Source organism: Lepidochelys olivacea (assembly GCF_965140295.1).
Source record: "Lepidochelys olivacea isolate rLepOli2 genome assembly, chromosome: 10".
NCBI classification, from domain to species: Eukaryota; Metazoa; Chordata; order Testudines; family Cheloniidae; genus Lepidochelys; species Lepidochelys olivacea.
Window position 1 is genome coordinate 4847050 of NC_140420.1, and position 70721 is coordinate 4917770.

At 44.8% G+C, this 70721-nt stretch overlaps 3 protein-coding genes across 5 annotated transcripts; 1 reads left to right on the forward strand and 2 right to left on the reverse strand.

Annotated features, from left to right (window-relative positions):
- Window positions 1–1771: 1771 nt before the first annotated feature.
- On the forward strand, window positions 1772–17422 carry LOC311527912 (hydroxyacylglutathione hydrolase-like protein). 2 transcript variants are annotated; one of them, XM_084642356.1, is made up of 9 exons: window positions 1772–1862; window positions 2236–2369; window positions 8629–8693; window positions 10217–10334; window positions 12079–12187; window positions 12772–12875; window positions 13682–13783; window positions 14010–14089; window positions 14666–17422. In XM_084642356.1, the coding sequence occupies exons 2-9, from the start codon at window positions 2265–2267 to the stop codon at window positions 14829–14831; spliced, it is 849 nt and encodes a 282-aa protein (XP_084498482.1). In that variant the 5' UTR covers window positions 1772–1862; window positions 2236–2264; the 3' UTR covers window positions 14832–17422. The 2 variants fall into 2 exon arrangements, with proteins under 2 accessions (XP_084498482.1, XP_084498483.1); XM_084642357.1 differs by lacking the exons at window positions 1772–1862; window positions 8629–8693.
- Window positions 17423–19676: 2254 nt separating this feature from the next.
- CIAO3 (cytosolic iron-sulfur assembly component 3) lies at window positions 19677–41376 on the reverse strand. Of its 2 annotated transcripts, none has more exons than XM_084641092.1 (11): window positions 41265–41376; window positions 38438–38533; window positions 37444–37587; window positions 36926–37058; window positions 36384–36518; window positions 35787–35905; window positions 33976–34105; window positions 33429–33501; window positions 29847–29984; window positions 21651–21808; window positions 19677–20185 (listed from the first exon to the last, which is right to left on the reverse strand). In XM_084641092.1, exons 1-11 carry the CDS (start codon window positions 41328–41330, stop codon window positions 19947–19949), a joined length of 1431 nt encoding a protein of 476 aa, XP_084497218.1. In that variant the 5' UTR covers window positions 41331–41376; the 3' UTR covers window positions 19677–19946. The 2 variants fall into 2 exon arrangements, with proteins under 2 accessions (XP_084497218.1, XP_084497217.1); XM_084641091.1 differs by lacking the exon at window positions 41265–41376 and adding an exon at window positions 40197–40411.
- A 1276-nt stretch (window positions 41377–42652) lies between these two features.
- On the reverse strand, window positions 42653–50353 carry LOC311526975 (mesothelin-like protein). Its single transcript, XM_084640487.1, has 8 exons — window positions 50256–50353; window positions 49938–50128; window positions 48966–49118; window positions 47952–48085; window positions 47251–47387; window positions 45206–45300; window positions 43689–43878; window positions 42653–43017 (listed from the first exon to the last, which is right to left on the reverse strand). The coding sequence occupies exons 1-8, from the start codon at window positions 50320–50322 to the stop codon at window positions 42917–42919; spliced, it is 1068 nt and encodes a 355-aa protein (XP_084496613.1). The 5' UTR covers window positions 50323–50353; the 3' UTR covers window positions 42653–42916.
- Window positions 50354–70721: the final 20368 nt, after the last annotated feature.

The following is a 70721-nucleotide window of genomic DNA, read 5'->3' on the forward strand; positions in this document are numbered from 1 at the left end:
GGGAAGCGAACACAAATTTATCCTCCTCAAGATCCACTCGATCCAAGACCATAAGACGATCACCCGCAAACACAATCACGTGAAGCATGGATAGTGCATGAAGCAGAAAGCCGCGTATGCACTAAAATACACAGGTGTACATATGTATGGATCAAAAGAAGAAAGAACAGGAGTATGAGGTTGGCAGGATGGCTTCACGATACCACTGTCTCCGAACTCATCATTTTCCCGATTTTATCGGCAGTGCGATTATTTATTTGTTTAAATAAATTATGAAGGCATGGTCAGAATTTTACCAGTAGCAACTGGCCAACAAAACGCTGCCTTAGGAGACTGATAGCAGACTTACTCATAGAAATACTAATTTTACAAGTGCTTTTATCATTTTTTTTTTCTCAGACCTGGCCTCTCCCCTGTCAATAATGAACAATTAGTGAAGGGTAAGGGTATTTGTATAACCAGATGTGTATATTTTTGTCATATTTGAATGAAAAGGTCTGTATTTAGAGTGAATCTTTTCTTTTTCTCCATATCTCCTTTACTTATCAGCTGATTTTGATAAAATTTGACATGGAGTCAGTTTTTTCTTTTTTAGAGGCCCCTCATGTTACAAGGCCCTAAACGGTAGCTTCGTTATCTTATACCTTAATACCGCCCTGGCCTCAGGAGATCTGAGTTCTTGGCTTGGCCCTGCTGTACAAACGTGAAGTAAAAAGACAGCCTGTGCACTCAGCTCCTGCCTCAGTTTCCCCAACTGTAAAATGGGGCTGTATAACACGTTGCGAGCCTGGAATTGAAAGCCCTTTCCAGGTGCAAAGAAATAGAAAACCTTCGCGTGTGCTTCGGCAAGGTGCCAGGACCCCCGTTGCTCCTTCACGCTGGTTATGTTGATAAGTGGCGGGCGGGGGCAGGAGGGGGAATAAGTTTGTAAAAGATCCAGAATGTCAAGGGGAGAAGGCTGAGGTTTCTTCTTCTCCCACGGCCCACAGTGGACTGGAAATAATTTAAGACCTTCCCTCTCCTCCTCCCACACAATTTCTTTGCTGCCCACTGCTAGGCCCTCCCAGTGAAGCGGGAAGGGATTGGGCTAAGGGGCTCAGGTACATGGTGGAGGATTTAACATTTCTGCCTTTTACGGATGGGTACTGCCTGGAGGGAATGATGAGGCGAGATGACACAGCTGTCCTGACAGGTGAGGCCTGGAAGAATCGGCCACCCGTCTGCCCAGTCTGAGGTCAAAGAGCTTTTCCCCTTGACCTTACCAGGACCGCATAGGCTGCAGAGTCATGTGGGCCCCCCCCCAGGCCATGGCTTTTAAGCAGGTACGGGGACACAGGCTTGCCAGCGGGACCCTACAGTGGCTCCCCTGGGTGCTGGTGGGACACACCTGTCACCTGAGGGCAAGACTTGCCACCAGGGAGGGGGAAGGTAAGGAGAGGAATGGGGGGGGGGCTCCTCCTGGGCCAGGTGTTTTGGGCTGCTGGGCAGGGGACGGGGGGGTCGAGAGAGGAAGAGGAGGGTTAAGCGGGGGGGGATTGCGCCCCCTTTCCCCCCGCAGCAGCTGGCCTTGCACGACCCCTGCACGGTCGCACACCCAGCGCCCGCAGCCCCAGAAGCGGGCAGCCGCTGCTGGGGTCGCGCAGATTGTCCCGGGGCAGCGCAGGAGAACGGGCGGCGGCCGCCCGGGGCTGAGCGCAGCTGCTGGGGAGAGCCGGGAGGCGGGCCCCGGCGGGGGCCGGGGATGGAGGCGGCTGGCTCCGGGCCCTGGGGGCGGGCCCTGGCGCACAGTGACAGGGCTACGCTCCGATCCGCCGGCCGGGGCCTCCCGGTCCCCGCAGCCTGCCCGGTCCCCGCGGAAGCAGGTACCGAACCCCGGGGCTGCCGCGATCACCCGCGAGCCGGGCTGGGTGTGCACGGGGGTTGTTGCACACGCGTGTGAAAGGGGGTGCACGAGGGCATGGGGGGGGTGACACTAGCAGACAGCTGATTAATTTGCACCGGGGTGGAGGAGGTGATCGGCGTGCGGGGATTTTCACACCGCGTGTGGGCTTTTTCCACATTGGCGGGGGGTGATGGGCACCTGGGTGCGGGGGGTTCACCCGGGGCTGGAGGATGCTTTGCGCGTGGGCTGGGGGCTTCCGTGTGTCTCATTAATTCCCCCACGGTGTGTTCTGGGAAGATTATTTCTTGTGATTTGTGTGGGATAGTTCTAAAATAATGGAATTGCCCTTACAGCTCAGGGGGAGCTTCACAACCCTGGGACTATGAAGGTCAAAGTTATTTCAGTCTTGGAAGATAACTACATGTACTTGGTCATTGAGGAAAATACCAAGGAAGCTGTTGCAGTGGATGCGGCTGTTCCCAAGAGGGTAACTAGGAATTTTGCTACTTAAAGCCTTGAAGTTGAGGGACATCTGGTCCTGGTTCAGGACATTTATTCAGAGCAGGCTGGCTTGTTTGTAGACACCACAGGAAGGAATCTAGAGCATTGGGTTAGCTTGGCTTCCACTAAGAGCACATAGGGACCTATCAAATACGGGCTATGGGGTTAGTTAGTCCAGGGTGGATGCCTGCAGCAGGTCTGAGCTCAGTGAAAAGTTACAATCAGGAAAAACAAGAAGCCATTGTATTTATTAAACCTGTGTATTGTGATGGTGCCTGAAGTTCCCAGTCCCAATGGGTCCTGTTGTGCCAGGTGCTGTACAAATGAGGCCCAATCTTGTAAATGCTTCTCTGTTTGCAGGATTTAAAAGTTACTCAGTGTGGGTCTGTAGGATGGACCCTGGGATTGCAACTGTGTGTTGTAAAATGACACTTGACTATGGCTTAGGCCCAAAATGTACATTGTTTTAGGGGGAAAGGTCAAAAAAGATGTTATACAGCCTAAAACAAACAGAAGAGCCTTAAACGTTTTTTTAAAAATTGAAGTAAAAATGTTTTTGTTTTGTTTTTCTTGATTCACACTTTGCCCTGCAGTGCTGGACACCCAAACACAAGAACTGTCTTGTGCTAGTGGAGAGGATGGAAAATGAAACTGACTAGAAACAAAGGTGAAACTGGCCTGGGTTGTTTCATTATCCAAAATGCAGTGTTGCCAACTCTGGTGATTTTTATCATGGGCCTGGCAATACTACGTTTTTGGAGTGATGCTGCTAAAGTCCTATCGTTCTGTGAGAATCTCAGCTTAATTGTTTTTTAAATGAAAGTTTCTAGTCCTCTTCATGGTTTGGGGAAGAGCCTGAAAATCTGATCCTCAAGTCTCACAAACCAGAAGGCAAAGAGATAAAACCCAAATTAGTTTTTAAATTATTATTTGTTTGTTAATTATTTTATTAAAATTATTTAATTGGCTTAAACATGATCAGAGTTTTTAAAAATAACCTCCTGATTTTAGAGGCCTGACTTGTGATTTTTGAGCTTTTGAGGCACAAAAACAAACAAGCAGCATTAATGGTCAGATGGAAATGATGGGGATCCATTCTTAAGCACTTGCCTGTTGTCTTAGGGTACATTGACATGGCAATAAAAAAACCTGTGGCACCAAGTGCCAGAGCCTGGGTCAATTGGCCTGTGGAACTAAAATTGCAATGTAGGTGTTTGGGCTCAGGCTGGAGCCCGGGCTCTGGGACCCTCCCGCTTTGTGGGGTCTCCGAGCCTGGGCTCCAAGCCACGTCTGGACATCTACATTGCCCTTTTTAGCCCCGCAGCCAGAGCCCTGCTAGCCCAAGTCAGCTGAGTCAGGGCAGCTGTGCCACGGGTCTTTTATAGCTGTGCAGATGTACCCTCTGATAACAGAAGCCTCCATCCTGCATTGAGCTCCAGATGGGCTGATCCTTGTTCCAGTGCAGAACCCCAGTAGTACAGAGTTCCACCCAGGCCGAGTTCATTGGAGAGTCTGAGTCTCTGATATATCTCCACATTGTGTGCTGCGTTCCTTACACTAAAGGGATAAATACTGTAAGTACCAAGGGAAATCTGACTGTTAGTGACTGTTGCTTTGCTGATTCAAACAATTAATTAATAGCTTAAGGCCTGATCTGGAGCAGCCTTAAGAATATGGTACTAAAACTGTATTTTATGTCGATTTAAAAAAACCGCCTCTAAAGCCCTGGGCTTTATTAGGACATTATTACATCCCGTGTGAGCACACAGGGTGGAAACCAGTCTTCTCTATTCCTCTCTGTCATTTGCTCCTGCTTCCATTTGCTCTATGGTGTTGAGATAGACAGTTGTGCCCTCCCTGGTAATGGGGGTTCTTAAGGTTTCTCTTGGGCGTCCTTGTTTCCTCCCACGAGTTCGTTTCCACTGGACTGCTACATGCAGGTAGCCGTGTGCATCCGAAGTACATGCCCTATGTATGGCAGAAACGAGCTGTGGGTTGGTGAATTCTCAGATCTCTTCATTGGTGATGCTCTCTCCAGCCAGTGCCCAGAATCTTTCATAGGCACTTATTTTCAATGGTGTCTCATTTTCTGTCTGACTTTTTAGTAGATCTCCAGTTCTTGCAGCCATATCTTAGCACCGAGATTGCGTCTGAATTGAAAATTCTCAGTTTTGTTCTGGTGCTGTGTAGCCTTGATTCCATACGTTGATGAGTTTTGTAAATGCTGTGGATGCCTTTCCTATCCCTTGGTGTCACTTCTTTCTTGGGGTCTCCGTTGGCTAAAATGGTGCTGCCCAGGTAGGTGAACTGTTGTTCTTTCTTGATATTTTTGCCTTCTAATGTGATGTTACTGCTTGACGTCTTGGTTTCAAGGATGTTTGTTTTAGCATAACTAATTTTGAGCCCTACTTGGCATGCTGTTGTTGCTGAGTTGTCTGTCTTTGTTTGTAACTTTTCCAGGGTGTCACTTAGTAGCGCAATATCATCAGCAAAGCCTGGGTCTTCTAGGCATTTGCCATCTACCCATCCTATACTGATGTTTGTGTTGCTAAAACACTTCTTCGTTATCCAGTCTATGGCAGTGCTAAAGAACAGTGGAGATAAAATGCAGCCCTGTTTCACGCCAGTGTCCATATTAAAGCGCTCTGTTTTCTGGGTGTTCACCCTTACACAGAACTTCCTTGATGATCTTGATAACTTCAGCTGGGATGCCGTAGGACTGAGGAATATTCCACGGTCTTGTGCAGACTTTTGAAAAATCAATGCAATTGACCAAGAGGGGAGATTGCCATTCTACACATTCTTCTATGATGGACCTTAGTGTGAACATCTGATCCACACAGGATCTCTTGGGCTTGAATCCAGCCTGGCCTTCCCTAATCTTTGTATCAACTGCCTTTCATCCTGTGTAGTATCACGGCAGAAGGCTTTCCCTACAACTCCTCTCCAGTTGCTACAGTCAGTAAGATCAACCCTTTTTGGGTATTCTGACAATGATTCCATGTTTCCACTGGTCAGGAGGGGTCTTTTTTCCCCGAACTTGGTTGAACAGCTCTGTCCGTTTCGTTAAGATTATGGTATCAACCACGTTTAGCATTTCTGCTGGAATTGGATCATCTCTTGCTGCTTTGTTACTTTTCAGCTTTTTGATTGCAGCCTTCACTTCTGATATTTCTCTAGTGACCGATGTTAGTCAAGTTGATCAGGTCCATGTATTTCACCAACATCAGATGCTGAAGTGGAGCTGGGTCTATTGAGGATTTCTTTGAAATGCTTTGCCTATCTGCTTTTCAGTTCTACCTCAGTTGTGATCTTTCTTTCTTCTCTCTTTGCTTTTTATTGGCCCATGTCCTGTTTTGAAGTTTCCACACAGGGTTTTAGTCACTTGGTAAGTGGCTCTGTGGTTTCCTATGCTAGCAGCAGCTTCTGCTGCTCAGTCTTCAACATATCTCCGTTTATCTTTCATTGAGCTGCTTTTCACTGCTTTGTCTGCTTTCTTGTACTCCTCCTGTACATTTTCCAATAGTTTGTTGGTCTTAGAATTCAGGAGTTTTCCTTTGGTAATTTTTCTTTCCTTGCTGAGACGCCACGTCTCTTGGCCTATCCAGTTCTTGCTCTGTCTGTGTTGATATTTGACTGTGACTGGTACAGCTTGATTCACATTGTCTCTGAGTGCTGCCCTTTTTCTTCAGGCCCATTCTGTGTCACCTTTCTCTACCTCTGTCAGTGCCTGCAATCTGTTCCTTAGTTCACGCTGGAATTTCTCACAGGACTCTCTGGTTTCAGTTTTGTACTGTCGATTTTCTTTACCACTTTCTGTTTAAAGTTGATCTTCCTCTTGTTTTAATTTCGGTTTAGCAATGCAAAGATTGTGGTTGCTGTGAACATCTGCTGTTCAGTATTCCCTTAGATCTTGGACAGATTACCTGCATCTTCGGCGAATGCAGTTGTGGTCGATCTGCTTTTTCGTTTTGCCATCTGACAAATTCCACGTGTCTTTGTGAGGGACCAGGCTACTTGCAAGAACTAGGTTGGTGACCAAACACAATTCAATGAGTCTCTTGCCATTTTGGGTGATGGTTCCCAGCTCATGCTTCCCTGTTGCTCTTTCCATTCCTTGGTTATCACATTCTACTCCAGCATTAAAGTTGCCCAAGACAAGGAGTAAGTCGCGTTTAGGTAGTCTGTCAATCACACTTCAGAGGCAATTATAGAAGTCCTCCTTGTCGTCATCGCTGTGCTCCTCTGTTGGAGCAGAGCACTGATTGACATCTTTAGGCCTCTGGTTTGGAGTTCGGCATCTACGTTGCATTGGTTCATTGATTGCAGTTGATGAATGACTTTTTCCCCCACAGAATCTGTTGTATGGGGCGCTGCTCCCTGTGTGGTGGTGTCCTCTTGCTCGAAGTACTTCTTATCCACACCTAACACTCCCCTCTCACCGATGCCCAGGATTTCAAGTCTATAGTTGTCCATCTCCCTCATGATCTGTGCGATTGCATTCCACTAGCCAACTCTGAAGTCTTTTCTTGCTAACAGCATCAAACTTCCTGGGGCCCTGGCTTCCAGAGACTGCCTTCCACCAGGAGGCTTCATGCAGCACAGGGGGTTGGTAGTGTTCCTTTTCACCAGAATGGCAGCCTGGCTCTGTTTCTATAACCAGTGAAGAATTTTGGGGTTTTTTGTTATGAGGCTAGGTGTTTAGTCTTGCGCTCAACTCTCCCTGCTTTAGCTGGCCTTGAGACTGGCAGCTGAGCCAATCATGGTGCAGCAGGTTGGAGCTACTGGGCTTAGCAGCGTGGAAAAAGCATCTCTCATAGCAACACAGCTTGTATCTGACAGAATTCATCCACTGCCAACCTGGCCATCAAATACAGTCACTGGCTGGGCAGGGGGCCCGTCGGGGAGAGAGGATCTGTCTCCATTTCCGATAGGCTCTGGAAGCATGATGCCTCCAGGAGCATGGGGGAGTATGGCTGCTGCTATATCCCTAAAAGGGGTGCAGGGTGCATTCCTCTCCAGGGCTGGCCGGCTGGGGTGGGAGACAGTGGGGCTATGCTTCACCTTCTCGTCCCCTTGGGAGTGGTCATGCTGATAGCATGGCTGCCTCTGGGCAGCCCTTTCTCTCCTGCAGGTGGGTTGCCCTTTGCACCCTTCTTGTGCCCAGTATCATTTCTGATCACAGTTTGACCCTTAATCAGACCAAAATGATGCAAATGCCCAAGGCCAGACTTTCATATTGATATGAAAAGATGTGAAAGGCATGCACATAATTTGTACCTGGAGGTGCTGTGAGTGCATGTGCAGTTGTGGTGATTGCATGTGCAAATGACATGCATACAGTTTTGTGCACACGCTTATGCAAATTGGGCCAAAAAGCGCTGTTGCACAAGTGGAAGCCAATATCACAATCTCCCGATTGGTAGGAATCCCTGTCAATATCAATGCTGCGAATATTTGGGAGGGGGATTCGAATTAGGGGCGTATTTGCAGTTGGATTTCCAGTGGTGTAGTGTGAGTTACCCCGATCTGATCTGTCTGTGATCACAGAGTGGATTCCCCCAGTGTTCTAGGGAGCTCCCGAAGGCATCATGCTTAAAGATCCTACCAGAAACGGGCTGAGTTTGTGACATTTGTGATAAGACATCTTGAAAGAGTTTATGGAAGCTCACAGTGTTAGGAAGATACATGATGTACTAAGCACTTCTTTTGATTCCCAGGAGAGGGGCGGTCAGGAGCTGTGTGTAGTATTATTTGCTCACGTTTAAACTGCCAGGCAGAGACCCACTGTTCTGGTTACCTCTTTCTTCTAACCAAAATATCCATCACTTAACTCTCTCACTGATGCTGGGTTCTGATTTATAAATGAAATCGCATTTGACAACATTTAATACTATGTTGCATGAAAAACCATCCCAAGAGGCTGCGCCTTGTTTCTTGTACCTGTGGCTTTTTGTGTGCCAGCTGTTTTTTACGCTGCCTTTCCAGCGCCAAGTATTATGCTGATCGCAGGGTGAATTTTCAGGGCTGGTAGTTAGAATCACTGCCTCCTCAAATGTGATCTGTTCACACATAATCTGAAGTCACTGGGAGACCCTGCAGGATGCTAGTTTTGCAGAGTCGTGTTTCAGGAAGCAGCAAGGCTTTCAAGATTGTCTTTAGGGTCTTTAATGATTAACTTTCCGACACAGGATCTTATTAAAATCTATGCTCTTTGACATGACTCTTTTTCCCCCCCATTTTAGTTACTAGAAATTGTCAGAAAAGAAGGCGTTGCACTTAAAGCAATTCTTACCACCCATCACCATTGGTAAGTGCTGTGGAGAGGAAAGGGGTACAGTACTGTATGTTAGAAATGGAAAAGGTGCAGAGAAGGGCAAGAAATACGATTAGGGGGATGGAACAGCTTCCATAGGAGGAGAGATTAAAAAGCCTGGAACTGTTCATCTTAGAAAAGAGATGCCTAAGGGGGGGGATATGCTAGAGGTCTATAAAATCGCGAATGATGGGAGAAAGTGACTAAGGATGTGTTATTTACCCCTTTGCGTAACACAAGGACTAGATTTCAGAGTAACAGCCGTGTTAGTCTGTATTCGCAAAAAGAAAAGGAGTACTTGTGGCACCTTAGAGACTAACCAATTTATTAGAGCATAAGCTTTCGTGAGCTACAGCTCACTTCATCAGATGCATATCGTGGAAACTGCAGCAGACTTTATATATACAGAGAGAATATGAACCAATACCTCCTCCCACCCCACTGTCCTGCTGGTAATAGCTTATCTAAAGTGATCATCAGGTGGGCCATTTCCAGCACAAATCCAGGTTTTCTCACCCTCCACCCCCACACACAAATTCACTCTCCTGCTGGTGATAGCCCATCCAAAGTGACAACTCTTTACACAATGTGCATGACAATCAAGTTGGGCTATTTCCTGCACAAATCCAGGTTTTCTCACATCCCCCCCACCCCCATACACACACAAACTCACTCTCCTGCTGGTAATAGCTCATCCAAACTGACCACTCTTCAAGTTTAAATCCAAGTTAAACCAGACTAGAGGACTAGAGGTCACCCGATGAAGTTAACAGGCAGCAGGTTTAAAACACACTCGGTGAAGTACTTCTTTACACAACACACAGTCAACTTGTATTGTGAGGGATAGGTCTGTCAATGGCTATTAGCCAAGATGGTCAGGGACACAACCCCATACTCCGGGTGCCCTAAACCTCTTAACTGCCAAAAGCTAGGACTGGACAATGGGATGGATCATTTGATAATTGCCCTGTTCTGTTCATTCCCTGTGAAGCACCAGGCATTGGCCAATGTCGGGAGACGAGACACTGGGCTAGATAGATGGACTTTTGGTCTGAGCCAGTATGGCCGTTCTTATGTTCATAGTATGCTCTCATCAGAGTGCATGAGGCTTGGGGGGAGATCTATGCAGAAATCCCTGCTCATGACATGACAGCAACACTCTGTGATCTGAGAGATATCAAGGGACCCGATCCTGTGAGGTGGAAGCAGAGTGCTCTCCGTGCTCCCCAGGATTGGGTCCTGAATGCAGAACAGGTCTATTGGGCTGCTGTGCTCACATATGGATAAATTGTGTCCTGTTCCAGAATGTCAGGTGGCCCTTTTCCATGCTCTGAAATCTTGAGTGGCGGTATTTTTCGTGTCACAGCACACACCAGGGCTGTCCCCGCAGTACTGTAACGCTAGGGTTACGTTGATGCAGGAGCCTGAGACTCGTTTTAGCCCTCCCCCTTCCTCTGGGGTATCAGTAAATGCCAAGTGTATCGTGGAGACGCTAATCTCACTCCCTGTCTGTGAAGGGACCACGCCCGAGGAAATGAAGAACTGGCCAAGGTGTATCCAGAGCTGCAGGTGTATGGAGCAGATGAGCGGATTGGAGCCTTGACACACAAGGTGACTCACAACGAGGAGTTAAAGGTACGAGACTGGAGGTTTATTATTAACATTGTTGTTCCTCTTGTCTCACTTAGCGCCCCCCTCAGGATCTCAAAGCTCTTTACACACGATTGAATGACACCTCCTGAGCCCTGGCAGGGAGGTCGATGTCAGGATCCCTGTTTTACTGAGGGTGATGGCGAAGGACAGAGCTGGGAAGTGATGTGCCCAAAGACCCACAGGGAGTCAATGTGAGAACGGGGACCAGAGCGAGAGAGTCCTTTGCTTGCCTGGGGATGAATGTGCATGAGATTGTAGGGGCGTAACCGAAGGAAGGATTCGGTCCATGCTCCCACTACACACACTCTTACTGTCTTTGGTTTTTCCTGCTGTGTAACCCACTGCTGTGACCAGGGGAGAGGGGGGAAGCGCGAGAAAGCTGCTGCCTGTCAGTTGCTCCAACTACTAATTCATTTCGGTCTGTCTCTGCTTTAGCGTGCGTGGGAATCTATGGGATCGCCGCGCGGGGGTCGGTGCTAGGATCCAGCTTCAATAACCTTCCCTGGTTTACTGCTGCCAGGTTTCTCTGTGGCAGATTCTCATGTGGAACAAATAGCCAGTAGATGGTAGCATTTTCCCAAGGTTATAAATCCACATGTGATAGATCGCCTCTGCTCGGGGACTCTTTGAAATCCAAATGTGCATCTGAATTTTACAAATGACCCTTTTCTTTAGAACGCATTGAACCAAATCCTAGATCTGAACACTGCCAGTCAACACAGTGCTAGAAATTTTGCAGCCCGTCTTTGTTCAAATAGATCCTGTGGACGAACTTCATAGCCGGCTTTATATACTCTGGGGTGGATGTGAGCACAGGCCTGTGAGCCAGAAACTGCCAATCCCCAATCTAAATTTCCCCACGCGTAACACAGGGATAACATCTGCCTGTTGTGAATCTTAATTTGCTATTTGTCCTGTTGGTGAAATGCCAGGAAGAGGGAAAAATGCCTTATAAATACTAAGCATAATTGTCACTTGTTGTCCTGCATCGTCTTTGGCATTAGCAGGTGGGGAACATGGAAAATATTCTTGCATGTCTGTCTTTGAGAATTTTATCTTTTGGTTGCCCCATTTCCATCTTGAGTCATCTAGTTATTGAGGTAAGGGAGGGGCAGGGCTGCCAGAACATAGGGGGGCCGGGGCCATGGCCCCCCACTTTGTATCGGTAGTAAGGGCAAGTGACAGGGCAGGGATGGAGAGGAGTGAGTGGGGGGTGGGGCCTGAGGGGTGGCATGTGGGCAGGGCCTTGGGGGGGTAAGGGGTAGCATGGGAGTGGGGCCATGGTTAGGGCCACTGGTGACCTGCCGCGCTTTTAGGAAGCTTCTGACGTTCCTGGGGAGGGGTCATCATCACGCTGATGTGCCAAGTCACTCACCTTTGTTCCAAACAAGAAGATACTTCTCTTCTCCACGGTGAGGCGTTGCTTCTAAAATGGTTGCAAAGCCAGGCCTTTCTGGTGATTTCAGTTGTACCGAAGAGTAAGCAGGTGACTTCTGAAAAATGTCGGCTAGCAGATCTCGGCTGGGATGGAAGTAAGCTGATCTGCTGTAGCATCCTGTCGTGAAGAAGGGAAGTCCGTATTGCTTGGTTTGGAAGCTCTCTGGGGCAGGGACCATCTCTTTGTTCTGTGTTTATGCAGCGCCTAGAGCAGTGCGGTCCCGGTCCTTGACTACGGTCCCTAGGTGTGGTGATAATACCAACCCGGATTGCCCCTTTGTCTCTGCAGTTCGGGGATATTAACGTGAGGTGCCTGTTCACGCCGTGCCATACGTCAGGCCACGTGTGTTATTTCATGTGGGAAGAGAACTCCCCAGATGCTCCAGCCGTCTTTTCAGGTATTCAGCACCTTCTTGAGAAGCCAGCCGGAGCTGAAAAGTCTCAGACAGTCTCCGATTGAGATCCCTTTGAGTGAGCTATGTGGGGGGACCGATCATTAGACTAGAATTCCACCCAGAATCATTCAGATTCCATCCTCCTTTAGCTGCGATCTGCATGGGAACTGCCTCATTTTAAGGGTAAGCCTGAGCAAGATGGGCTTTGTTTTCCTTTAAAGTGATATCTGTCTAGGCCCTTCTCTGGCCCCTGACCTGGCAGGGCGGAGCTGTTATTCCCATTGTGTGGATGGGGAACTGAAGCCCAGAGGTCCAGATCCTCTTAAGTATTTATATGCCTAAGTGACTTGCCCAAGGGCACAGAGGAAGCCTGTGGCAGAGCTAGGAATAGTGCCCTGCCCACTAGACCAGCAAAACATGCCTGACTGCCAACCCCAGGGAGTAAAGTCTGGTTCAGCCTTGGCACAGATACAACAGCAGGGTGGGCTTCCCCCAGGCATCAGCCCCTGGCCACAGGCTTCCCGCCTGCCCTGCAGGCAGAAGCTCCTTGCCCTCCCCGCAATAAGGTGACGTGTTTCCCCGCCCAGGTGACACCTTGTTCATTGGTGGCTGTGGGAAGTTCTTTGAAGGGACGGCCGAGCAGATGTACAGGAACCTGACTGAAATCCTGGGTGCTTTGCCAAAGGACACTGTGAGTGTCGCGCCTATTTCAGGGGGTGTCCGGGCCCTCTCCCCTATTTCCCTTCATCTCCCTCTCTGTGTCTCGGAGCAGGCCGGGCAGAGCTTTATGCCCGCAGCACGTTGGTGCCAACGTGCTTCTCCATCTTCTTGAGCAACGTGCGCTGCCTGGATTCTCTCTGGCTGGCACCAGCCTCTTGCCATTTGACATGTTGGCCAAATGCCACTCTTTGACCGGAATGGCCGTGGCTGCTCCATGAGTGTGGGGACTGGGCCCAGAACGCTCCACCAGCGTCTACTTCCCACCGTCCCCTCAGCATGTGTCGGATTCCTAGGTCAGAGGGATCCTGGTGATAATCTAGTCTGACCTCCTGCATGACACGGGCCAGAGAGCTCCCCCCAAATCATTCCTAGACACTGTGACTATGGGGAATCAGGCCCAGAGCTCTCCCCAGGCAGCTGCTTCCCCCTGGATTAATTGCAGTGGGCAAACCACGTGCATTAAATGCATCCTCCCTTGGTAGGACGCCCCAGCCCGCTAGAGAGAAGAGCCCTCCAGAATCTCCGCCCAAGGTCAAGCAGCTGCTTGGCTAAGCAGCGGAGCTCTGCGGTGCACTCTGAAGACCAGCAGCCCGTGGCTCTGGCTGAGGGAGTTCCACATCCAGGCTCCTCCACAGGCGGGAACGCTCGTCCCCTGGAGCTCACCTGGGGTCTCCGCCGCTGGGACGCCGTCTCAAGACGTGCTATCCTGGGTGGGGAGGTACCAAGCCCAGGGCGACATGCAGGCCGTAAAGGTGCATTGTCTCGTTTGCCTTGCAGAAAGTGTTCTGTGGGCACGAGTACACCGTGAGGAACCTCAAGTTTGCTTTGAAAGTGGAACCGGAGAACGAGATTGTGAAAAAGAAACTCGCTTGGGCAAAAGTAGGTGTTTCCCCTTCCGAAGCGGAGAGTCCCAGCGGGAGGGGGAGGCTGGAACGAACGTTGAGTTCTGCGAACGCTAGATTTGTTTCCCCTCTAATTGGTCTGTGTGTTTAAGGTGCTTGTCCCCATGTCTAGGAGCTTCTAAGCATCTGCCTCTGATATTCTCCATGAGCTCAGTGATGGGGACCGTCTCCATATGCTGAACGAGTCTGTGGTTTCTCCCCAGCTCCGAGACGACGAGGACTTGCCCACGGTGCCCTCCACTCTGCAGGAGGAGTTCCACTACAACCCCTTCCTGCGGGTCTCGTGAGTAGAGTTCAGCGCCTCCCACAGCCCCCTGGGCACCAAGTGCCTCACTGGCAGGCCCAGTTGAGTGTGAGGGGACAGCGGGCTCTGCGGGAACGGAGATGCCCCATAGCATTGCCCCGTCCTGCACCAGGCCGAGGAATGCGGCTGCTTTTCCTGCCTTCCAGCAACAGACCTTTCACTTGGTGACTCACAGGGGAAGGGGAATTTTGCCTTCCCACCAGTATGAGAAGCATCAGGTACGTGATGGGGTGGGGGGGGGTCTCATCTCCCCCTAGCTCCCCATCCAGGATAACTCATTCCTAGCCAGCCTTCTACAGGGATATGACAGAAGAAGATACCCTCCCCATTGGCTTCCACCCCTCCACCAGCCTGCTCCCCACCAGTGAGGGTGGTGGGAGGAGACAGACTACAGCCAGATTCTGCTCTGTTACTCTGGTGTAAAGCCAAAGGGAGTCTCTAAAAACAAGACTCCAGATGGCCACCGGAGTCCCAGAAAACCAAACCTGGCCTTGAGTCTTGATTCCCTTTGCTGCTACGTACGGGGCACACAACGGGTGTCGCTTGAACTTGCAGGGAAGAATCAGTGCAGAAATTCACGGGCAAGACGGATCCGGTGGACGTGCTGCGAGCTCTCCGCACAGAGAAAGATAACTTCAAGAAGCCCAAAGAGAGGCTGACCCCTCAGGCCATGCTGGCGTTCGAGTGGGGTCTCTTCAGCCCCTTCATGGAGAAGAAGTGAAATGCAGCCGGGTTTGTCGGATCGTTTATTTTGTGCCAATATATAAATGCAACCAAGGCCACAGTGAGGGCCAGTCTGTCTCCCCGCTGGGCAAGGATTGTTCCCCGTAGCACATTGTGTAGGGCTCTGTCCTGTCTGGCTTTAAATGATTCGGCCACTGAAGCTTCCCTTATTGCATAGGCCCCGCAGCTGGGAATTGGGGATGTAATTCAGCCTTGTTTCTTTTCTCCTTTTGATCCCCTCACTTCTAGCTGTACGTGTTTGAACTACCCTAAGCAATTCCTCTCTCTCCTTACACCCCTCTGTGAATGGTCTGATTTTCTGAGCCCTGCCTCTTAAAAGGGGTGATGTAAGAACCAGGTTCGTTTTTGTACCTGGAAGTAAACTATGGGCTTCTGGAAAACGGGGAAATCTGAACGTAAGGGTTCGAAGTGGAACAGTTCTGCCCAGAACAATTCCTGTTTTTAAAAGACTGTTTTGTTGCTCCCCAAAACAAGATATTTTGGGGACATCTAAAACTTCCAATTCTTCTAGTAATTACTGGGGGAGGGGCTGCTCGCTGAATGGAACGAAACTATGCTGTGTACCAATGTAGCATTAGAAAAAACACTTTTATTTTGCACGAAGCCAGGGCTGGCCTTGTCAACAGTGACTCTCACAAACGATAACTGAGAAACTTGAAAGTGCTGATTTCTGTGCCAAACTCCCCTTGTCTTCAGTTGTTAACTGTCTCCAGAAAATCAAAACGGGCAGTCAATGGGCCCCTTGTAGCGTGATGTGGTGATGCATGCATATTGAGTATATAAAGCAGTGCATCTTTTCAAGGAGCCGACACTGGCCCCCTGCAACCTTGACAGGTTGGAAAGGTTTCATGTAATAGAATTATAGTATGTAAGGCAAAAATTTACCACACTTAATCACAGCAAGCTGAAACTAGCAGCAGGGTAATTGGAGGGGAATTGTCTTTTTGCTTAATAATCAGGAATATCTTTGTCAAAAGCAGCATTAAAAAAAACCACACCCTGTTTTTTAATATTCCCAAATCAAAATGTGATAGCAGGATTTGAAAAACAATTACTAGGGACATAGCATGGGCTTCTGAACAGATTAACCCCGCAAAATGCTTTAAATTGGAGCCCAGGCTTGTGGTCCTTCAAAGCAAGACTTTGCTGGGAGTTGCTTGTGCAGAAGGCCTGATGGATCACGTCCCTTAGGCTCCTAGTTTGAAAATATGCTTATATGCTCCCTTTACCAGCAGAGGCAGATTAAGGAACCACAGTTAAAAGCCTGTGCAGATTTATGCACATTTAACTCTATGCAATTGACGAGGGGATTACTCACACCCATGAAATTAAGCACATCCATGTCTGCAGCATCAGGGCCTTGGGTCAGTAAGCAGCATCTGTTCTGCTGCTTTTCTCCCACTATAGAACGTGAAAGATTCTTCCCCTCCCACGTGTACGTTTAGCAGAGTGGAAAGGGGAAGGACTTGTGTTTGTATCACTGTTAATTTTTTTTATAGAAGTAAAAATTAACATCTGCTTTTTAAAAAAATTGTCAGCCTTCCAATTTTAGTTTAACAATCTGAAAACTGTGTGTAGTACTTAAAGTTTGCAAGGCACTGGAGCAGTTTATTACAATATTTAGAATTAAGTGTTGTCTCCTCTGAAAGAAAATCTAGAGTAGCTCTGTAAACAGCTGTGAAAATCGGCATGCCTTGATTAGAGGGAGCAGTTCTAGGGAGCAAGTTGCTCTGTTTCAGGATTCCATAGCTTTTACTATTAAATAGCAGGCCTCATTCTCCACTACCTTGAGTTACTGTTTACACCAAAGTGAAAAAGCTGGTTAAACACTACTCCATCAGTGATTTTACACCTACTTCACACAGGTGAATGAGAACACCAAGGAAGGCAGATTGGGCCCCCTAAAACGTCTTACTCTAAAACTGTTCACACAGCTTTGATTAAACTTGATAAGTTCTTAGCACTGGATGATAGTTGACCTGATTTTTCTTTTATGTACAGTGAGCGTTTTTTTTAAAATAAACCAATATAATTGTCTCCATACTAGGTTTGCACCGTACAACTTGTGTGTAGACCTGACTATGGTGTAACACTTTGATGCTAACCACCACTGATGTACAACTCTTGAGATTATTTTACTGATGTGTAGAATATAGCTCTCGTAAAGGGGTAGCAAAACAAAATGCAGATTACTAATGGATTAATTTTACAGTGCAATAGCTAATTAGCATTTTATTTGTATATGCCTAATGAAGACTGCACATTTTAAATAAACTGAACTTAGGTCTTTTGCACTTTAGTTCAAAGTCCTAGCGCTTGTGTACTAAACTTAGAATTGCATCACTTAACGCTAGAATTCATGGGGCTTGCTGCAGTTAAAACCTACAGGTTTAATGCAATACCATATGTAAAACTATGCATGAGAAGGTATTCACTGAAACTAGCCCCCTCCTTGCAAAACAGGAGAGAAAAGCAATGCAAGAGTCTTGCCAGATGAGCAGAGTGTACCTGCTACTAGATTGTAATGACAGCTTTAAATAAAGCTTTGATTTTTTTTTTAAACTTTGACATGTGCATGTTACTGATGGTTTATTTTTGGTAAACATTTGATGACTTAAAAAAGTGAGGTACCAAGAGAAAACAAGACTTTCCTTTACAGGTATAAAAGGCAACCATTGTCTTTCACAACTTTGCTTTTGACAAGATGGAGGTAGATCTGTTGCTCCAGTTTGATCAGATGCTCTGTTTAGAACCAAAACCAACAAATACCTAAGATACACAGCAGACTGTTCCAAAATAGAAACAGCTCCCCTTTTGCATGAATACTTCAGTGATCTGAAATGTGGTGGAGTTTAAGATTTTCAAATATTGAGTCCCACCAACAGGCCAGTCGTCTTCTAGCAAAGCAGAAGTTAAGTGAAATGGCATCTTTTGCTCCGGCTACCTAATTTTCCCCATTCTGCATTAGGCCTATGTAATCTTATTTGAAAGGCAGGAACCCAGGCATGCAAGAGAGATACTGGCTTCGTCAAAGCATTGTAAGTGAACAAAATCTGAGTTGCATCTCGCATTTGTTCTTTTTAAAAAAATGTAAAGCTCCTGTCCTCCAGCTGTGCGTGCTTAACATTTAAGCACTTGAGTTCTCCCATTGACTTCAAGGGGACTACTTGGATACATGAAATTAACCATGTGCATAAAGCATTTGTAGGCTCAGAGCCTAAACTCCCTGAATGAGGATTTCTAACAGCTTGTCAAGGCATGGCTTAGATTGGAGTGTAGTTTGCTGCTTACAAGATATCAAAAGAAACCAATTTGTTGGGCACAGTTTAACCAAAAAGCGACTGTAAGGTCTGCTGTGTTTTGTGTAGGACTTAAAAGGACAATAGCTTAAAATCATATATATTATTGCTGAAAGTAACATGTAAAATGATTCACTGGAAGAGAATTTCTACATTGTGCGCCCTTCACAGCTTTCTCTGTAGTCAGTTACCTTCATTTCACTCTGTGGGTCTCACACAGCAGGGTAGGGAAGAGAAGCATTTTTAAATATAGGAACATGTGATTATAAACCCACAAGGAGGAGTCCTGGTGCCACCAGGACGCCTTGGTGTTTTTGCTGAGACAGATTAACATGGCTACCGCTCTGTAACCTGCCACAAAGAAGAGTAGCAGGTCCAGTATCTGGAAGTATTTTAATTTTTCAAACCTGACAGTATCCCTTAATCCATTGTCAAGTGACGGTCTAAGAATTCTTAGACCATACTACATAAAGAAATTTAGTAGGAAGTTAGAAATTCACAGTGAGCTCAAATGAAATAAAAAGGTCTTTACCCTGTTTAATATGAACAGTTCTCAAATTGCCCATAAGCAAACTTCAAATATGTTGCAAGATCAGCACGTTTAAGGTACATGTTTCTATCAAACAATCCGGAGATCATGTGTTCCAATGCAAGCAGACCATTGTTTTGCTTAAGGTGTGTTGGTGCTTTGCGTTAAATATGGAGTGACTTTATACTCACTACCATGATATTCCTTCTAGTAAGCAACTACCCTTGATTCTTTTCTGGTCTCACAGGCTTAATATTCTGGTCCTAGTATTTGTCGTAGAGTAGCAGCTAGAGGCCCCATTCAGAACTGAGCACAGTTATGCCGAGTGCTGTGTGTCATTCTGAAATGAAAAGTGCCTGTTTAACCCTTCTGTGAAGCATACTGTATGAAGATCACTTGCTTGATCTGAGTGTCAGGTAAAATCCACTAGTGAACTCTGCTACTGAGATATTAGGTAGACTCTGCTGTTCTGTTAATCCCTCTAATTCACATCGGCAGTTGTAGACTATTTCAATGAAAAAACTGGTGACAAGTTTTTCTGCCCATTCATTCAAGTCAGAGTTCAACTGGTAATAAAAGTTTTAAACAAACTCACTCGCTTGTAGGCTGCCTCCATCCATGCCTATGCAACTTTCAGCTTACCTGAAATACAGGAAATGATATCACAGCTAGACTCCAGGAGCAGGAAATAGAGTACCAGGGGCCAATTAACCCAACTCTAACTGGAACATGATGTCTAAGAGTCACAGCCCTAAAACTTCATGCTGTGAAAATATAGCAGATGTGTTGCTCAGGTACAGGACTGGTAAAATTTTGACTTAAGAAGATCCAAATAATGTCACAGTTGACATGGGTCAGTCCTGGATTCTCTGTGTACCTTAAATGCATTGATTGACTCCAGTGTGACTGGGGGTGTGAAAAAGGAATGCAAGGTTGGGGCCATAGTGTGGTGGCTAATATGCACTGCTTCTTTTAAAGAGACGTATTTCACATCTAAAATCAGCATTTGTTTTTATTTAAATAGCCTTAGAAGCTGTAGGAACTAATTAGCAGTACCAGGGTGTACACACATTATCTTCTAGCTGCAAGACATTTTCTATGTATAGATTGTGTCCTTCCAGTCACAGTATCCTAGAATTTCAGTGCACATGTTGACTTTTGAGGACCTTAAAATGACAGACAACTTAAAAGGGCACTGAGTAAGTGTACCTCTTGGTCTCACAGATTTACAGTCCCTGTAGAAATACAAGTGCATTATACATCTTCACCATTTGATATTAAATCCAGAGTTCATCTTCTCCACTGCATGGTACTCCGTGTGCAATATTTTTCCAGCTTTTTCTGAGTCTGTACCACCCAGCCATTGTTCATACAGTTCTTTTACAGTGAGGTTCCTCTCTGGAATTTCCATCTTAACAGATTCATACAACTTCTCAACTTGCTGAAGCAAATCCTTGCTGGATTCACCTTCTGCTCTGATCTGACCACCTCCATTTAAACAGCCTAGGTGCAACAAGAGAACATGCCTGTGGGTGTGGAAATGCTTTAATAAAACTTTAAGAGCAATTAAAAGCAACTAATACAAAACAATGATCTCAATCTGCAATTGACAGTAGCAACGTAAGACTTCATAAATTAAAACACAGCTGAGTGGGGAATGAAATCAAATACTGTAACAGTTGGGGGACACAAGCCCTACAAAGGAGCCTATTGGTTAGTCATGGTCCAATCCTAGTTCAGAATGGACAGCAATGCATGCTGATAAAAGGACAGGGAGCTAGGACTTCCTGTTCCTCAGAGGGAGGGGAAGTTGGAGAGGGAGCAGGAACTTGTGGCTCTCCTTCAGACAGCCTGGAAAAGGACCATGCTTAGACCAAGTCAGGAATAGCCTTTGAGTCTCAACTGAAGGAAGGAGATTAGAAAATCCTGCCCTCTCCATAAACAGAGCACTGGGAGGGGGAGTATGCAAGCGTGGTGGATGACTGAAGAAAGCAGCTGGAAGGGGTCATGGGAAGAAGCCAGGGATTGCAAATGCAGGGGAGCAGTGTGCCTGAAACCAGAGCTATCAGAGTCAGCGGCATAATGCTTAGTTTGGACCATGCAACCAATTCTGCAGTGCTGGGGAACACTGCTACTAGGTGAAAATTATATGAACCCTAGAGGAGGAATTGAGGCCCAGAGAGGGTGAAGAATGGCTGGTCAGAGCCAGTGCTTGCTTTGGACTTATTTACCCCAGAGGGATTGAGTTTTCCTAATTTAGCTGACTGGCTAAATTAAACTGCCCATGTATCCAACCAGAGGAGGCTGCAGCACTTCCTACACCAGAAAGGTAAGAGAATCTATTTAACATTTTCTAAGAAGTCTAAGAATTTTTTCTACATGTGACTCCTTCATTTCTCACACCCTGCAGTCCTCTCGAGGTGACAGTGTAACTCTTGAGCTGAGAATATGGCTCTTTTCCCATCAGCCAAATGGAAGGAGTTGGGCATTGTGAACGCAGAGACGGTAATTGAACATCACTGACTGAGTTGAAGGGAGAAAGATTGGGCGAAGTGGTAAAGCTGTTTCTAGCACACTGGAACGGAGCACCACTTGTCTCTAAGCTAGTTGAAGAGCAGAACTTTCATTTTTGCATGGCTTAGGAAGCACTTGGGTTTACAAAGCTAGGGGCAGGCAGTGAGCAGGTTTTTAAAAGCTGAATTGTTCATTAAGAATTGCACCCTGTTTTCATATGCAGAGTTTCAATCATGACTATAAAGTAATTGCTAAAGAATTGTTGACTGCTACACTTAAAAAAACAAAACCAGCACACCTGACTTAACAAAACACTAACACAAGGCCTCTAGCTTTCAGACACACAGACATGAAGGCTTCAATCCAGCTCTCAGAACTTCAGAAACCCTAAAAAGTCTTACAGCAAACCTTGATGTCCAGTAACGTACCAGTGAAAGTTCCTGTGTAGCCTTACCTGATGGGCAAGCCATGACTTCAACATAGTGATAAGGTGATTTTCCTCGTTTCAGTTTTTGCACTAAATTCTGTATGTTTCGAAATCCATAAGCCAAGGCAAACTGCAGCAGGACTGTGCCATCCTTTTCCAGTGTCACTTCCTGGAAATCCTTGTTTCTAGGGAATAAAAGCAGGCAAAATCATTCGTCTAAATCAGGGGTTATCAAACTGGGGGTCGGGACCCCTCAGGAGGTCATGAGGTTATTATGTGGGGGGTCGCGAGCTGTCACCCTCCACCCCTAGCCCCACTTTGCCTCCAGCATTTATAATGGTGTTAATTATATAAAAAAGAGTTTTTAATTTATAAGGGGGGAATCACACTCAGAGGCTTGCTATGTGAAAGGGGTCATAAGAATGGCCATACTGGGTCAGATCAAAGGTCCATCCGGCCCAGTAGCCAGTCTACCAACAGTGGCCAATGCCAGGTGCCCCAGAGGGAGTGAACCTAACAGAGAACGATCAAGTGATTCATAGATTCATAGATTCATAGATATTTAGGTCAGAAGGGACCATTATGATCATCTAGTCTGACCTCCTGCACAATGCAGGCCACAGAATTTCACCCACCACACCTAAAAAAGACCTCACACCTATATCTGTGCTATTGAAGTCCTCAAATTGTAGTTTGAAGACCTCAAGGAGCAGAGAATCCTCCAGCAAGTGACCCGTGCCCCATGCTACAGAGGAAGGCGAAAAACCTCCAGGGCCTTCCAATCTGCCCTGGAGGAAAATTCCTTCCCGACCCCAAATATGGCGATCAGCTAAACCCTGAGCATATGGGCAAGATTCATCAGCCAGATACTACAGAAAATTCTTTCCCGGGTAACTTGGATCTTACCCCATCTAAAAACCCATCACAGGCCATTGGGCCTATTTACCATGAATATTTAATTACCAAAACCATGTTATCCCATCATACCATCTCCTCCATAAACTTATCGAGTTTAATCTTAAAGCAAGATAGATCTTTTGCCCCCACTACTTCCCTCGGAAGGCTATTCCAAAACTTCACTCCTCTGATGGTTAGAAACCTTCGTCTAATTTCTAATCTAAATTTCCTAGTGGCCAGTTTATATCCATTTGTTCTTGTGTCCACATTGGTATTGAGTTTAAATAATTCCTCTCCCTCTCTGGTATTTATCCCTCTGATATATTTATAGAGAGCAATCATATCTCCCCTCAACCTTCTTTTAGTTAGGCTAAACAAGCCAAGCTCCCTGAGTCTCCTTTCATAAGACAAATTTTCCATTCCTCGGATCATCCTAGTAGCCCTTCTCTGTACCTGTTCCAGTTTGAATTCATCCTTCTTAAACATGGGAGACCAGAACTGCACACAGTATTCCAGGTGAGGTCTCACCAGTGCCTTATATAACGGTACTAAAACCTCCTTATCCCTACTGGAAATACCTCTCCTGATGCATCCCAAGACGACATTAGCTTTTTTCACAGCCATATCACATTGGCAGCTCATAGTCAACCTATGATCAACCAATACTCCAAGGTCCTTTTCCTCCTCCGTTACTTCTAGTTGATGCGTCCCTAGCTTATAACTAAAATTCTTGTTATTAATCCCTAAATGCATGACCTTACACTTCTCACTATTAAATTTCATCCTATTCCTATTACTCCAGTTTACAAGGTCATCCAGATCCTCCTGTAGGGTATCCCTGTCCTTCTCTAAATTAGCAATACCTCCCAGCTTTGTATCATCTGCAAACTTTATTAGCACACTCCCACTTTTTGTGCCCAGGTCAGTAATAAAAAGATTAAATAAGATTGGTCCCAAAACTGATCCTTGAGGAACTCCACTGGTAACCTCCCTCCAACTTGACAGTTCACCTTTCAGTAGAACCCGTTGTAGTCTCCCCTTTAACCAATTCCCTATCCACCTTTCAATTTTCCTATTGATGCCCATCTTATCCAATTTAATTAATAATTCCCCATGTGGCACAGTATCAAACGCCTTACTAAAATCTAAATAAATTAGATCCACTGCGTTTCCTTTATCTAAAAAATCTGTTACTCTCTCAAAGAAGGAAATCAGGTTGGTTTGGCACGATCTACCTTTTGTAAAACCATGTTGTATTTTGTCCCATTTACCATTGACTTCAATGTCCTTAACTACCTTCTCCTTCAAAATTTTTTCCAAGACCTTGCATACTACAGATGTCAAACTAACAGGCCTATAATTACTTGGATCACTTTTTTTCCCTTTCTTAAAAATAGGAACTATGTTAGCAATTCTCCAATCATATGGTACAACCCCTGAATTTACAGATTCATTAAAAATTCTTGCTAATGGGCTTGCAATTTCTTGTGCCAATTCTTTTAATATTCTTGGATGAAGATTATCTGGGCCCCCCGATTTAGCCCCATTAAGCTGTTTGAGTTTCGCTTCTACCTCAGATATGGTGATGTCTACCTCCATATCCTCATTCCCATTTATCATGCTACCATTATCCCTAAGATCCTCTTTAGTCTTATTAAAGACTGAGGCAAAGTATTTGTTTAGATATTGGGCCATGCCTAGATTATCCTTGACCTCCACTCCATCCTCAGTTTTTAGCGGTCCCACTTCTTCTTTCTTTGTTTTCTTCCTATTTATATGACTATAGAACCTTTTACTATTGGTTTTAATTCCCTTTGCAAGGTCCAACTCTACTTGACTTTTAGCCTGTCTCACTTTATCCCTACATATTCTGACCTCAATAAGGTAGCTTTCCTTACTGATCCCTCCCTTCTTCCACTCCCTATATGCTTTCTGCTTTTTCTTAATTACCTCTCTAAGATGCTTGCTCATCCAGCTTGGTCTACAACTCCTGCCTATGAATTTTTTCCCCTTTCTTGGGATGCAGGCTTCCGATAGCTTCTGCAGCTTTAATTTAAAATAATCCCAGGCCTCCTCTACCTTTAAACCCATAAATTCTTCAGTCCAATCCACTTCCCTAACTAATTTCCTTAATTTTTGAAAGTCAGCCCTTTTGAAATCAAAAACCCTAGTTGCAGATTTATTTTTGTTAATCCTTCCATTCAGTTTGAACTGAATTAGCTCATGATCACTTGAGCCAAGATTATCCCCTACAACCATTTCCTCTATGAGATCCTCATTACTCGCCAAGACCAAATCTAAAATGGCATCCCCTCTAGTCGGTTCAGCAACTACTTGTTGAAGGAATCCATCAGCTATCGCATCTAGGAAAATCTGAGCCCTATTATTATTACTAGCACTCATCCTCCAGTCTATATCTGGGAAGTTAAAGTCTCCCATGATCACACAGTTTCCATTAGTATTTACTTTATTAAAAACATTAAAAAGGGCTCTATCCATATCCAAATTAGATCCCGGCGGTCTATAGCACACCCCAAGCACTATCCCAGGGGAGGCTCTAATAGTTTTCTTCCGCAATTTAATTATTGCCCAGACAGACTCAGTCATATCCATTTCATCGCTTCTTATTTCTTTACATTCTATCTCATCATTGATATACAGTGCTACTCCACCACCTTTACCTTTTTTTCGGTCTTTCCTAAACAGCACATACCCTTCAATACCTGTAGCCCAGTCATGACTACTATTCCACCAGGTCTCTGTTATACCTATAATATCTGGTTTCACTTCCTGCACCAGTAACTCTAGTTCCTCCATTTTGTTACCTAGGCTCCTTGCATTAGTGTACAAACATCTTAATTTTTGCTGTTTGGCCTCACTCACATTCTGTACCCTATTAGGCACGGTTATTTTACTACCAGTATAACCTATTAGACTTGTATCTACACTGCCCTTCCTCCTACCTACAGCTGTATCCACTCTTACTTCATTTTCTTTCCACTCTATGCTAAATTCTGGCGTGGAGATTACCTGGACATCTCCCAACCATCTCCCCCAAATTCCTAGTTTAAAGCTCTCTTAATCAGTTGTGCCAGCCTCCATCCTAGAAGTCTATTTCCTTCCCTACTCAGATGAAGTCCATCCCGAGAGAACTGTCCTCTATCCATGAATGCCTCCCAATGGCCATACATCCCAAAGCCCTCCTTATAGCACCACTGCCTAAGCCATCTATTGATAGTCATAATCTTGTCACACCTTTGTTGCCCTTCTCTAGGAACAGGCAGAATCCCACTAAAGATCACCTGAGCCTCAATTTCCTTAAGCGTCCTCCCCAGCCTAACATAGTCTCCCTTAATACTTTCCAGTGAGAATCTAGCCGTATCATTTGTTCCCACATGAAGGATAATTAGGGGATTCTTTCCCGCTCCCTTTAGAATCCTTTTTAACCTCAGGTCTACATCCCGTATCTTAGCACCTGGAAGACAGCACACCCTCCTATTTTCTGGATCAGCTCTGGTTACAGGCCTATCTATTCTTCTCAATAAAGAGTCCCCAATCACATAGACCTGCCTTTTCCTAGTGACGGTGCTATTCTCCAGTCTATCCCCTGTTCCCTCTGGCTGCAAGTTTTTTCCATTCCCATTCTCCCTTGTAATCCTTTTTAACCCATCCTGTATCCTCCTGGGGCTCATATTTGGTGTAATCTCCATTAACTCTTCCCCTTTTCCTATAGGACTAACCGCTCTTCTCTTCTTCCTTGCCCTGTCACCTTCAGTGACTACCTGCTGAGCCCCTTCTTCATTTTCCAACTCTGCAAACCTATTCTGAAGCTCTATTTCTCCTTCACTAGCCCGTCTTTTCCTCTGCCTAGTTCTTTTAGTCACATGCTTCCACTGACCACTTTCCTCACCCAGTCTCCCCTCAGAATTCCCTAGTCCTGCTTCCATCTGCAAGTCTGAGCTTTTCCCTTCAGATACCTCATGTCTTTGCTCCATAATCTGCTCAAACCCCTTCCTAAACTCTACCAGACTTTCCACCTGCATCTCCAAACCTCTGATCTTTTCCTCCATCAGCTCTATCAGACGGCATTTCATGCAGACAAAACTCTTACCAGGTGCCCCCTCCAGGATCATGTACATACCACAGCTTCCACATCCAGTCATCTTCATTGTGTCATCTGCTACATGGGTCACTCCCACTGCCACCTCTGAATCTGTCATAGCCTTCCCACCTAAATCCTGTTAATCTGGGAAACACAAACCACACCAAAACACCACCACCCACAGCAAAACCAAACCCCACACAAGCACCACAAGACAAACTCCGCTTTCAAACTCCCACTCAAACTCCCCTGTTTACAGCTCTGTTTGCTAGCTCCTGTGCTGCTGCAGCTGTGATCTCTCTCCTGCCATCTATCTCCATCCTTTAACAGAGGCTCGGGACACCATTCCTTACCCAGCCTGGCTAATAGCCATTAATGGACTTAACCTCCATGGATTTATCCAGTTCTCTTTTAAACCCTGTTATAGTCCTAGCCTTCACAACCTCCTCAGGCAAGGAGTTCCACAGGTAGACTGCACGCTGAGTGAAGAAGAACTTCCTTTTATTTGTTTTCAACTTGCTGCCCATTAATTTCGTTTGGTGACCCCTAGTTCTTATATTATGGGAACAAGTAAATAACTTTTCCTTATTCACTTTCTCCACACCACTTGTGATTTTATATACCGCTATCATATCCCCCCTTAGTCTCCTCTTTTCCAAGCTGAAAAGTCCTAGCCTCTGTAATCTCTCCTCATATGGGACCTGTTCCTAACCCCTAATCATTTTAGTTGCCCTTTTCTGAATCTTTTCTAATGCCAGTATATCTTTTTTGAGATGAGGGGACCACACCTGTACGCAGTATTCAAGATGTGGGCGTACCATGGATTTATATAAGGGCAAAAAGATATTCTCCGTCTTAGTCTCGATCCCTTTTTTGAGGATTCCTAACATACTGTTTGCTTTTTTGACTGCCGCTGCACACTGCGTGGACGTCTTCAAAGAACTATCCACAATGACTCCAAGATCTTTCTCCTGATTAGTTGTAGCTAAATTAGCCCCCATCATATTGTATGTATAGTTGGGGTTATTTTTCCAATGTGCATTATTTTATATTTATCCACATTAAATTTCATTTGCCATTTTGTTGCCCAATCACTTAGTTTTGTGAGATCTTTTTGAAGTTCTTCACAGCCTGCTTTGGTCTTAACTATCTTGATCAGTTTAGTATCATCTGCAAACTTTGCCACCTCACTGTTTACCCCTTTCTCCATATCATTTATGAATAAGATTGGTCCTAGGACTGACCCTTGGGGACCACCACTAATTACCCCTCTCCATTCTGAAAATTTACCATTTATTCCTATCCTTTGTTCCCTGTCTTTTAACCAGTTCTCAATCCATGAAAGGATCTTCCCTCTTATCCCATGACAACTTAATTTACGTAAGAGCCTTTGGTGAGAGACCTTGTTGAAGGCTTTCTGGAAATCTAAGTATATTATGTCCACTGGATCCCCCTTGTCCACATGTTTGTTTGACCCCTTCAAAGAACTCTAAGAGATTAGTAAGACATGATCTCCCTTTACAGAAACCATGCTGACTTTTGTGCAACAATTTATGTTTCTCTATGTGTCTGACAATTTTATTCTTTACTATTGTAAAGTAATACAAAAGTTTGAGAATCACTGGTCTAAATTAATTCTCTGTTTGGCATTTGACTAAATACTAGAGAACAAGTTTAAGTTTTATGCAGAAGCTTATTCAAATAAAGAAACTGTGTCCTTCTTTGAGGTGGCAGAGTACAAGAGAGTTCTTGGGGAAGAAACTAGCCTCCATAAATCTAGTTAAATTAGGGAAATAACCCCCAATTCTACTTCAAATACAAAAGGAAAAGCACGTAAAGATGAACATTTTTATATCCGCATAATGCAGATGTAACTCTAGACAACATCAATTATTGGTTTCAGAGTAACAACCGTGTTAGTCTGTATTCGCAAAAAGAAAAGGAGTACTTGTGGCACCTTAGAGACTAACCAATTTATTTGAGCATAAGCTTTCGTGAGCTACAGCTCACTTCATCAGATGCATACTGTGGAAAGTATAGAAGATCTTTTTATACACACAAACCATGAAAAAATGGGTGTTTACCACTACAAAAGGTTTTCTCTCCCCTCACCCCACTGGAAATGGCCCACCTTGATTATCATACACATTGTAAGGAGAGTGATCACTTTAGATAAGCTATTACCAGCAGGAGAGTGGGGTGGGGAGGAGAGAAAACCTTTTGTAGTGGTAAACACTCATTTTTTCATGGTGTGTGTGTATAAAAAGATCAATTGTTGGCGTCTTTAGTAGTAACAGAACAGTTATAACGCAAGTAACTACAAAACTAGAAACACAGTGTGCTATGGAAACCATTTTCCCCAAACTGATGCTTGGACACGTCTTAATTTCGAGCTTTGAACTCTCTCCAGTCTCGCTCAGTCAGACAATTGGCACACTCGGCAGCTCAAGTCAGGCCAGCGATGCTGCCCCCTGGCGAAATAGCCATGCACTGCACAGGGTGCCTGGGAAATATGAGAACAACTTGTGCATGGATTCCTCTTAGCATCCCTGGACCTCAGGTGCACTCACCCTAGATGACCACCTTGCTGCTTTGATCTGCTGAAGAGCATCAGTGTCTGGATATAAAAATCCCCATGTTAGTATGTACTACTACAGAGCCCTACAAATGATACATTAAACACACACCTGGGAGGCAGGCAGGAGTCTCATTTTACATACAGGTAAAATGAGGTCCAGAGAGATTTAAGTGACTTTCTCAAGGTCTCTCAGCAATTGGGTCGCAAAGTTGGAAATACAACCCAGGAGTCCTGACACCTAGTCTTCTAATCAAACTACTAGTTAACACAATTAGGGAGGAGGAATTAAAATCCCAACACACGTGTTTTAGTGTCTGATGACAGGCAAAGAGCTCCCTCATTTCCATGAGAGCTTCAGCTGCCAGGTTGCTCTACATTTTTTCTGTAGCTTAATAGTGGGGAAATCTACACTGCAGAACACTATGTGGGTGATGGGGAAGGAGTCAAGAAGGCACCAAGGGAAAAGGCTGCACAGACTGCAGGCTGATTCATTGCTAAGTTAACTGTGGGGGGTAGGGAGTCAAGTGCCAATGGCTTGCTGTAAAATGTTTAACACTGAACATTGCTCTTTAATTACCGCCAGGAGAGGAGTATAAACAGAACTGCACTGAAATACAGCACTTTGCAACATATTTCAATTCCTTACTTTAAAGGTTTGTATTGAACTTCATCCACTTGAATCCCAAACAGTTCTTTTGCTGCATACTTGTATATGTGCTCCAAATAGCCACCAGAACCGCTACCAGCATGGCCAAGGAGCTCCTCTTCTAAAACGCTGCTAAACCTAGGGAAAAAGGAAGAAAAGAAGGCCCCTCTTTGCAACGGTTTATAAAATAGGATACCCAGTGCTAAGTCCATTGGCACTGAGAATCCATTCAACTCTGGTGAAGTAGTTTCAGACCACTAGTAAAAGAGTCACTATGTTAACCCTGTCCCTTTTCCCCTCTTGAAACAGAATTACTGCACCATGCACAACAAGGGCTTGTGGAATTCGAAAGTAATATGTTGCCAGCTATAATTTAGTTTTTCTTGAGACCAACTTCCCGTCTGATAGTTCTGAATTGCCCAGTATTGACTAGTGATCATTCCATGGCTATGTAAATTTAACCCTACGCTGATCCAAAGCCCTCTGAAAACTTTTAAAAAGGAAAATTTGTTCCAAGTTAAACATACCATCTCCAGGTAACTTTCACTGTGTCACTGTTATCAGAGTGTTTAAGCCTTAAACTCTATCATCTTTGCTAATCCCTACTACAAGTGTCTATTTGAACATCTAAGGAACTTTGCTCAGACTTGTTACTTTTCCGCTTCTATAACTGAAGCTTCCAATTTAAAAAAAAAAAAAAAAAAAGAGAGAGACTGGTTGCAGTGTCTAGCTTTACATGACCGTACAGTCTTAGAGAGCCTATCCAGAGAGCCTATCCAATAGAAACTGCCTTCGAACAGGTCTACCTTAGGAATTTCTGGAGCACTGATCACACCTGGGAATTTAAACTGGTCTTCCACTTCATATCTCATTCATTTCCATTTCTGAAGGATCCCAACTATTTTTTTGATGATAATGCCATTGATGAGCGTTAAAGCCACTCTGCAGAATAAGCAGCAACCCTATTGCTGAATTTTGCTTTTCATTGAAAGTTGTTTTGCTACTTATGCACTTCTCTCCAACAATGGGGAAATGCCAATAGAACAACCTCCATGAATCCACTTCAGACCCAGAAATTGGGACTTATCCCAAAAGCATTTATATAGCGGATGTTCCAGTACAACTGGGAGGGGAAATGGCCTCAGTTATCAATTCTGGCCAACTGGTTTCCATACCCTTAACCACAGAACTTCTAGGAAACCAGAAAGACCAAAATGAATGAGGCCAAACCTTTGAACTTTGGCTCAGTCTCTCCTAGAAGCCTTCAAGCTAAAGGGGAACACTCATGTTTATACGGCCTAAATAATGCCAAGAAAAGCCATAGGTCAAACACCTCAAACAATTCCATTCCAGTAATCTGTCAAAGCACAGCTATCTACTTGGAAGGTCACTGTAATGCTTCTTGAGAACAACAAACCACATGGAAGCCACAACAATGGCTTCTGTTATGAGAGGGTAATCAGAGGAGCTATGTGCTTATACCCACTCATCAAACAGGTTTCAGAGCAGCAGCCATGTTAGTCTGTATCCACAAAAAGAACAGGAGTACTTGTGGCACCTTAGAGACTAACAAATTTATCTGAGCATAAGTTCTCATGGGCTACAGCCCACTTCATCAGATGCATAAAATGGAACATACAGTAAGAAGAGAGAGATTATATCTATATACACATACATACCCCCCCTTTTCATGTTCTCTGTATTTGTGTGTGTGTGTAAGAGGCTAATTCATTAAGATGAGTTATCAGCAGGAGAAAAAAAAGCTTTTGTAGTGATAATCTAGATGGCCCATTTAGACAGTTGACAAGAAGGTGTGAGGATACTTAACATGGGGAAAGAGATTCAATATGTGTAATGACCCACACCAAACAGCGACACTTGCATTCTGCTCCTCAGAGCTGCAGAAGGGAAAACACCTGGGATTTCAGTCAGATCTAAGATGTTGCACTTGCAGATAAAAATCTCAGACTTAGAACTGTGAAAGACAACATTTCACCCAGTAATCAGCTTCAGAGGCTATTATTAACTCAACCCTTGTTTACAGGAACTGCGATTCAGTGTGTCCAGCCTTACGTACTACAGCTCTATGAAAAGGAGTCTGACAGTAAGCCCCATCGCTGGCTAAGGCAAGCAGTTATACCAGCAAAGGCTCAAGGATTTTTGGCTCTTGTATCATTCTTGCTGCCAAATTTAATAACCTCTTACTGGCCTTTTCCACATGTCAAAGGAATAAATGGATTAAGAGCCATCTGACTGCTTATGTTAATCCTCCAAATTCTGTGGAATATGTTCTGTTTATGACCAGTCAATTTACTCAGTAGGTTAAGGATAGCAAAAGGTTAGAGAGGAGCATTATCATCACTAAGCATGAAACATAATATTAAACAAGCACTTCTAATAAGTTAGCCAAGGATTTTATCAAAGAGTTAGAGATTTTGTTTGGTGCTATGGAAATGTTAATGAACAAAGAGTCTAGTGGCACCTTAAAGACTACCAGATTTATTTGGGCATAAGCTTTCGTGGGCAAAAAACCTACTTCTTCAGATGCATGGAGTAAAAATTACAGATGCAGGCATTATTATACTGACATGCTCGAACCATGAGGCAAAATCTTGTACACTAGCCTACTGGGCCATGTACATCTATTTTCTCCTCTTACAGCTTCTAGGGAAATACTGAATTTGTAACACTTCAGTTTTATTAATGTATCAAAGTACTACAAAGTCACTTTCCACGCACTGATGAAAACACATCCTTTTAGTTTAATGTGCTGTGGAATACTGCAGCTAATGCTAATTTAGATGAATAAAACATCGGATTTCTAAATCCTCCAAATTCTTTTAGTCACTTAGCTTTCCATACAGTTGGCATTTAGCCTGCAGTTACTTTTCAGTTAAAGCAATTAAACAGTCTCATCTGCTTTGCACATGTTCAATGTGCTTTTATTGACTAAGAGAACACCTAGAGACTAGTTGAAATTACCTTGATATTTTCTCATTTGTTCTTTAGCACTGGAATACATACAGTACCAAAAAATTAAATACAGCAGACCTGTAAATTTCGGTATCATTATATTCTCCATTCTAGACTATTTCATTTTTCCACTTGATCATTAGTTTCGAAATTTATGCTTGGTGTAATGTCTCTAAAAACACAGATACAGTGCGAATGTTAGCTATCTAAAGTAATAAAGACTGGACGGAAAAGTGTGGGTAGCAGAACAATTATGTCACTAACAATCTTATTAAGTGAATTCATCCACTCCTGATGCTTTGGAGAAAAACAGCTATTACTGGTTGGGCTATGAAAATAAGTCTACAGCAGACAGTTAACTTCATAGTCTCCTAAAATGCTTACTAACCTGATCTTGCAGATTGCACAGAGCAGTTTATGATGCACTATTGTTCTTAACAGATTCAAAATCCAGAAGACAACAGCAAAAATTTGAGTAAGATGCAGATACTTGCATCTTTTCTGTAACTTTTGTAGTGTTAAATAATTTGTGGAAGGGGCAAATTCTGCTGTAGAACCCGGCTGTGCGAGTATTTCAGTAAATGTTTAAGGGGGATCATTTGTTCTTACATGATATCCAAAGGAGCAGAGTCCACATCTGACAGAGACACTCCCTTTTGTTCCAACAATTGTAGAACTTCTCCTGAAACAGAACCACAAGCGTAAGGGTTCTCTATTAGGAAACAGAAAAATGTTCATCAGTATGAAAGCCTAAATCCACAAATGTAATTAGGGCCAACTGTCCCAAGTGACTATTTCTTCATAACTTATTTCACTTCTATTGTGTGGCAATGGGAGATGCTTTGCAGGAAAGCAGTCTGAACTGCTCAATGATGGCTCAAAGGTAAATGCAAAAAACGTTCCAAGTTGACAAGTCTTCATTGGCTAATGTCCTAGAAAACCAAGTGTTAAAATGCAAAATTACTAACAGAACTGGTAAGAGGTCATGAAAGCATATTTTACAAAGCACTCTAGTCTAGTGCATATCTGTGGGTTAGAGGACAAGTGAGGTGAAGCTAGATAGCATAGTCTACATGGCATTTCAGAGCATTCTTTTAGGATCAGCAGCTCCTACCTTATATCATAACAACCAATGGAGCACCTCTGGTTCCCTTACCCGTAGTAATTACACAGTCAACCTCACGAGTTTGGTACTCTTGGCTGAAAAAGTCTGGTCTTGAAGCTTCTAGTTTTTTGTCATAACAGGGCATTACTGTCACGTGGTAGGTCTGGTCAGGTGAAAAATGCTGCAAAAAAAATTGTATAGTTGCACTAATTAATTAGGTACAGGTAGGAGTGAAGCAGCTAAGAGCCAATTATGCTGCTAGAAATCTCCTTTGCTGCTAACAATTTCAGTAACTGAATTAATACTTTCTGTTCCTTCCCAATTGTGCAGGAAATAATAATAGAGTAACAATCCCTTTAGCAAGCTTGAATAGCTTTTTTTTTTTTTTTTGGTGTGGGGAGAGCGTGTTTTCTCTACTAAACCAGACAATCCTGGCAGATTCAGTCAGTTAAGAGTCCATGATTACATGAGTAGTCAGATGTGTTTCAAATCAGTTGCCACAGGCCAGACTCAAACCCACGACAATTTATATTCTGCAACAGCAACTCCAGGAAATTAGCTGAAAACAGGTACAAAAGTTCATCACGATCCAAGAAGCTCCCAGGGACCAAGGAAACAAGTTGTTGACTCAAGGCCATTGTTTCAGTATCTCTTGTCAAATGCTCTGAGTAGTTGCCAGATGTCTGAGTTTATTCAACAAAAGTGTTAAAACCAATGTTCCTTTATGGATAATAAAACATGGCAACAATGCTCAAGTTTTTTGGAAAAAGAAAAGGAGGACTTGTGGCACCTTAGAGACTAACCAATTTATTAGAGCATAAGCTTTCGTGAGCTACAGCTCACTTCCTCAGATGCATATCGTGGAAACTGCAGCAGGCTTTATATATACACAGAGAATATGAAACAATACCTATTCCCACCCCACTGTCCTGCTGGTAATAGCTTATCTAAAGTGATTTCCAGCACAAATCCAGGTTATTACCAGCAGGACAGTGGGGTGGGAATAGGTATTGTTTCATATTCTCTGTGTATATATAAAGCCTGCTGCAGTTTCCACGATATGCATCTGAGGAAGTGAGCTGTAGCTCACGAAAGCTTATGCTCTAATAAATTGGTTAGTCTCTAAGGTGCCACAAGTCCTCCTTTTCTTTTTGCAAATACAGACTAACACGGCTGCTACTCTGAAACAAGTTTTTTGGTAGACTCAACTTTTGGCCAAAAGAGCAACCCCAGTCCTTAGACATCAAAGTGATATTTAGAGGAATTCCAGAGGCAACAACAGAACAGAACAGAATTAAATCAAACTGAAACAGAAACATTAAGCTGGGGAGACTATCTGCACGTAAACATGAATTCAAGCTCTGTGTAAGATCATGGTAGACATTTGCTTTTAGATAGGGGAGAAAAAACCACCAGAAAAGCAAATAGGATGGTGGTAGGGATCTGACAATTCCAATTCTTCTGGATTTGTTGAACAACAGACAAAGTTTTAACTGACCTTTTCAATGCCAAACCTGAAACTCTGCTCCCAATAGGCACTTGCAGGGAAAGAGCCGGGCAGCTAAAGGTGTGTGTGTGTGGGGGCGGGGGAACGACACGGACTGCTCTAAGATCAAGTACCAGAAGGGAGGCGAAGGAGACACCTGGTGGCATGAGTCTGATTTTAACACTCTCTCTCCAACTCTACGCTTCTCAGGAAATAAAATGGAGATGATAGACAGGCTGACCTGCTAGTGCTCTACAAGATTTTCATATCCGTAAATCAGTCCTATTTAATATGCTGTCTTTAACAATGTTTTAAACACAGCTCAAGATCTAATTTCTACAGTTTCCTGTTAAGCATGGTCAATGTAAAGCTTTACCTGCTGTTTTGCAAAGTGACCCTTTATCAAGGAGCCCATGACCTGCTGTGGGGACTTAGTGGTACTAATGTAAGGAATAACAAAACTTCCATGAGTTTTCTCCGCATAACAGATCCAACCTGCGAAAAGATGAAGTATAATTAATCAATGCACAGACTTTCAGTGGCTTCAGAATCAGCCTTACTACCAGCCAATAACTACCATTTTCAGCCTCTCTTCTGCACACAGTGTAAGAATAGCTCTTACCAACCAGATTCTGGGACAAGACTAGCTTCGCAAAGTAATGATGCACTTAAACATCTGTACCACTATGGGTAAGAACTTCCACATTTCATGTAATCATATTTGGGAACAAGTGTCTTTCTTTATGAAACCATTAAAGACATTTATAATATCCTCACAGCACAGTAGTCCCTGTCTAAGTGGAAAGTGAAAAGACATTAAAAGAGAACTTCATGGCACCAAGAGCAAGTCTCACTTATGCGTGGTTTTAGCCATTAACTTTTTCAGCCGTTTACTACACTTCTCTAGTGTGCAGTTAGTCTGCCACATTATCTGACCACTTCTATAGCCATTTTTAACTATTTTACAATATACCTGGACAGGCAGAGGCTAGCATGGGCAAAGCCTTTTTATCTTCAGTTTGCCTTTGAAAGCGTTGTACAAACTCTCGTTGGCTCTCCAGCAAGCTGAAGTTTCTTGAGAAAGTTGTATCAAACACATAGTGCACACCTAGATAGCACAGAGATATTAAAGCCACCAAAAAATTGACAAATGCCACAAACTACAACACAAAAACCCAGCCCAGTTAGGTTAAATCCTGGTATTTTTACATATTTACAGACTGCTGTAATTAGAAACAGAACAGTTTCCTAGTACATAATAAGACAGTCTAATAGAAAAACTGGATGAGAAAAATGAACTGATGGAGTGTTTTAGGATCCCTTCCCCCACATTGAGTTTAATATGCCATCAAAGTAACAGAGGTCTGAATTCCCATTCATATTATGATTTTTGAAACAGGCACTTGGAATTTTATTCTTGCAACTTCTACAGATTTTAACAGAAGCTACACTAGGAAGGTTAGTAAGCTATACCAAAAAATTTCATCGGTGATTACCAAAAGGTAACAAGCTTGCCTAAATTTTTTAAGAATGCTGTCAATTTCTTGGCTGTTTCTAGAAGTGTCATCTTAAATCTTGCAGCTAGTGATGCTCTGGATTGTGGTGAAACGGAAACTATAACTAGCTTCTGTTGATTAGGAGCTGCAGTCTGAAAAACAAGAAGTGGAATATTAACATTTCCTGAGCATCTTTGTTAAATTAGTCATTTAGAAGATACTTGTCCATGGTCGCAATGTTTTCTTTTTAAAGTATGATCCAGTGGGGGAAGATGTTGCATTTCCAAATCAAGAGATTACTATATGAAATATTATGATCCTTTCACAAAGTTATTCTGACCACTTTTTAAATTCAGAGGAATAGATAAGTGTGTTCAGCTGTGGATGGGCTGCAATAGCTTTTGGTTCTTGAAGACTAATCTGGATACAGAAGATCTTCTTACCCATTATTTTACCTGCGCTTCAGCAATCAAACAGTATGATTTTCAAATTCTCGAGCCTACCTGCTGGCTACTGCATCAGTTGAGTATCGCCTACCTTATTGGAACTTAACACTTTGTTGAGCTCTTCGTGGCTCTGCTGAGTGATTAACACGCTTTCTGCGGATGTGATGCAGCCACTACAAGCTAAACAATCATTCAGGGTAATTTTAGCCTTTTCAAGCTTTTGTGCTCCTCCATCCTAGAAAGAAACAGATTAGATCCAGTCCTAGCCATAACAATCAGAGATCCATATGCAGACCATGTCAAAGACAACCTGCTACATAGTACTAAGAGAATTTTGCCAAAATAGGCAAACTGAGTAAGTCAGTTTTCAAATGACTTTGTTTTGGGGTGGCCCCCTTCACCCAACTTCAGTCAGACCAAACTGAAAGTCAGAAACCAGAATCATAGCCTGAACAGCAGGGTACTGCTAGCCTTAATCGCATGTCAAACATTGCTTTCACCCACTAAATGATGGCTGCTCTAGGGCACAATCGGACCTCTGCGCACCTTCCTTAACAGACACCAGTAATGCAGCAGCCTCCATCTTCAACTCAGCACAGACGTCAAGCTCTCTTGAAAAAGGAGCATCCCGAGTTTGTGTAGGAAGTACACCCTAACCCCTGAAGCTGAGCGCACCATTTCTACAACGCTCCCAGCTCAGGTAACCTCCAAAGTCCTGTAACTCTACTTTTGCAACCATGAAAATAGTTCATTACAATTCTGTTGGTTTTGATTCTATCAGCTAGTTCCAAAGGTTATGTAATTACATGACAAGCCACTTTACAAAGATCTTTAAAAAATTAGAACCAAAAGTAAAAGAAATTACCAGCAGCTAGTCGCATCTATTTTGATTTACCCCACCCCCACTCTTTCAAATGAGTAACAGGGACAACAGGCATCATCTCAGACTGAGTGATCTAGATTGTTACCCAATAATTGCCAAAGTGATATCAGATATTTACTAGTTGTAACATACTTATGTACAGAATAATAAGGTAATTTATGGGCATTCTACACAATGATTACAAGGGGGAAAACAGTCTTACCTGATTGATTTGAAAATAGCTCCCATCATCTTCAATTCGGATCTTAGCTGCTGTTTTTCCAGGTTTCTTTTCAACTTTTATTGGCTTTACACAATCCTAAAACAGAAATAAAGTCAAAAATTAAGGAGAGGAACCTTTAAATATGAAAGAGGCAGGAGAGGAAAAGACTGATTGAAACTGGACAGAGTGTAAACAAAGATCAGTTTGAGTGGAAACTTCTTATCTCTGGTTTAAGCTGCATTGGATTCTTTGTTTAGCATGCAATCTTACAGTTCCTGTAACCACCAAGGAGACAAGCAAAAATCAAACATACAAAACCTACTTACCCCATTTTTACAGAATGAACATTTTCCCAACATCATAATCAAAACTATAGTATAATTTTGCTGCCAGTGTGAAACGCTCAGATTTAAAGAAGTCTTGCTCAAAACAGATGACTGCAAAGTTCTGTCCTTTCCAGAATCGCTAAGGGGGATCAGGCATTCTTCATTGTGAGTTTTAGCAGACAGGAGGTGTAGGGATTACATTCAACATGTGGCTATTGCCAATGAAATTTCATTTGATGTTGAAGGCAAGCAGATAACTTTATATGGATTGTTTCCGGTTTAGTGTGTTAGAGTTCGGTGACCGAAGCCTTGAGGGTGTTTTTATACTTTCCAAGAGTTGCACTGTTTGTGCACTCAGACCTCCCTTGTCTAGAAGTCTGGCTAGCAGCCTCACCAGAATTCATCCTGACCTTAAATCATCCTTACTTTACCAAAATCCTTTTTCCATCTTGACTACTGTAAATCCTGCTTCTAAAAATCTTTGCTCTGAATTTAGGGGGGTTCAGAACGCTCCCACTGCAGGGAGGACCAAATCACTCTGATGCCCCAGTTATGGTCATTGAATCTAAATCAATCAATCAAACCTCTCCATGGACTTACTCCCCACTTCTAGCCCTGCGCTCCTATGTCCTCTCCCTATACTGCTCCTCACTTGTGGCTCACTCTTGCTTGTGCTGTTCCGTTAGCAACTCTCTCCAGTCTTGCTTTCCTATTTGCTCTGATTTACAAATGACAGCAAAGCTCACCTGTGTTCCTGCCACTTTCCATTCCCTCCATACTGCAACTACTTTGTGCTGACTGATGTCTTTTCTGCTCTTCTAGATCAGCTCTCCTTTTATTGATTCCATCTGTTTGGAGTATACTATTTACAAAATGATAGTCTATTGTCGTCCATAATTTACACTTTAAGAGTAATATTATAGGAACCCTTGTAAGAATTTAAAAAAAAATTGGAAGATTTTATCTCAACTTTCAGAGTAGCAGCCGTGTTAGTCTGTACTCGCAAAAAGAAAAGGAGTACTTGTGGCACCTTAGAGACTAACCAATTTATTTGAGCATGTAGCTCACAAAAGCTTATGCTCAAATAAATTGGTTAGTCTCTAAGGTGCCATAAGTACTCCTTTTCTTTTATCTCAACTTGTTATCCAGCTGTCCTAGAAGTGCAGAAGCAGCTTTTTCACTACGAGAACATTTCCACCGATTGCATGGTGGTGTTACGAACGGTTAATCAGCCTCTGTGCTCTATTCCATAGGTGGCTGCACTTCATTTGTAAAGGAAACAATCCCCTTTCTAGAGACGTTAGATGAGAAACATAACAATAACTACAGTGCACATCAATAGCGCCTTCCACCCTAGGTGCTCAGAGCAAGAACAGAGAGAGACACAGGGGCATCCACAGCCCCTTGAAGCAGAAAACTTATTTCAAATCTACCAGAAAACAATTGTCGTAGGGCCAATTGTGAGCAGTCAGCCTGGGTCCCCACCTCTTGGGGGCGGAGTTGCAGGGCAAGGCAAGGCAAAGACTCAGTGGCAACCAGGCGGGGGAAGACATTGTGCTCAGCCTGACTCTCGCCACTAGAACTCCCCCCACCTGGAGATACCCAGCCCAGGCGCCCTGGCCTGGGAGCATGGAGAAGGGACAGAGGCTCTCCCCCAAGGGCTCCCCAGAGGGATCTACCCCAGCGTTCACCTGACAGGAGGGGCTGAGAAGAGGGGGCAACACCATTCATCCCCCTCCACTCCCACACTCTGCAGAGCACCCCCCCCTTACCGGTCCCTCCTCAAGACCTGCAGCTCCCCTGCACGGGCCCCTGAATAACCCCCCCTTGCCAGACAAACCTGCAATCACCCACATACCCACACAGACCCCCCCTTCCCAGCTCCCAGGGACCCCCCCAATCCCCTAGGCAACCCCCCCATCCCCCAGGGGGGACCCCCCAATCCCCTAGGCAACCCCCCCATCCCCGACCCCCAGGGGGGACCCTCCAATCCCCTAGGCAACCCCCCCATCCCCGTCCCCCAGGGGACCCTCCAATCCCCTAGGCAACCCCCCCATCCCCGTCCCCCGGGGGACCCCCCAATCCCCTAGGCAACCCCCCCATCCCCGACCCCCGGGGGGACCCCCCAATCCCCTAGGCAACCCCCCATCCCCGACCCCCAGGGGGACCCTCCAATCCCCTAGGCAACCCCCCCATCCCCGACCCCCGGGGGACCCCCCAATCCCCTAGGCAACCCCCCCATCCCCGTCCCCCAGGGGGGACCCCCCAATCCCCTAGGCAACATCCCCGTCCCCCGGGGGGGACCCCCCAATCCCCTATCATCCCCCATGTCCGGCCCCCGGGGGGACCCCCCCAAGTGCCCCGCTCCCAGGGTCGTGCAGAGCCCAGCCCCCCTCCAGGCAGCCCCGTGCCGTGCAGAGCCTCCCCCCCGCCCTCGCGCCCCTTGGCAGGCAGCCAACCAGCGCGCTCCCCGCCTGCGCCGCTCGCCCCCGCGCGCGCACCTGCGAGGGCCCGATATAATCATCCAGGTCGGCCAGCTGCAGCACCCCGCTGAAGTGAGACGCCATTCCAGCCACGCTGCCGGAAAGCGCGCGGCGGCGGCGGCGTGGGAGATAACGGCGAGAAGCCACGCTGCCGGAAACCGCGACGGCCGCCGGAGGGCAGCCTCAATGGCGCAAAAGGAGTAGTTGTGCGCATGCGTTGGCGTCTTAAGTCACACTTCAAAAGAGGTAGTGCGCATGCGCGGGCCGCCTCTCTGCAGTCTGAGCCCTGGAGCCCAGGCAGAGGGGCGCAGCACCTACTCGGGGCGGATGGGTGGGGCCCTGGCCGGATTGGGGCATTTAACTCCTGCCTCGCCAGGGTTATTCAGGAGCACTGGGGTGGTGCAGAGAGGTGCTAAGCAGCCTGCAGGCAGCCTGGGGCATGGGCTTTCTCCTGCTGCTGCCTGCAGGGCACTGAGGGGGCACCCATCCGTTTGGTTGCCCGTCCCACACTTAGTGAGTTACAGGGCGCAGGTCAGAGCTGGTCGCCTGGATACCCAGAGAGACCGCACGCAGGCTGCCACGCCACGCTTCGCATTGTAAAAAGGGGCCGTGGGCCCGGAGTGAGCCCCTTTTGTTCGGAGCATATTTATCTTGCTCCACCCCTGCTCTCCTAGAAAGCCTTCCCTCACAGTCGCTGGGATTAAAACAAAAGTTCGACTCTCCCCCGTGATCCGTCCCGAGGGAATGCTGCTCTGCAGCCGGAACGCTCAATGCTCGATAAACAATGGTCACTACGTTTCCTACTGAAATGTTTCACGGGCATAAAATGGACAATGGCTGCAATTCTGCGAGTGCTCCAGGCGTGGGTGGGGCCTCCTCTTGGCTTCATAAACCTCAGCATTTATGACCCCTTCTGTGTTCAAAGCTCTGTACAAAAGATAACCCCCACAGTATCCCCATGAAGTAGGGATTATTTCCATTGTGGGGAAAGCACGGCTCAGAAAGGTGAAATAACTTCCCAAGGCAACACAATGAGTCAGTAGGAGCACCAGGTGAAACAACTTCCCAAGGCCACACATTGAGTCCATGGTAGAACCAGGTTGAGAACTTGGGTCTTTTTGATTAGAAGTCCTTCAAATCACGCTGTTTTAAGCCTTGTGTGTAGAAAGACAGATGGGGCCCCATAGGGATAATGATAGAGAACTTGTATTTGTTCAGCTGTTCCTCCATTTGCATTGACTTGACGTTAATTACATTTTTTTAAAAGTAATGGTTTTGAAAATGCTTTGATAAAATGTGCTAAATATTAGTGATAAACACAGATGGCTGGAAAATGACATGTATTACTAATGATCATTAGCATGCGAAGAATAACAACACTTAATTATAATTATTTAGGACCTGATTCTGAAAACACTGTCGTGGGTAGTGCTTCTAACTGTCAATAGTCCTAATGAAGTTTGCAGGATTAGGCATATATTTTGCATTTATTTAAGCACCTTACCAACGGCAGTGCTGAGTGTGATGATGGTAGGCTAATGGAATAATGTACATTTAAGAACATTGAGACATATATACATTGAATGTAACCATGCCAATTAGATAAATCATTGTAATTCACCGTCCCCCCAGAATATTACCATTTAATATTTGGCAAATATTGATACAGCCTACAAGAAAGCATTTAACACCAAGGGGAAGAGCATGCAGTAGAAAAGCTGGAACATGTGGTCTTTTGCATATGTTGTTGCTCTTCTGGGTATGTGAGGTGCTGAAAGAAAAATTTTAAAAATCACATCAGTTCTGTTGCATCTCTGCAGGCAATAAATCCCTTCAATTCAAGGCTTTAACTGCCATACCTCCTAATATGTGTCCCATAACCACCATTTGAAAAACATTCTAATATAGATCTATTGAGATGTAAAATAGATTTCCAAGGAAGGGGGTGAAAACCATCTCCTGAGTCATTTTAAAACTAGACCTGCAAACCACTGGAGAATATGGTATGGGACAATCCTGACTGTGTGACAGACTAGATCTAATCTGATAGGGCTTTTCAATCTCTGATTCCTGCAATATTTTCAACAAACTAATATTTAAAGTCCTGATCCTACAATGAGCAGACCCCACTGCAAGATCAGGACCTAACATCTCTCTCATATCATAACCTAGTACTCTGCCCCACAAACTGAACTGAATGTATGAGAGAATCTACCTTCGGTGAATTCATTTAAAACCCGCCCCCCCCCCCCACGTGTTATGTACCAATTAAGGGTAATCTTATAGTTCTACTGTACAAAATATATGAAAGTTAAGCCTGTCATATGCATCTGCATCACAGGTGCACTTTTATTTATCAGCATTAGGTACAGCTCAGTGAATAGCTTTTTGAGGCATATATTTCACGAGTACCCTTGGCTCTTTTGTCGTGAATTTGCTTACCTGATGGAATATCTATAAAACCGTTAGGTGGCTTGTCTGGAAGTCCAGCTACAAGAAGGAGTCCTAAAGAATTCACCTCTGATTGGTTGTGTGCCTGGGTCCAAGCTTTCACCACAGGGTCATCAGCTAAATTGTTCAACTCTGGGAGATTAGCTCCTAGCAAATCTTTCAGATTTTGAGCGCTTAATTTCTACAGCAGAAAAGAAATAAAAATAGGTACATTAATGTGAAATAATTCCAAGCTGCTTACAGAAAAGTTACATAATGGCAGACTGACAACATCAGCTAAGGTTTCTTGCTCAGCTCTGCCAATGTCCCTCTACTAACCTAGTTCTGGGCTCCCTACCTACAGATCTGCTAATGCACCTCACTTCTGCCCTACAATAGCCCCTGCTACTCCAGTGCTCCTCACTACTAAAGCACCTGCAGCATCCCCTGTGTGGGAGACTACTCTGACTTAGAGTCTGTTTTGTCCTTCAATCCTGTGCAACCAAAATCTCGACCCTTCGTTGAGACAATTCTGGCCTTCCTATATGCAGAAAACAGCTGAGCTATGTAGTGGGTTAATTAAATCATCAGCATACCTTGGCTGATTTTTGACTACTGCAGTTTTACATTATTTCTGCACTTAAATGCAAAACTGATCAAATATTTTGTTGGTTTAAAATTTAAAACCAAACGAAGGTACCTACAGCTCAAGGCAGATAACAGGTTTAGATAAGAGATCTGTCTGGAGTTCTTGTCTAATCCTCTGGCGATGGCAATATACACACAATGTGCAAAGTCTATGCAGATAAGCAAAAAGATAGATGACTGGAAAATGTCAGTGTGCAAGGAGTTCATGCTACCCCGAGGAGGCTTAGAGAAGGACGATGAGAATGACTAAGGGCATAAAAAACCCTCCTTTCTTCTGAAGAGAGAGAGAGAAAAGGAAATACTTTTTCACACACTGTATAATTCGACAGCGTAGCTCATTGCCACAGAATGTCCTTGAGGCCAAGAAATGAGCAAGATTCAAAAAGGGGTTAGACATTAATATAGCTAAGAATATCCAGAATTGTCATAATTAATGAGAACAAACATTTTGGAAGGGATGTTAAACTTCATGCTTCAGAGCTTAAGCGGCTCCCTGACTATTAGAGAGCAGGATGAGACCTAATGTCGGGGGCAGGCTACCCCACAGCTTCCTGCTACAGAGTTCTTACATCTTCCTCTGAAGCATCTGGTGCTGACCCCTGCTGGAGACAGGACACTGGGCTAAATGGACATTGGGTCTGATCCAGACTGGCAGTTACTATGTAGTCACATGTGACAATGGGGCCTGCTTCGTCCCCAATCCTGAAATCTAGGAAAGATTCTCATTTCAATCACTGCTTTTCTCTTGCAGTCAATGGGAGTCTTGCCTAAAAACTGCCGGATCAGGAGTGACATTTTTGTTCTCTCAGGAAAAAGCTCTGGCAGAGCAGGCAGTGCTGATGGATTATTAATTGCTATTCCCGATGGAAAACGCCACCCACCTGGACTTCATCTGGGTTGAGGACTGTAAATGTGGCTATGTCCATGACAGGGTAACCAGAAGCAAATTTGATCAGATCCTTGGTTGGGGCTCCGCCTTTAAAGAAGAAAAGCAGAAGCTGTGTCTAGCTGCCAAGATCCCACAAAACCTTCCCATCCCATTTTGTGTCGTTGAACCATAGAGTCGTACAGTTTCAGGCCTGACAGGCCCACCAGATCATCTAGGCTTACGCCTGTATATTACAGGCAAATAAACAACACTCTGCCACTTCTGCACCTAGCCCAGCAGCCCTCAGGAGACTAAACTGTTGTGTGCAACGGGCGGGAGCGAGGGGTGCCAGTACCCTGTCACATCATAAAGTGGCCCAGTAATTCAGGCGGCTCAACGACACGGTATGAATGTGTCTGGAGCCAAGGTTTTCCTCTTCTTAAAAAGTGTGTGTAAAAGCTGGTGCCTCTGGAATGTTTTCATGCTAACTCTGCCGCCTTGATCCTGCCCACTTCTGCAGGTACCCGCAGAGGCAAAGCCCACCACTGCCACGAAACAGGAAATTAGATGCAGTCAGTGATGCCATGACCAGCCGCACGCGAGGCCAAATTTTAGATGGTAGATGCTCGCTTGTGTGCACGTGCACAACAAAACGGTGCTGTTCATTGGTATCCCCCTGCACATCCATGCAAGGCCTAGCTGTACATACGCACTAGTGCTCGGGGTGGGTTCTGCGCTTCTCAGATACCGAACATGGTCAGCACCACTAAAAGGCTCAAACTATTTAAAGGGATATGACCTTATTCCTATCTGCTACAACGTCCAATCTTGATTAAAAATCTTCAAAGGCTGGACAATTCACCACATACCTGGGTAAATCGTGCCAGTGGTTAATTACCCTCACTGTTCAAAATGTCATATTTCTAGTCTGAATTTGTCTAGCTTCAGGTTCCAGCCATTAAATCTCATTATTAGGGTGACCAGATGTCCCATTTTTAAAGGGACACTCCCATTTTTGGGGACTTTTTCTTATGTAGGTGCCTATTATCCCTCCACCCCCTGTCCTATTTTTTCACAGTTGCTATCAGGTCACCCTACTTATTATGCTTTTGTCTGCTAGATTAAAGAGCCCTCTAGTATCAGAGATTCTCTTCCCAAGTATGTCAAGACACCCCTTAACCTTCTAGTCATTTCTTGTCCTTCTAAATCAGGCACTTGTGCATTAAAATCACCGCAGGGGCACTTAAAAACCCATTTTCCCACACCAGTGCCTAGTTTGCACACACCACCATGGTGAATGAACACAGGCCTATGTGCCCCAAACTCCCACAGTCACTTTGAAAATGTGGCCCATCTCCTAAGAAAATGCAAGGTGACACATTGTCTATATTTCCTGACGGATGCAATTACCTGTGATGATGATAGTAGTCAGTCACATTGCTGACTGCAATTCTTAATCACCTTTTTCCCCCCGAGGCACAGGTGGGAGGAGGTGGGGGAGTGGTTCCTTTCAGAGCCACCAGGTATTCCTCCTCTAGCTTCTATTTACTGACCCACTCCACAAGTGGTCCTTATGTGTTAAGGCCTGACCTATCTCATCCCTCCCCTAAGTGCTGCTCTGAAGGTGGCTGAAGAGGTCACCATAGCCGCTAGACTCTCCTTCCTTCTCCCCCAGGATACATTGACACTGCAAAGAAACATCTGTGGTGCTGAGCCTCAGAGCCCAGGTCAGCTGACATAGATTCGTGGGCTGGAGCCCGGACTCTGAAACCCAGCAAGGGGAGAGGGTCTCGGAGCCTGGGCTGCAGCCTGAGCGGGAACGTCTCCGCTGCTATGTTTAGCCCTGCAGAGCCCTGTGAGTTGAAGTCAATTGCCCCGGGCTCTGAGACTCAGCATCGTGGGTTTTTCTTTGTTATGTAGACGTACCTGCAGAAGCCAAATGCACTGTCCCAACTGGCAAAGGCCGGAGCTGGAGTCTCTCAGCCCTCCACACGGGACACAATTAGCTACTGCCGACCTGCCTCTTTCAGCCCTGCCAGCATCAACAGTGGGACTCACCAATGGCAGGCTTCAGCAGCTGGTAGTAGGCGTCTGGAGAGCTCTGGTTCTCCTCGTAAGCAGCTCTCAGCTGGCTATAGAGGAGGTTCTTCTGGCGCTGAGAACACAGCGAGGTATTCATGGGCCTGCTGGTCTCTCTGGAGAGGCAGTGTTTTAGAGATGTACCTTTTGTATTTGTCAACAGTTTTAGCAATCAGCATGTGCATAGCTGGGTGAAATACACCCTGACAAAACCAAAACCCTGGCAGAGGAAGTGGTTAGGGCACTAACCTGCATTTAGGAGGCCCAGGTTCAATTCCCAGCTTTACCACAGACCCCCTGTATGACCTTGGGCAAGTCACTCAGACTGTCGGTGCCCCTGCACAATGTGGATAACAGCATTGCCCTGCCTCACAGGGCTCTTGTAATGGCACAGCAGAAGAAACTTGGGGTCCTAGATAGGAAAGAGGCTGCATAATGCCCTGCCTTTCTCCCTCTCCCCAAACTGCTGGTGAGCCCTCCCCTGGGGCTTGTGACTGTCAGAAGGAGACTATCAGAATTTGTACAACACCAACGAATCCTCCTGAGCTCTTGCCCAGTCCGAGCTACAAAGAAGCAAGTCCTAAGTGTAGATTTCTTGATCCGCTATTAAAAGAAGAAAGAAAGAAACAGAACCCACTTACCCCGAATGTGTCTCATGGTTAAAAGATTCACAAAGGTACCTGATGGCCTCACTGCTGATTGCTTTTATCTGAGTATCTTCCAAAGCACAGATGTGTGGAGCCAGCAGTGTGAGTATTGTTCCATCAAACTGATTGCCATTAGCTTCTAGAGGCCGAGTGACCAGAGACTTAACCTGCAGGTATGACAGTTAGGGTAAACCGATGAGTGTTAAAAAAGTACATTAATTTAAATTTTAAAATTGCATTTGGTGACAGCCATTCAAGTAATTTAAGATAATGTTCATCTCTATCACCTAACCCATTGCCACATCAAAACGTTTCTTTTATAGTAAGTGCTAAATCAACAAGACATTTTAAGACAAAGAAAAATCTGCCTTGGGTCCCAAGTTTATTCCCACAATTCTGCTTTTCCGCCAGTATTTTAAATCCCCTTTTCCCAGATTTCTCTAGGTGTCTCTTGACCTCCATTTATACTCACTGCTACCATCACGTTCCAGTATAGCTGATTCCATGTATTTATCACCCTGTGATTGAAAGATCTGTGTCTGAGATCCACAGTGGCTTTTAATTTCCTAATGCTCTGATTAAAGTCTCCATTTAAAACAGGAGAGTGTACTTTTCTTTATCATCTTTATTGGTATCTGTTCATAGTTTTGAAACATTCCCTTTTGTGGCCTCTTCTTTGCCAATCAGAATAAGACTGTTTCCTTTAACCTCATGTTCGAGAATCTTGGAGACCCCATATCATTTTGGTTTCCCTACATTGCACCTTTTCTAATGTAATAACCTCCTTCGAGTGGAAGCTCCCTAGCTCTGCAAACAGTTCTCCGGATGGGGCCAGACAAGTAACAAGATCACTGTTTCCAGGGCAATAGCAATCTCTGTTCAGTAGAATGCTGTGTCCAGTACTGCATACAATATACTCCGTGTGTGTGTGTGTGTGGAGGTGTCACATTGTTTAGGCAGCAACAGTATCCATTTTTTAATCACTGATTTATTTTTTTAATTAGTGTCCTAACAGCACTTGTCATGTTTTGCTCGCATGTGTCTTACCTTTGGGAGATCCTGTTGCCATGATGTTCCTGTCAAAAGGGCTGATAAAGTCTCGGCTGTAGTGATATTCCAGTTAGCAATTTCAGCTGTGGTATACATCCTGGCTATGTTTCCTAATAGTGGAAGATAGTCTTCAGGCAGCGTGCCAAAGATCTGTTTGTAGCACAAAATACAGTGAGCAGACGGGCAGCATATGCCTGCGTTGTTTCAGTGCACACACTTCTCAAGTGGATATGAAGCTAATGTGTACAAGAAGATCTACTGAAGTGTGCAGGATTCACTGACATTGATTCAAAATCCAGTGGGTAAACAGGTGGATTTGATACACCTTCCTAAGTTTCCAAATCCACCATCAGTAGTCACAGTCGTGTGTTTTTATTTTTAATGGCTCATGTTTTTTGTTGAACTTCTTATGAACTGATTCCTGAATCCTGATGCAATATCCTAACTGTGTTTAAGGGGAAGGGAGTGGTAAGAGCTGGGGATGTGGTATCAGGACTTTTGGGTTCTATTCCCGGTCCTGATACAGGGAGTGACTTTTGGCCAAAATTTTCAAACATGGGTGTTCAAAGTTCGGCACCTACATAGGTGGCTTGACTTTTCAGAGGTGCCGAGAGCACGCAGGTCTCATAGACTTTCAAGAAATTATAAGCGCTCAGGCCCCCTGAGAATCAGGCCAATTATTGTTTACGAAATTTGGCCTAAAACACTCAGCATTGGTGTCCCCATCTGTAAAATGAAGCTAGGAGTGTTATGAGACTTAGAGCACATTGCAAACATTAATGAATTAAGATCTTCGCTGGAAAGGTGCTGTAGATATGGAAAATGTCCTTGTTAGAGTCAGTGAACTGACAATACTGAAAAGTTAAAACCCAAACAACCCCCTCAAAAGCCATCCTTCAACGTTACCCTTTTGCCCCAACAAGTCGTCCTCCGCATATCTCACCCAATCTGTTCCAGATTCTACGCTACCTTGTCCAGTTTCAATTTTAGCACTTGAAGGAGAGGGTCCTGAAATTCCATCTTCCCCAAAGTTTCCAAGTTTTTTCTCAGCACATCATCAGGCAGGCAAGCATCCAGATCACTGCTGGATGTGTACTTGGAAGCTAGAAGGTCTCTCTGCTTCACCACTACTTCTGTTGTCAATGGAGTTCTTGTGCAGTCTGCTTGGGAGAAAGAGATACCATTAAAATATCTAGTGTATTTTTTGCCTTCATTCCACTCTGTGCAAATATCTCCCAGCATGACATTTCGGAGAGCTTAGGGCTAGAATCATGGCTGAGGCAGTACCTTCAGCCCTTGTGTGGGGGGGGAAGCGGCATATGTTGTGACATCGCTTCTGATGTGGCCATTTCATCCAGAGGGATTCACATGGAGCCTTTTGGAGGCATTGGGGGAAGAGAGGAAGGAGAAGCAAAGGAGGAGAGACCCGTAGCTGTAACCTGTGCTGACCTTCCACCGTACTGGATGGAAGTTAATTGGCAGCATCAGATTCCATTCTAAGACCTTGTGTATCTACCGAGCAGGAGCTGGCATTTCCTGAGAAGATGCAGCTGTGGTACATGAGAGCAGAGGAGAAAGGGAGATTAGACTAGAGGAAATGAGACCTAGCCAACACAGGGCATATCACACACAGTACGTACTTGCAGCTCGTTTTTGCCGCTGAGGGTTTGCAAGCTGTTTCAGAATATAGGTGAATTGGTTCCTATTCCAGGTCTTCAACTGGCTCAAGAAATCAGGGAAAAATTGTGTCTTCTCTGTCTGGTTAGGAAGAAAAGAACTTTATAGAAAAGCAGCTGCTGGGATAGGTATATTGGGGTTTTTAGGAGATCTGGAGAAATGGTTTTCAGTTTCCTAATCCATCCTCTTTTAAACTGATTACAATATTCCTACATTTTACTCTGTAACTTCACAGAACTGTGCAGAAACTGTAGAAACAGGTGTATGAAGCTCCCAGCTTATATTAGATCACTAATAATGGCACCAATACTTAGCACGGATGGGCTCTATATATTTAAAATTTCAACTACCTGGGTCTCACAATATCCCTGTAGGTTAACACACGGAGCAGAGACACAGAGGATAAGTGACTTGCCCAGTGCCTTACAGCAAATCATGGTCAGAGTCAGGGTTACAACCCAGGAGTTTCTGTCGCCTGGTCCCATGCTCAATCCATTAGGTCATGCTGCTTCTCCTGACATACACGAGACATAGGGCTGATGTTCCATAACAGTACAGTACCTCTGAGATCCTTTGAAGTGTACTGCTCGTCAGACCACTGGCAAGAATACCCATGTCTGTCAGGGTGCTGACTGTCCATGTTGAAGGTGATCTGAGAAGGAAAGAGGTGTATTTTGTATATGCCCTGAGCTTATCAAAACATCCTCGTGCTAATGATGTGATCACTCAGTGCAGGAAGGGAAATTAAAATGCATCTCATGCCCGATGGAACGCGTCTGCAGAGACATAACAGAAACCCGATGATGCCTGCACGTCAATCAGGAGAGCTCAGACAAAAGGCACTATACAAGGGAAGACTATTCCTTTCAGTTTATTAGAGTCTTTGCCTTCAATTGTAAAGAATGAAAGAACTCGCCCAACGAAAACTATGAAGTCAGTCTGGGACAGACAAATGAGCGAATTCAGAGGAGGACCAAGTCTTTGAGAAAAACTGGGCATGTTTAAGCAGGAGAACAGTAGAATGAGAGGTGCTGTTATAATGGTGTATAAATAGGCAATGGTGTGGTCTCAAGAGGAAAGGGATCACTTCTTCTCACTGGGCACTGAGGCCAGAACGAGAAGTTGCAGTAGCAAGGACATCTGAGGTTCACCGTTTGGAAAAACTTATTTAGTATAACAGCAGTTAGGCAACCGAGAAAGCTGCCATATCAGTGGAGATGCTGGAATCACCCTGACTTGAGACATCCAAAGATGGACTTGACACCCATCCATTAGGAATGCCTTAGATATCAGTCTTGCCCCAGTGCAGGGGTATGGACTAGATCACGGATTCTCAGCCTAGGGGTTGCAGTCCCAGGGGGTTGTGACCACCCTGCTCTTCCCCATAATACCAAATATGCCAGATGAGAGAGGTTTCCTGGGATGAAGAAGATTGAGAACCACTGGAGAAGATGGTTCACTGAGGAGATCCTATCCAGCCTGAATGAGTCCATAACACATCACTAAAGAAGTTTAGAACATGACTCCATGTATGACGTACCTGTATTTGTTCTTTAGCTGCTGCTCTATGGCTGTCAGTTGGTCTTGAGTGAACGACATGCAGCTTTGCAATATTGTTAGGATGTACGGGTCAGATTTTGCAATGTCGGAGCCATTGAGGGCACAGGAAAGATTGCCTAAAATTTGTAGGTTTTCCTTTGAAAATGATAAGGTAGACGTTCCCTGAGAAGATGAAAAAACAAAAGAAATTGACATGAGCAACCAAAGTTGGCTGGATATAGTACCACAATGCATTTATGTGGACATTTCAAAGAATATCTCACCTCAGCTGCTTCTGCTTCTACATCAGTTGCTCTTAGCAACATATACAAGGAGGGTAATCAAGCCATGTACTTCCGTCGAAGCTTTTCCTGAACCACAGTTGTAAGATTTGGGCTTGAACTACTTCTTGTATAAAAGAGTGATCAGTCATGTCGTACATGTTACTTTCAGGGAGTAAGAAATTCCCTTTCCAAAATATCCTGAATTTTCCTGAGTATGGAGTGGGAAAAGACCTCCCATGAAATCCTGGCCCTGCTGAAATCAGTGGGAACCTTGCCATTGATTTCAGTGGAGCCAGGATCTCCCCTGCTTAATGGCGACTCATTTATATATGCATTTACTCGGTCCACCCAACTATAAAAATTCCCGGGGTACATAAAGTCAATTTTAATAAAAGTTGGGTTTTTCCTTAAAAATAAAATAAAGAAACAAGTTTCCAGGCTTGTCTACATGGGGAAATTCACCAGAATAGTTATCTGCTCTGGAATAGCTTCCCATGTGGACATGCTTATTCTGGAAGAGGAATATCTGCACATGGAGTTATTCTGGAATATCTATTGTGCTTTAAACTTACACCCTACCTTATTCTGGAATAGCTTCCCTGGTAGATAAATTCTGTGGCACTCACTGACCCAGCCCTCCCCACAAGACACCTCAGGCAAAAGGCAGTGACAAGAAATGAGCTCTATGGATCAGCAAACTTGCACCACGTCAGGAAAGGAAGTGAATTCTGGATCTAACATGCCAATGAGCATGCTTGGTCACCACCCCTCCTAAGTGTGTGTGTATATATATATATATATATATATATATAGGGACTGTTTGTTAGCTTGTATTCTCAAGTTGATAGCAGCTGTTGAGCTGAAAGTTGGGCCCATAGACTTTTCGATTTTAAAGCCAGAAGGGACCATTAGACCATCTAGTTTGACCTTCAATATAACACAAGACAGAGAATCTCACCCAGTTATCTCTGGACTATTAACTAATCAGTGAATAAAATAGCATCTTACCAAGCAAGCCTTAGCACTCTCCAGCAACAACTGTCTTTTGGAAGACACTCTTGGCGAAAGGTCAACGTTGGCTTGTCCAACAAGGTGAAAATATTTCTGGCAGTTTACTGTGTTTGAAAATTTCTCTGGTCTAGAAAAGATTAAACAACAGACATATCTGTCCTCCTACAAAACAAACCATCTTAAACTCATAGAATTGCAAACTGAATTGCTTAGCAGCACTGGTCAGATGCCATTCAGAATAAATACTGTTCGGTGAAAAATGTCTATATTCATCATCACAGGCTTGATTCAGCTTCCAATAAAGTCAATGGAAAGTCTTTTATTGACTTAGGTGGGTGGTGTATTGGTCTTGAAATAATTTACTCAGTGAAGAGTATTTGATCCAGTGTTGGCAGCTCACAATTTTATCCAAAATTTCAAAATATTTGCTAAGTCCTGGTTCCCAGAGTCACAGGATTTCATGAGATTCTCAGCTTTCTTTTCTTTAGTCTTCATGCTTGCGGAGAAAAGCTTGAAATGTGAATCCTAGTGCTCAGACTCCAGAAGAGAGGTGAAAATGAACCCAACCTTTTAAAAATATGAATTTTGTTTTTCTTTCTTTGCTTTTATTTAAGTGTTCTGACTTTTGATGCCTGGTTGATGATTTTTGAATACTTCAGGTAGCAATAGTTTTGGTCAGGTCTGTTTGTTGACACTCAAACCGTATCTACAGAATGGTAGCAAGGAAAAGTATATCCCATAGTAAGGTGGCTATCAGGATAAACCACAGCAGTGACTTGAATAGTCCCCTACAAAGCAAGGAACCCAAACGCAACAGCACTAGAGTAGATCAGGAGAAGCAGAAAGTGAAACGGGGCAGTGTTATTCTCCAAGCTGATTTCCATCTATAAATACAGTGGGAGTGGGAGAAGATAACCACCAGGGGTGGAGAAGAGCTAATTAAGATGAAGGATTATATTGGCAGAAGAACAAATGGGGATAAACTGGCCATGAATGAATTTAGGGTGGAAATTAGAAGAAGGTTTCTAACCATCAGAGGGATGAGGTTCTGGATCAGCTTCCCTGTAGGAGCAGTGGGGGAATGCAACCTAACTAATTTTAAGGCTGAGCTTGATACATTTACAAGCAGAACTATATGATGGGGGTTGCCTGTGGTAGAAAGAAGCTGTACTCAGTGACCCAGGAGGTCCCTTGCAGTCCTATATCCTATGTTCCAAGCTGAGTGAAAAGCAGAAAGTGTATGAATAGCATAAATCATAAGAAGTAGATTAGATTTTTAAATTTATTTTTGTTTTAATAATTTTTCTTTATTAACACAGGTATAATCAAATGGGTAAAGACATCTCAACAAATATACAGTATTGCTAACTTCAAGCATCAAAAATGATGAGCCAGGCCCCCCAAAATCATGAGATTTCTAAAAATAAATAATACTGGGCCCTTTTCATTTGTCTTTTGTTTTTTGAGCCTTTAAGGTACCCTCGGTCATCTCTGCACCAAGGGGGCTAGAAACTTAAAATGAAGCCTCAACATGACTCCAGGAGCGGGTGCTTTAAGCATGTACCACATATTGTCAGACTTGCGATAAAATTGTGAGAGTAGGCAACCTTGAATTCATATTGTTATTTTTTTTTAAATCTTGAACAGTGTCCTTTCAAAAGTGAGGGAAGAAATGCACTCGTGTGTCTTACCCCATGTAAAAAAGAATCTCAGCTGGATATTCTTCAAAATCTGATGGAGTTATCTGTCCTGTCAGTCTTTTTGTCATGCAGCTGAGCTACAAAAATAATACGCAAGGATGCTGGTTTAAATCACGGATTGACTCCTTCTTCCCCAACTTATAACTCTCCCACCGGGGTTTCATTAGTCATCTGACCACAATAAAACAACAAATAATAATGCTGCTTTATTCCAAAGACCATTAAAGTCTTTCCCTTGATTTAAAGAGGTACTAGATCTAAGCCCAAAGTGCTATACACATTTGGTACGTCTACATTGCAACACCCCTCCCGCCCCGGCGAGACTCAGAGCCTGCGTCTACACTTCGGCTTGCAGTGCTTGTGCTCTGCTGCTAACCCTACCAGTGGAAATGTTCCTGCTCAGATTCTAAGACCCGCTCCCCTCGCCAACTTTCAGAGCCCGAGCAGGAATGTTTACACTGCTCTTGTTAGCGCTGTAGTGCAAGTCTGAGTCTGTAGACCCAGACTCTGAGACTTGCTGCTGTAGGGCTTTTTCCCCCCGCCCCAGTATAGACGTACCCAGAGTGGCCCTGATCCTGCATTATGATCTATACTGATTTCAGGGCAGCCCAGCCCAGGTATAACAGGCCATCTGCAAGGAACACAATGCAGGGCTGGGGCTTATGCATACCAGTGGGACACTGACCGCTGAAATGAAGCCACCTCTGAAATGGAACACAGCATCTGGCTAATGGAACACAGCATCCACAGTGCTATGCAATAGTTTGGGACTGGAAGTGAAGAAGAATATTGTATCGAGTTGAAACTTCAGAGGGAATTTAGGGAGGTGGGATATTAGCCCATGTTGCAATATAGGTCGGTCACTAGGGCTAACTCCCTTAATCTTCTGCTAAGTGCCATAGGCTCTTTAATAACTGTGAGCCTTGGCTTTGTGACTCAGATGAGACCTGAAAATGTTTGAAACATGTTTGGTCTCAGTAAATTACTAGGTCTATAAATTTAGGAGCTATGCTTTCCTCTAGCTCTATACAACTGCATGACTCTGATTAACACAAATGTGTGTTTTATGCATATCATGGGCCTAATCTCTCCCTGGTGCCATTCAAACTGCACCGGGGTGGATTTGTTGCCACACTGTGCAATCTTGCTCTCTGCAGACATTCCACCATAGACTTGTGGACGGATTGTCCCCTGTGCTGACTCACCTGCCTATCTTCCAGCCGTGTTCGTTTGTCCCTCATGGCTTTTGCCAGGCTAGCAAACTGACTGTTGTTTAAAAAGTTTGCTGCTCCACAGTTGAACCCTTGAAGGACAGTGGAAGATAAACTAAGAGAGAAAAAGAGGCTTTATTATTTGGTCAACATTTTGGTCCCTCTGCCGCCTTCTTCTTCAGTATAAAAAAGAAACTTTTGGAGACTATTTTTATTGACGGGGAGGCTTATTCCTTGGGATCATCCTTTATACATGTGCACACGCACAATGCAGCAGTCCTACGGAGGCTGGAAGTGGCTCTTTCTAGTAGCCATCAATGCACCTAAAATTGACTGGCCCGGGGGTCACTCGAGAGCAATACAACAGGTGCTCCCCCAATCTCAGCATGCTGCCTATTGAACTATTAAAAGCCCTTGCCAAATCTGGGGAGTTGAGGACTAAAGCTACCAGGGCATCTCAATAGAGCCCATGGTATACATTGACAATGGCAAAGCTACGTATCCCATTGCAGTATAGTCCAATGATTCCCCAATACACAAAGATCAGAGCCCTTGAGCATCGGAGGATGTTTAAATCTAGAGGGGCCTTGTCCTTCAAGGAAAACCATCTCACACACGTTCTTCCATGCATTGTGGAGGTAGCACCATTCATGCTTTAAAGGTAATACCTATTGCCTGCTCAGGGATGGAAATATCAGCTAACTCACCTGGAGTATTGCTGCATGGACTTCAGCACCGCCTGGAAGAACACGCTGGCCTGTGATTATAAAAAGAAGCAGAGCTCTTAATGTGCTGTGGAAAAGAGTACATTCTACGTTTATTTTTCGACATGGGCACTCTTCTCACTGAAAGCTTTGCACGCAAAATGAGTGTGAAATATGCCCCTTACTGTGGGATTCCCTTCACTCTAGTCCCTGCTTCTTCACCACCTTCCTGCATCCTACTGAAAAACATGCTTCATTCCCCCCTGAGCTACAGCACCTTCCGAAGGAAGATGAAAAGCAGCTGAGGCATGGAAAATGAAAAGACACTGAGCTCTCACACTGGCTGGCTGTATGTTCTGCAGAGAGAGCTTCCATAAGCTGCTTTTTAAAAAAAATCAAAGAGGGAAAAAATACTTTGGCCCCCAAAATCAGAACGTGTTTATGCTGGAGAACTATTTTTCTCGTTTTAAGGGGAAATTAATAATCATAATTAATCATGCACTATCTTTCTATAGGATCATTTATCTAGTGACACTCAAAGTGATTCAGACACTGGAGCACTAAATTCTGCATTCAGCTGCAACAGTGTAAATCGAGAGTAACTCTGCTATTGTCAATGGAGAGACTCTGGATTTACACATCCTTAGATAAAAATTCAACCCTGAATGTGTCACTCATTCCTGAAATGCAGCTGACTCTGGAGTGGAGTGTGGCAGCTACTTTTCCCCTGGTACACTACATTTTAGGTGGTTAAACTTGTGTAGCTCTGTTAAGACAATAAGGACCTAAGCCAGAAAATCACTTCAGTTTCCTTTTTCACTAACAAACGAATAAGAGGCGGAAGTCTGGGAGCGATGGTCCGTTCTTATTTTGGTTCCTTCAGAAAGAGTAGAATTCAGTGGCAGTACCAACTGTCTGTAGGAAGCAGGACACAAGGGTTCTCACAGGGAACTGGAGAGGCCGGGAGAAGAGGAGGAAACTGGCCACGAAAATACAAAACAGCAACAAAATGAGCTACCTGAGTGGCTGTCCATTTCTTCTGGTTGATTTCATTGACATTGATCTGGGGAAATGCCAGTCTAGACAGAGGGATCTGATCAGCCAGCTTATCTGGGATATTGAGGAAGGTGCTTCCGGTCACGCTTTGTAAGATCTAAAATGAAAACAAACACGGACGTGCTGGGCTGCCGGGCTTATAAAACTCTGGGCTGTGTCTTGCAAGGGGATAAGCGCTGATGATTGGCTCTGAAGCCAGTGGAGGGGCAGGGAGAAGGCTCAGCACCTGGCAGAACTGAGCCTTTGCTTCAGGGATACTTCTGTCTGCTCGTTCTAAGTAGCATGGAAGTTGCTGGATGGCCAGCACTGGAGCCCAGTGTTTATGCAGAGATCGGGTACAGCCTGGGCAGGTGCAGTGCAAGCTGCCCTGCCCGGGAGGGTCATCTCTAGGAATGGAAGGAGAACTCGAGCTCGGTGGCCCATTGAGTTCTTGTCCCCTTTGCTGACCCTGCCAGCAAGAGGGCCAGGAAGTGGTCTGGGTTTTGGTGAGATGCCCGCACAGACATCAACTTCACACTAACTGTGTCTCAAGGCAGTGACCTGGAGCCTTGACCGTATCTGTTCTGGGTGCTGATGAAAAGCAGCCGGGGCGTTATCAGGTGAAGAGCTGTACTTTAGCCAATCCAGAGACTCACCCGTTGCACAAACTTGTGTTTCACAGGCAGAGGGGCTTGCTCCATGCTCTCTGTGAAATTCTGATCTGCAGCCAGGAGGAGGGTGTCCTTGTTGTCCAGTTTGTCCAGCACATTGACGGGAAGGCCAAGAGCTATCTTCCCCAGTATCAAAACACTGCTGGCTTTGTTGATCTAGTGAAAGATTCACAACACTGCGTGGAAGCCTAAATAAATCATCCTCTGTCCTTTCAGTTAGCTGAACTGTGCCCTCGCTGTTACTGAATGAGAGTAATGCAAGGTTTCTTTAATCACCTTTCAGGCTAACTTATTTGGTCTGATAGGTCAAAAAGTGCATGCGTGCGATTAAACAATCAGTGTGCAGGGGTGTGTATGCAAAGGGCGTGTTCACACTTGCAAATGATCAGGCGTGTGTCTCCCTGTGTCTGCTCTGTGCACAATGGCTGATTTTTTTTTTCAATACAACACCAGAGCAGTGGGAGTGGGGTGGGTAGGTGGAGGGACGTCAATAAAAGGGTTAAACTGAATGAAAACCCTGACTGTGGTCATGGGCTACCTAGTGTGTATATGTCACCACCACCCTCTTCAGCTCAACTGTGTGTCATAGACCTATACTGCTAGTGGAGAGTCTTCTTTTGCCCAAGTGGCAGGGGCTAGTGTTTTTTAAGTAGGAGGAGCTGAGCTTTAGCCCAGCTGTCTCTGTGAAGTTCTGAGTGGCCGCAGCATGCCGTACAGTGGCAGCTGAGAAGTCCTTGTGCGTGTGGCTTTGGTACAATATACTGGCCAAGGAGACCAAAGCCCTCCCTTCTTTGATTATATATATTTATTTACCTGGTATCCGTTCTGGATGACTTTTTTAATGACGATGGAAGCCTGCGCTGGGCTCCAGCCCCCTGCGGCTGAGAGCAACGGGAGCACCTGCTGAAGGCTATGCCCATCCGCTTTAGCCAGGAGCACAGACGGAGTTAACCCGATGGCTAAGGGACCGAGTCTTTTAAAGCTCTCCACAGAGAGGTTGCCGGTGGTGTCAGGCAGCGCACCCGTCACCTGTGAAAGGAAAGAGAGTGCCGGGGTTACTCCTAAAAGACATAGTTGGTGCTTCTCAAGGAGGCATTTAGAAAGCAGACATCTGTCACAGGTCTGCAGTTCTGTGTCAACTGATTCATATTTGTGTAAGACACTAGGGGGCCATCGGTAAATTGTTAGCTCTTTTCTCCCTTCTTTATGTGACTTGCAAGTCCCAGGGGCTAACACACAGGCTACCTGCGTTCACCCGACTCTGCTGTTGGCTCTTTGTGTGACCTGGGGCAAGTCACTGAGGGTCAAGTTTTCAAGAGCGGTCACTACTTCTCAGTAGCTGACTTGGTAGGTACCCAACTGGAGACACTTAGGATGCGAGCTTCAGAGGCATGGAGCACCCACAACTCCAGATGAAGCCAGTGGGAGCTCTGGGTGCTCAGCACCTCTGAAAATCAGGCTCTGGGCATTTCAAGATGCCGCCTCCTCTCTGTGCCTCAGTTTCCTCACTGTAAAATGGGAGTAACATCACCTGCCTGACGGCGTTGGTATGACGTTTCGGGAATTAAAGTTTGTGAAGCTCTTTGAAGCTCTCTATTAATATGGCAATATGTTATTGATTTAGGACTAAGGCCCCGTAGTCCACATAGGTATTGGAGTGCACTTCCGCGATGTAATAGAAGAGGGAGGGTTACTGGAAAGATTTCAGTGATGCCCTTGATTTGCAAGGCAAAATACGACGGCTACACACTCCATGAAAGTGCAGAGGTGGGGTCACCTTAATTCCCAGTCGCGGAATCCTGGCAAGATGGCAAAGGAGGGTTCCTGCTGCCGTGAAACAACTGCAACATGCAGCCTAGTGTCCCCAAATGAGACCTCCCCCGGCTCCCCTCCTGAGGGCTCACCTCTCCTGCTGGCTCCTGGGAAGGTCTCAAACAGCTCTGCAAGGCTGCCAGAGACACCCTGACTTCAGTCGCTGTCATTTGGCTGATATTCCGCTTGCCAGCCACGTAGCAGATCAAATTATCTGGAACGCTGTGGGAAGAAAAGCAACAATGGTCTCTTCAGGTAGAGCCAGGATAGGCTTACAGGCCTGTCTGCCCTATTCTTCGGCAATGGGGCCGTAAAGACTCCCTGGGTGCTGCTGCTCTGAGTGCAACAGGAGAGAGAGGCTGGCCCAATGGTTAGGGTGCTACTCTGGGATACGGAAGAGCTGGGTTTAATTCTCTGCTCTGCCACAGACTCACTGTCTGAGCTTGGGGAAGTCTCTCAGTGCCTGTAAAACTTTCCTACCTCACAGGGATGCTGATGACGAATATGTTAGAGATTGTGAGATGCTTGCATACCATAGTGATGGGGACCATTGGTGTCACAGACTGGGGCATGGGCGGTCAGGCCTAGTGGTCACAGCGGCAGAGTCAGAGTTAGAGTCGGGAACTGAGCAGGGCAGGAGCACGGCTGGGAACAAGGCTGGCCCAAGAGCGATCGCAGCTGCAGGCGTAAGTGTTGAACAGCCGCAGACCTGGTGGTGGCCTCTCAGCCCAGCAAGGGGGTCTGGTCAATCAGGGGGTTCAGCTATAAGTCAACTGTCTGGTCCCACGCTCGGCTGCAGGCCCTGATTCCTGGCAACAGGAGTGTCTGAGCTAGTTAGTGCACTGACCGCTCACACTGGCTTTAATGCACCTGACTGGGGTGCATCAGCCCCGGAACGAGGCCACGGCTCGGTGCTGTTACTGCCCCACTGCTGCACAGTGGGGGGACAGGCAGAGGCCTGGTGTGGGGAGTGTCCTACCCTGTCAGCCCCCACAAAGTAGGAAGACAGTGGAGGAGTCGGGATGGACTTTCTCTGCACATGACTAGAGGGGAGGGGCCATGTAGAACATTGGGGTTCTCCCTCCATGAGCAAGCTAAGGGGGGCCATGTCGAGACAGGGAAATTCCACTGAGTTAAACTGGTTTGGATGACACTCAATAGGGTGTCTTAGTTTGCTGGATTTGTGTGAACCCAAAACTAAAAAAAACAACAGAATCACCTTGAAATCAGGCAAGCGAACCCAGTGGGTATCATGCACCGTGGCCAGGCAGCCCTAAAACCCCTGTGACACTAACGTTGATGCCTGATTTGTTGGCTTAAAGGTACACATGCCGTCCCCACAGCAGTCACAGACCAGTCACGTTACCTTCCCAGCCCAATGGAAGGATTCTGCATCGAGATCAGAGTGGAGTAGTATTCCTTCACGTCTTCTGAAAGCGTGAGTTCCCGCACCAGCGCCAGGTTTCGAGGATCCACCGCAAAGTCTTGAAGCTGTTCTGACGAAAGGTTTCAATGTCACCATTGTCCTTGTTATTGAAACATGCCCCCCGCCCCACTCAACAGCAGGTCCGGATCTGAAATCAACCAACTAGGGACCAATCTCTGCTGACGGCCCAACGGGAACCAGCCAAGTGAAAACATGTGCAGAGCAGTTGAGGAGAGTGGGGAGTTTGTCACATTGGCAGTGCAGGGTGCTGATCGCTCCTGGACTGCTGCAAGTGGTCCTAACCCTGTCTCTTTAAAATACGGCATATTCAGGGATACTCAGGCAGCAATCAGCCCAGCCAAACACCATGCAAAGGGGTCTCTGTGCAACTACATCTGGCAGCCTGAGGGGCTTTGTCTTGCAAGGTTCTCTGTTGGATCTGAAAGGGTATAAGTGCACCTCTGGTATCACACCCCTGGCATCAGTGGGGTTACCCCAGGGTCGAGATTGAGATTGGCCCTAGGGGATGCGTAACTCCACTGAACTCCCTGAGGTAGTAACAGTATGAAGGGAGCCATACGGTCGTCAGCCATTGCCACTGCTATATAGCAGGAAAGCTGAATTGTAAGGGGAAAATTCCAAGATAAGGAGGCAGAGAAACCCTAATCTCCTTCCAAACTGAGATGGATGCTTTCCTGTGCTCCTGATTTCCCAGCATCCCAGGTACTTAAGCTTGGACCTATAATAAAATGTAACCCAGAGAATATGTTTAAAAAATATAAAGCCAAATGATCTGCTTCTTCTAAATGGGCAAATCTCCACCGAAGTCCATGGATCTGCACCAGTAGGGGAACCGGCCCATCGAGTGTTGTGACTGGCCGTGCATGGTGGAGCTGCAGTGTGCTTGGCAGCGCATATCCAAGACAGCCTTGCTGCTGTCTCTGCGGGGCCTTGCAGCTCAGCCAGATTGCTGTGTCCTTGCAACGGTCTCAACAGTATAAAACAAACACTCAGAAACACTGGCACAGCACAGCCTTCTGAGCCTCTTATCCTTCTAATCGAACTGCTGCGTTTGCTTCAGTTTTAGATCCCAGGCTGCTGCTCAGCAAGCAGATGAGCCAGCCTGAGGCCTTGGCCAGCGCTGCCTTTCAGCTGCTTCTTAATGGCGATAATAAAAACAACCCCCATCCCTTTTACAGCATGTTCCCTCTTTACAGATATGAACTAACTGATGCCCATCGTCCTCCAGGATGTAGGTAAATATTCTTATCCCCATTTTACAGATGACTGAAACTGAAGCACAGAACAATGCCTGTGGAAATCCATGAGAGTCTTTCCACGACTGCAGTAGACTTAAAGGAGGCTCAAGATCCCAGAGCAAATCAGAGCAGGGGTTCTGAGTGTCACGGTCAATCTGCTCGACCCCTGCTGCCTGTTAAAAAAACAAAAAGGTGTCCCCTTTGAGTCCCTCCCCAGAACTCTTTGTCATGACGCCTACAACTATCTTGACAACAGTTAGCTGCTGGTGTGCAGAGACCAATATTGTCTCATTATTTCCTTGTATTCCCCCATCTGTCTATATCCGTCTGTTGTCTCTTGTCTTATATTTTGACTGGAAGCTCTTTGGGGGCAGGGACCATCTTTTTGTTCTATGTTTGTGCAGCGCCTGGGGCCCTGTCCATGACTAGGGCCCCTGGACGCTATGCTAATATAAATAAATAATAATAATGACGAGCCTGGTCACTGATGTGTTAATGTGCATGAATGCACTCCTACGTCGACGGACAGTAAAATGTAGTGAACGAAACCCCTCAAGAAACCCAAACTCTGTACGTACCAACTGCTGGCTGTCACTGAAGGCTCTGAGATCCTCACCAGTGCAGTGTGTCAGATACTTTCCCAGGTGGTCTAGAAACCAAGCCGTGGAGTTCTGATCCTCATCGCTTTGGTTATAGCCCTTTGGCTGGTCACCTGCCAGGGGTGAGAGTTATCATTTCTCAACAGTTTATAAATCGACAAAAAGAAAAGGAGTACTTGTGGCACCTTAGAGACTAACCAATTTATTTGAGCATAAGCTTTCGTGAGCTACAGCTCACTTCATCGGATGCATTCAGTGGAAAATACAGTGAGGAGATTTATGTACATACAGAACATGAAAAAATGGGTGTTACCATACTGTAAGGAGAGTGATCACTTAAGATGAGCTATTACCAGCAAGAGAGCGGGGGGGAGGAGGAGGGGGGGGAACAGTGTCTCTCGGCTCCCGTCGCTGTTGTGCCTTCGTCCCACAGTGTTGCCTCGTGACACAGAGTGAAAATGCTGGCAGGCCCAAAGTATGTGTTGCTTTGAGAGATTAATTCAGGAATCTCTGTACTGGTGCCCTCTGTTGGACAGAGTGTGAGACCTATTCTTGTGTTAATTCAGTTCCGTCTGAAAGCCAGTCTCCTAAGCAATCCAGTCCCCCCTATAGCTTTCATAACAATAGATATAAATGGCACTAATATTAACTATGTTGCAGCTGCTACCACAGAACAGACTGATGATGATCCAGCTAGTTCTGGTTCCCCTTGCAAACATCAGATGCTTCAGAGGAAGATTTAAAACAGTCAGACACTTAACTGATGAATGCTCTCCCTGGGGAGACATTTCTTCTAGATCCAAGCTGGTAATCAAGCATGAGGCCTAGTGATGATGACTCCTTGCAATTTTGGTCCTAGCTAGTGTAATTGCACTTGCTATTTTTATTACTGTAAATGTCTAATTAAAAAAATGACAAGATTACTTTCCTCAAAAATATCCTGCAGTACAGAGTTCCACAGGTTAATTATACATTACGTGAGGAGCTTACCTGGCTGAAGAAGATAGTTCTTGAGAATGATGTAAATACTTCTCTGCATCTCCACTGTGTAATCATGGTAGTGGATGTTTAAAGCCTTTACTCTGGTGCGAGGGGAAAAGGGAAATGTTAAGGCATTAACAAAAAGGTGTTGCATTCTGCAGATGGGGAATGGACTAGGTGATCGGACAGAGGGGTGGGGAGCTTGCAAGAGATCCTTTCCTGCATCCAACCAACTTGTGGTAAATTATGGAATGCTCTTCGATTTCCGTCTCATGTCCCTTTGAGAAACCTCCAAACTGTTCAACAATTTCTCCACACAGCCTAAGAGCATTTTAAAACTGAGGCCATAGGAGATAATACATATCAATCTGTCAGTGTAACCCTTATTACATTGTAATATACATTACAATGTAAGCTATACATTACATAGTATAGCTTTTGTCTCCCTCTAGCACCTGGAAGAGTCCGCTACTGCTCTTGACTAGTGAAATTGTTCCGTTAGCTGGAGAAGTGCTTTAGTTAGAGTCAGAGGTGGTGAGTGCAGCCCCTGAAGGCTGTCGTCACCTTAGGAACCTGCTTTCTCAAAGGGAAAAGGCAAAATACTTACAGATGCCGGAATGCCAGGCAATTTGTGGTAAGAATCTCAGATGTATTGAGCTGACTCGGGGTGATGAGAGGGAGATGGGTCTGGAGCCGCTTCTTTAACCATTGGTCCAAACTGGATGAGTTAAAGGAGCTCAGAGCTGTTACAAAGCTGGGCCAGACACCATTCAGAACAGCTTTCAGGCTCCCATTGGTCCTATTTACCTGAGAGATACAGGATTGCACTGTGTAATTAAGGGTGATGTGAAATTGGCTAATAGATCCTCTCTGGCTAGTGTTAACTAAAGTCATTATATTAACAAGAGCTTAATTTCCCCCTCAATTTCAATGCTTCTCTCTTTACTTCTTCAGTGACCTCATTCCTGCAGGACCTTCTTTGCAGGTGTCCCTATCCAGACTCAGTGCTGCTTTGCTTTCGAGATCTCCCACAATCACAGCATAAGGTACGTGGGCTGCAGGAAAGTGGGTCTTGGACAAATATCATTTTCTGCCAGTGAATGGATTGCTACACGTCACTGATAGACTTAGCGATTGTCCCTACAGCCGTGTTTCTCGATGACCAATCTGGAGACCTGGTCCGGTCCCTGAGGTCTGCCTGACACAGTTTATGAAGGCACAAGCCAGTCCCTGGTATCAAAAAGGCTGTGAAACGCTGCTCTAGAGCAGACAGGGTTACGTAAAGCTAAATATCAACTGACAAGTAGGTGGCAGCTCCCCGTTTTGCTGAGCAAGCAGGATGTCTGTTAATATTTAACATAAGCATCTATTTTCCAATTTCCAAGAGTGGCCAAGAAGGCATAAATTCTTGTAACATTCCTAACTATTCAATAATGTACATTCTGGAAGAATTTTCTTCCAGCCTCCCAGCCGGCAATCAGCTTATGTGCTGAAGCATGAGAGTTGAATGACTTTGTGATTTTTCTCTCCTTTATTTGCACAGCAGCTGCTATTGTCTTTCACCTAGATATTGGGAATCTCACTAAGCTCTTAGATACACATTATACCTGCTGATTAAGACCATCCAGCACTGTACCAATCTTATCGATGTCCTCATAGTTTCTGAGGAGGGTTTCCAAAGCTGTGTAGTTGCTGGGATAGCCTGGCTTTATCAGTATGTCTCGAAGCTCTCTCTGCTGCATCGAGCCAATTTTCTGTAATTAACCCATATAAATTGGGTTAACAGAAAAGAATGTCTGAACATTGCAGGAAACAATAAACAGATACATTGTCCTGGCTGTAGCATTATTTAATGAATGAACTCGCACTGATGACCATGAATCAATATTAAAGTCATTAGTCTTTAAATATTTTAGGGCCATCTGTGAAATGTGTCCAGAAAACCAATTTATGCCGAATGTTTGGTTTTATGCCTTAGTGCCCATCTGCAGTTTTAGATGCCTAGATACCGTCACGAACCTGGCCCTTAGGACACTTTTACCCTCGGCCTATGCACTGCTTAGGTCTCACCTAAGCTGCATTTTGAGATCTTAAGTGAGATTTAACTGGTGCTTAGGGCTTGTACTAGCCCTCTGCACAGGGGTGATTTTCACACTGTTTTCCCTATTCCCACCTTATGGCCACTAGGAAGCAGCTGTTACAACCTGCTTATTAAACCCCTGATTCTGTGTTCATTATTTCTAGGTTCCTAGGCCAGAAGGGACCATTGTGATCATCTAGTCTGACCTCCTATATAACACAAGCCATAGAACTACCCCAAAATAATTCCTAGAGCAGATCTTTTAGGAAAACATCTGATCTTTATTTAAAAATTGTCAGCAATGGAGAATCTACCACAACTCTAGGTAAGTTGTTCCATTGGCTAATTACTTCCAGTGTTAAAATTTATGCCTTATTTCCATTCTGAATTTGACTAGCTTCAACGGCCAGCCATTGGATTGTGTTATACCTTTCCCTGCTAGACTGAAGAGCCCGCTATTAAATATTTGTACCCCATGCAGATACTTATAGACTGTAATCAACTCACCCCTTAACCTTCTCTTTATTAAGCTAAATAGATTCGTTATATTATTATCAACGATAACTCAGGCCATCAACTTCAGTGACTGTTTAACCTGAGTTAGGATTGCGGGACTGGGCCCAAAATCAATGACGAACTAGCATTTGAAAGTGATTTTGAATAATGAATGTGTTCACCTGTGACAGTTGGCTGGAAGGAATTAGGGCTACTAAATCCTCAGCTGTCAGCTTGCTGGAGAATTTGACAAAGTAGGTATCCAGAAAAGCTGTAAGACTGGATCCAGTGCAACATTTGAGGGTGGAATCTTAGGGGAAAAAAGACAGTAAAGCAAGAGACATAGCCAGACAAATGTGAATTATTTCTTCATGACAACGGAGCTCTCCCTTTTTGGATGAGAGGAGTTCTTTATTTCTTTTTAGAAAGTTGCACCCTTCCAATCCACCCTTTTCTAAGCAGATGAAAGCACATGCATATACTTGTAAGCTGCTGTGTATTAAAACCATAGAGACAAATTCCCTGCTGGAATAAGTGGGTGGAACTCCACTTTCTTTAACGGAGGCTTACATCAGAGGTGTATTTGATGCATTCTTTTTCTTTTTTTCTGTTGACATCGTTTAGTTCATGCTGGCACAAGGATCTATCAGAGGTTAGGGGATCAGGGTTCTAAATACGACAAAGGCCTCATTGTGGAGTTGATGCTGTTACCACTTGCTGTTTGCTTGGGGGATGGAGAATAAGATCATGCATCTTGAGTGGTGGGGATGGAAGGAGAAGGCAGTAGGTGGTGGGAGGGCTTTGTGATCACACGTGGGGTGGGGACTTTCTGCCTGAAGAGCCTGTGAGATCTTTAGTACTTCCTGCTTTTATTCAGACTACCATCTTTCAGGTGGCATTTTCAATAATTTCACTTCCACGCAAAACCAGGAAGGAAGGATTGTAAGAAAATTAAAATACTTAGAGTTCATCAAACCTGTTCTGACCTCAACATAGAAAAAAGGTCATTTCTGTTTAAATGATGTGATTCTGAACCAATTCTCCCAACTCTCGTTAAATCACGTTTAAAACAAATGGGCCACAATATGATTTGTAAGCTGAGGAACAACGGTTTGTTTTAAATTCCATGGGCCAAATTATCTGCTGATGTAACTGAGTGGAGTTATGGCAGTTGAGCGTTTAGTCCCAGGCAGGCAGACTTTCTTTGCTCGCATTCACAGAGAAGTCATTTTAACTACATAATTTACCTCTGTGGACAGCCAGTAGATACTTGTATATGGAGTCCTGTGCTGATTCAGTAAGCTCCGTATACGCATTGCTAAGAGCAGTGGCTCTGTGAGGAAACAATACCAAATATTGACAATGTTAGATGTGTCCACTGAGTGTCATTTACATTGTACGGGTTGTTTGGTTAGTTTGGGAAAGAAGCTGTTCTGACAGCACTGAGGACTTAGTGATTCTAGTTTGAGAAGTGACGTACTCTCTCAGCCAGCCTGGCACCCTGTGCTGGGGAGAGTCCCAAGTTTAATGTCTCTGTGATTCCATATCAAACCTGCACTGATTACATGCTACATGATGTGTTTTTTCTAACTGCCAGGGCTGCAAACTCAGCCTGGGACCTGACAGTCAAGCTGGGATCTTTCCATTTTGTGCATCTTCACCAGCAATTAAGTATTTTCAGGTTAAATTAGGCTTTCAGTTTGCAACACCACTGTCTTCCTCTCGTGTCTTTAAAGATGCCTCCATAATCCTGCTTCTTTCAGTGAGTTTGCACAGGTATAACAGATTGAACACCCAGCTCGTAGTAGGGTAAGGCTTACATTTTTCTCTTGACAATTGAGGAATTATTTGAAGGTCTTTCAGTGAAGCTGGGATGGCGGAAGCCATCCTGCTTTTCAAACTCAGATTTGAGTGTTTAGAACAGCAGCAGGCAGATACTTACATTTCCTGGTAGGAGGAGCAGCTGATATTGGCTGGGATGAGCTGAAGATGAGTTGAATTTATGCTGGGAAGTAGCACACGTAAATCTTGAAACAAATGTTTCCAGTCCAGGGGTATGAAGTGTGAGAAGCTGGAACTCAGTTTGTTCCAAACAGCTGTCAGTATCATCACATTCAGTGCGGTAATTTGGGAATCTGTCAGACTGGCCTGAAGCAAGAGAAAGAGGAGAAAATTTCATCAGAAAATGTGGAGGATTACCAATAAGATGAGAGTAAGGAGAATTGCTGTTACCTGAAATGTGCTGAATTTGAGGTAGGATTTAGGACCAGCCAGCCTGGACCAGAACTGCGGTCCATCTAGGCCAGTGTCCTGTTCTCAGCAGGAACCAGTGCAAGCTGATTCACAGGAAAATTTGGTGAAATTCTTATTACATTTGAAGAGAAGCATAGAAGGCCCAGTCCCGTGAAGCTGATCCCATGCATCTCAAGGAGGACTCCCAACGTCTCATGAAAGGTGCTTAGGGCTCTCTCGGATCAGCCTCTGAGTGAGATTTTCACAAGAGGTCTGTAAACTATGTCTGAGCACCTGAAATGAATCCTAGAATCTTAGAATTTAGAGCTGGGTCAGTCTATCACAACCAACAGAAATCCAAACCTCCAGGTCCTAATGCATGTGATTCATGAGATTCCTTTGAGAAAGTCCCACAATACACCATATATACATATTATTTTGTCTTCTATCATTTAAATTCCCTGCATTCCATACATATCATGACCCACTCTGGCAGCACTGTGGGGCTACCCCAGAGATTCCTGGATTTCTGGGACTGAGCCAGAACTTCACTCCACACCTCCTGGTGTGACACCATCACTCGTGGTCGCTCTGGCTGGCAGAATGCTCCTTAGTAGACTATGCGTGCATGTGTGTGTTATTTACATATCAAATATATATTCAAATGTAATGGTTACATATTGCATGACCATAAGAGAACCAGAAGACCAGTATTTGTTGTGCATTAACCATTCTGTAGTTTTATGCTATGGAGGAAAAATGTAATCCAAAATGTGAACCTCTGAATCAATGAATACCTTGTTAGCAGCAGACATGGCAACATTCAGAAACTTGGTAACGTTCTTGGGTGGAATTAACAGGATGACCTTCTTGAGCATGGTGCTGTTAGCGATGACCTCTGGTTTGGCCAAGAGCTCGGCCACATCATTTAGATTTGTATTACCAATGACGTCAATCTACATATTTGCAAGCCAGATATAGGAGATAATATTACAGTGTTTACAAATAGCATTGATTCTATTTCATTATGTTCAAGA

Bases quoted from the DNA above. Each gene is read 5' to 3' on its own strand.
- LOC311527912 (XM_084642356.1), top strand. From the start codon at position 2,265: ATGAAGGTCAAAGTTATTTCAGTCTTGGAAGATAACTACATGTACTTG. The intron at 8,694-10,216 runs GTAAGTGCTGTG...CTGTCTGTGAAG, and splicing joins CTTACCACCCATCACCATTG to GGACCACGCCCGAGGAAATG. The intron at 14,090-14,665 runs GTGAGTAGAGTT...TTGAACTTGCAG, and splicing joins AACCCCTTCCTGCGGGTCTC to GGAAGAATCAGTGCAGAAAT.
- CIAO3 (XM_084641091.1), bottom strand. From the start codon at position 40,394: ATGCTCCCAGGCCAGGGCGCCTGGGCTGGGTATCTCCAGGTGGGGGGA. The intron at 34,106-35,786 runs GTAAAGCTTTAC...TTTTTTTTGCAG, and splicing joins GTCACTTTGCAAAACAGCAG to CATTTTTCACCTGACCAGAC. The intron at 33,502-33,975 runs GTAAGGGAACCA...GTTCTGTTTCAG, and splicing joins TGACTGTGTAATTACTACGG to GAGAAGTTCTACAATTGTTG.
- LOC311526975 (XM_084640487.1), bottom strand. From the start codon at position 50,322: ATGAAATGGCCACATCAGAAGCGATGTCACAACATATGCCGCTTCCCC. The intron at 50,129-50,255 runs GTACTGCCTCAG...TCTCCCAAGCAG, and splicing joins CCCCCACACAAGGGCTGAAG to ACTGCACAAGAACTCCATTG. The intron at 48,086-48,965 runs GTAAGACACATG...TCATACCTGCAG, and splicing joins GGCAACAGGATCTCCCAAAG to GTTAAGTCTCTGGTCACTCG.